The sequence below is a fragment of the Coregonus lavaretus genome, assembly GCF_964263955.1.
Source record: "Coregonus lavaretus genome assembly, chromosome: 19".
NCBI lineage: Eukaryota > Metazoa > Chordata > Actinopteri > Salmoniformes > Salmonidae > Coregonus > Coregonus lavaretus.
This window is the reverse complement of record NC_140006.1, coordinates 45,790,061-45,862,149: the sequence shown is the minus strand read 5'-3', so window position 1 is coordinate 45,862,149 and position 72,089 is coordinate 45,790,061. Positions and strand designations below refer to the sequence as shown.

Sequence of the window (72,089 nt, the reverse complement as noted above, 5' to 3'; positions counted from 1 at the left end):
AACGTGTGCACGTAGTAAGTTCACCATCATGCTTTTGGGATACGTGTCTTTTCAGATTCCACAATGATTCTTTAGCTGTGGACACGACATCACCACACTCCCTCTCTTGCTATTGGTCCTGAATGTTTGGCATACTAGATGACAGTAGCTAGTATAGCAGAACACAAGTAGACTGCAAATGCATGCTGGGCCGGGCATGCCCTGAGCTCGTGAAGTGAGCGTTACTGGAGCTAAATTAGAGTGGGCGAGAAGGCCAACGCTCCAGCCTTTGGGAAACTCTCCCCAAGCTCTAGTCAAATTGGGCCCGCTTCGCTCCTCGCTCCGCTCCAACTCTGCTCACATACTCTGGTCCCAAGCTCTCCAAAACTTTTTTTGCATAAAATATAACTCAGTATTTTAATTATTTATTTATTGTATTTTTTGCTCATCTTTAATTTTGGGCCTGACTGCATGTGACGTGGCACACGTAGTGGAGATCTGAGATCAGACGATTTTGATTTAATACCTGCTGACAAAGATCTACAGACTGGGCTCATTGTAACTTGAAGCCCCTGGTATGTGGATAAGTGTAACATTACTGAATACATGAAATGCTTTTATCTTGGTCATGAACTGGTATAGACTAATGTTATCATTGTAGGAGCGTGGTTCAAGTGAACACTGACAGCATAATTCCACAATGTGTCTAATTTTGATTAACACTATAATACATTACTCATAATTGTATCATTTACAGTCTGAGGACAGTGGAAGGCATGTTGATAAATACATTTGATGGGATGATTGAGAGTAACATTTAGTGTAATTTCACAAACCAATTCTGCTGATACTAGATTGCACTGGTCATGCTGTTCCCTAAGGAGTGTCCCACGCAGGCACATTCTCTCTCACACAGACAGGCACACACACTGGTAGACCAAGAATGTAAAGTACCAGGGGAAGCCCTGGCAGCATGCTGACTGCTGCAGTGATCCTCTTACTACACACTGACACTGTCACTGACGCACAGACCACCAGGAGGAGAGGTTCTGTCACTGAAGACCAGTAGGAGAGGTTCTGTCACTGACTCACAGACAGCCAGGAGGAGAGATTCTGTCACTGACTCACAGACAGCCAGGAGGAGAGATTCTGTCACTGACTCAAAGACATCCAGGAGGAGGGATTCTGTCACTGACTCACAGACGACCAGGAGGAGAGGTTCTGTCACTGACTCACAGACCACCAGGAGGAGAGGTTCTGTCACTGACTCACAGACGGCCAGGAGGAGAGATTCTGTCACTGACTCAAAGACATCCAGGAGGAGGGATTCTGTCACTGACTCACAGACGACCAGGAGGAGAGGTTATGTCACTGACTCACAGACGACCAGGAGGAGAGGTTATGTCACTGACTCAAAGACAGCCAGGAGGAGAGATTCTGTCACTGAAGACCAGGAGGAGAGGTTCTGTCACTGACTCACAGACAGCCAGGAGGAGAGATTTTGTCATTGACTCACAGACGGCCAGGAGGAGAGATTCTGTCACTGACTCACAGACGACCAGGAGGAGAGGTTCTGTCACTGACTCACAGACGGCCAGGAGGAGAGATTCTGTCACTGACTCACAGACAGCCAGGAGGAGAGGTTCTGTCACTGAAGACCAGGGGGAGAGATTCTGTCACTGACTCACAGATGACCAGGAGGAGAGATTCTGTCACTGACTCACAGACAGCCAGGAGGAGAGGTTCTGTCACTGAAGACCAGGGGGAGAGATTCTGTCACTGAAAACCAGGAGGAGAGGTTCTGTCACTACCTCACAGACGGCCAGGAGGAAAGGTTCTGTCACTGACTCACAGACGACCAGGAGGATAGATTATGTCACTGACTCACAGACAGCCAGGAGGAGAGATTTTGTCACTGACTCACAGATGACCAGGAGGAGAGATTCTGTCACTGACTCACAGACAGCCAGGAGGAGAGATTCTGTCACTGACTCACAGACGGCCAGGAGGAGAGATTCTGTCACTGACTCACAGACAGCCAGGAGGAGAGGTTCTGTCACTGAAGACCAGGAGGAGAGATTCTGTCACTGACTCACAGATGACCAGGAGGAGAGATTATGTCACTGACTCACAGACAGACAGACAGGAGGAGAGATTCTGTCACTGACTCACAGACAGCCAGGAGGAGAGGTTCTGTCACTGACTCACAGACAGCCAGGAGGAGCGGTTCTGTCACTGACTCACAGACGGCCAGGAGGAGAGATTCTGTCACTGACTCACAGACAGACAGGAGGAGAGGTTCTGTCACTGACTCACAGACAGCCAGGAGGATAGGTTCTGTCACTGACTCACAGACGGCCAGGAGGAGATATTCTGTCACTGACGACCAGGAGGAGAGATTCTGTCACTGACTCACAGACGGCCAGGAGGAGAGATTCTGTCACTGATGACCAGGAGGAGAGATTCTGTCACTGACTCACAGACGGCCAGGAGGAAAGATTTTGTCACTGAAGACCAGGAGGAGAGGTTCTGTCACTGACTCACAGACTGTTCTGTACCAATTTGCTCTGTCAGTGTTTCAGAATAAAGGCAAAGGCCCCTCCAGTAGACATGGACTCAATCAAATCAAATCAAATTGTTTTTGTCAAACGCGCCAAATACAACAGGTGTAGACCTTACCGAGTTAAGAAAATATTTACTAAATCATTATTATTTTATTTTTTTAACACAATAAAATAACAGTAACAAGGCTATATAAAGGGGGTACCGGTTCCGAGTCAATGTGCGGGGGTACAGGTTAGTCGAGGTCATTGAGGTAATGTGACTATGATAGATAATAAACAGAGAGCAGCTGCAGATAGTCAGGGTGGCCATTTGATGAACTGTTCAGCAGTCTAATGGCTTGGGTGTAGAAGCTGTTAAGGAGCCTTTGGGACCTAGACTCCGGTACCGCTTGCCGTGCGGTAGCAGAGAGAACAGTCTATGACTTGGGTGGCTGGAGTCTTTGACAATTCTTTGGGTCTTCCTCTGACACCGCCTGGTATAGAGGTCCTGGATGGGAGGAAGCTTGGCCCCAGTGATGTACTGGGCTGTACACACTACCCTCTGTAGTGCCTTATGGTCGGATGCTGAGCAGTTGCCATACCAGGCGGTGATGCAACCAGTCAGGATGCTCTCGATGGTGCAGCTGTAGAACTTTTGCAGGATCTGGGGACCCATGCCAAATCTTTTCAGTCTCCTGAGGTGGAATAGGCGTTGTCGTAGCCTCTTCACGAATGTCTTGGTGTGTTTGGACCATGATAGTTTGTTGGTGATGTGGACACCAAGGATCTTGAAACTCTCGACCCGCTCCGCTACAGCCCCGTCGATGTGAATGGGGGCGTGTTCGGCCCCTCCTTTTCCTGTAGTCAAACGATCAACTCCTTTGTCTTGATCACTCTGAGGGAGAGGTTGTTGTCCTGGCACCACGCGGCCAGGTCTCTGACCTCCTCCCTATAGGCTGTCGGTGATCAGGCCTATCACTGTTGTGTCATCAGCAAACTTAATGATGGTGTTGGAGTCGTGCTTGGCCATGCAGTCGTGGGTGAACAGGGAGTACATGAGGGGACTAAGCACTCACCCCTGAGGGGCCCCCATGTTGAGGGGTGGTCTTTCCTTGGTGTTCTTGGGCACAGGGACCATGGTGGTCTGCTTGAAACATGTAGGTATTACAGACTCTGTCAGGGAGAGGTTGAAAATGTCAGTGAAGACACTTGCCAGTTGGTCCGCGCGTGCTCTGAGTACACGTCCTGGTAATCCGTCTGGCCCTGTGGCCTTGTGAATTTTGACATGTTTAAAGGTCTTGCTCACATCAGCTACGGAGAGCGTCATCACGCAGTCGTCCGGAACGGCTGGTGCTCTCATGCATGCTTCAGTGTTGCGTGCCTCAAAGCGAGCATAAAAGGCATTTAGCCCGTCTAGTAGGCTTGCGTCACTGGGCAGCTCGCGGCTGCGTTTCCCTTTGTAGTCCGTAATAGTTTGCAAGCCCTGCCACATGTGCTAGCAAAACAGTCCTGTAGCATAGCATCCGCATCATCTGACCATTCCGTATTGAACGAGTCACTGGTACTTCCTGCTTTAGTTTTTGCTTGTAAGCAGGAATCAGGAGGATAGAATTATGGTCAGAATTTCCAAATGGAGGGCGAGGGAGAGCTTTGTACGCGTCTCTTTGTGTGGAGTAAAGGTGGTCTAGAGTTTTTTTTCCTCTGGTTGAACATGTGACATTCTGGTAGATATTAGGTAAGACAGATTTCAGTTTTCCTGCTTTAATGTCCTTGGCCACTAGGAGCGCCGCTTCTGGATGAGCATTTTCTTGTTTGCTTATGGCCTCATAAGGCTTGTTGAGTGTGGTCTTAGTGCCAGCATCGGTTTGTGGTGGTAAATAGACAGCTACGAAAAATATAGATTAAAACTCTCTTTGGAGATTTACAGCTTATCATGAGGTACTCTACCTCAGGTGAGCAAAACCTTGGGACTTCCTTCATATTAGAGATCGCGCAACAGCTGTTATTGACAAATAGACACAGACCACCATGACTCGTCTTACCGGAGGTAGCTGTTCTGTCTTGCTGATGTAGCGATTCTACAATGTAGAAAATAGTAAAAAGAAAGAAAAACCCTTGAATGAGAAGGTGTTCTAAAACTTTTCACCGGTAGTGTATATTTTTTTTAGGAACTCAGTTGGGGTCTCAACTTGCTGTTGAGAGTTAGAATAGTAGAATACACAAGGTGCAAGTACGAACTTTGGTTGTGCCATCATACATTTTTCTCTTGTTATGTCAGTTACTGACATTCACTCAATTAACCAAGTCAGCTAAGAGTTTTTAGATAAGTAAATTAGTCTAGTGGCCATCTATCTAAACGTGTTGTAATCATGGCTGAATACCGACACACAGAGCCTAGTCACTCTCACTCAGATATAATTAACATGGCATAAGACATATCAAAATGTGTAGAATTGCAGGAAATTAGCTTTAAAACTGAAAACATTTCTCTCCACCCCCCATGGCAAAATGGGTAGAATTGCAGGAAATTAGCTCTAAAACTGCTGATTTATTTTCTGAGTAGAATTGCATGAAATGTTTTTAAAAATTGCAACATTTTCTCTCCACCCCTATGGCAGAATGTGTAGAACTGCAGAGAACTTGCTTTAAAACTGCAAAAGGCTAGAGCTCTTAGGATGTACTGGTTGGCTTGTCGTACCGGGACAGGAGGGGTGGTTTCAACAAAAGCAAGTACGAAACTAGGAAATGTAAATGTGGTGTTTTTAGTCCTCATTACCCATAGTCCACCTCTCCTTCTCCCTGGGTACGCCCTCCATGAGTGTTGCAACACGGTTTGTACATATGGATTATATGCAAAAAAACATATTCATAGTAATATCTGTTGTGAGAGAAATCTGATATTGCTGCTAACCTTTGAAGTTAGTCTTGTGGGACATCTTTGTAGAGCTGTAGGAGCTCAATATGGTGTATGGAAGTGATGTAGGCCAGTGGAGATGACTGTAGTCTCATTCCCATGTCCCACTCCTTGATTGATGGAGAGGTGCTTCAGCCTTCTCCGATTTCTCTCCAGGACTTCTTTTCCTCCACTAACCTGTGCAGTGGCAGACAAAAAAAAGACCCCTAGCGTAGCCTCTTCTAGCCTGGGTATTGAGTGCCCTCTATTGGAGAATAGTTATACTACTTGTTTGGAGATTTTCTATAAATAGCAACCGCTCATGTTGTTTGAAGATTTCCTATAAGTAGCAAGGCCCATTATTTTTGGGAGATTTGTTATAAATAGCAAGGCCCATGAGATGGCATGCAACAAAAAACATCTTCAAACATTTTGCTATGGATTCTTTTTATTAAATTTTTTTGGTCGAAGAATTCCCTCCCTCCTGCAGTCTGTTTTAGTATTTTTGGTGCCTACTGAACACAAGGTGCTAGATGGGATCCCAGAGGGGTGTACTTCAAAGCGGGTCAGTTCTGTGTTCAACTCAGGATAACCTTTCAGCCAGGTACATGTTTATGGCAACGAATGCTTCAGCTCTAACCTCCGGAAAGTGTTTGAGCCTTGACTTGCGCCGTGAGTTGTGGACCAATCAAATTAGATTTGCTCACACTCGCAGTGCGTCGTCCCCATTCTCCGGACCATATTTGAGGAAGACGACTGATTAAAGATTTTATTCATCATTTTGTGTTAAAATAGTAATATCCAAATATATGTCACAGCACACATTTAGTAATTACAGGATGCATTTGAAAACTTCACACGCAGTAATCACACTCTGTAACTTTGATATGCCCGTAGAGTATATTATGTTCAACAACATATTTCAAAATAAGCCAAATCAAAAATGGTTTATTTTCAATATTTACATTTTACATTTGAGTCATTTAGCAGACGCTCTTATACAGAGCGACTTACAGTTAGTGCATACATTTTTTTTTTTTTCATACTGGTCCCCCGTGGGAAATAAACCCACAACCCTGGCGTTGCAAGCACCACGCTCTACCAACTGAGCTACACGGGACTACAATATTCATGTTTATATCTTTCAATATTCGTAAATTAATGTAAGAAAATTGTTATTGAAATCAAAATACTTATCATTTTACAGAGCAAAGTCTAAAGCTTCATATGAGAACCAACATATATAAGTCCCATGTAGCTCAGTTGGTAGAGCATAGCGCTTGCAACGCCGGGATTGTGGGTTTGATTCCCATGGGGGGCCAGTATGAAAAGAATAAAAAATATGTATGCACTCACTAACTGTAAATCGCTCTGGATTAGAGCATCTACTAAAATGTATTTGCTTTGTAGCACCAATAGATGAAACATTATGGAGTCTTAAAGGAGGTCTGGGTAAGGCCAACATGTCATAAATATGCCAACTTTGATTAATTATTTCTCTATCATGATTTTCGATATACAAATGTATAATATATGTCAACAGTCCTTCCATTCTACGGATTAAAGTTCTTGAAAATCCAAAAAAACATGTTATTTTATTTAGTCATTGTTTAGTGAGGAATCACCCTAGTAAATCAAGGTGATGCATGAATTTGATCAAAATCTTCTGTGATTCAAAAGACGATCGAATTGAACTCTGGTATGTCCACTGTGCTTGATGTTGTCAGTATGAAAATGTATGCACTCACTAACTGTAAGTCGCTCTGGATAAGAGCGTCTGCTAAATTACTAAAATGTAAATGTAAATGTCTTCTGGCTACAGCTACATGGCTCTCTGGATAGGATAGGATCCAAGTCCTAATAACGCAAACGTCTAGCAACTGAAGGTTTGCGTGTTCAAATCACATTACGGACAACTTTGCAACTACTTAGCATGTTAGCTAACACTTCCCCGAAATCTAACATTAACCCCTAATGCCTAACCTTAACCCCAATCTTAACCCCTAACCCTAACCCCTAGCCTAGCTAACATTAGCCACCTAGCTAACGTTAGCCACAACATATTGGAATTTGTAAACACATCATACGTATTGCAAATTCGTAACATATTGTACGAATTGAATTTTTAACATACTCTCCCCTGCATATTCATTTGGACAGTGAAGCTAAAACTTTTAATTTGGCTCTATACTCCAGCATTTTGGATTTGAGATGTTTAATATGAGGCAATAGTACAGAATGTCAGCTTTTATTTGAAGGTATTTTCATACTAATCTGTTTTACCGTTTACAAATGAAAGCACTTTATGTACTGTATCTAGTCCACCCGTTTGAAGGTGTCATAAGTATTTGGCCAAATTCACTTACAGTGAGGGAAAAAAGTATTTGATCCCCTGCTGATTTTGTACGTTTGCCCACTGACAAAGACATGATCAGTCTAAAATTTTAATGGTAGGTTTATTTGAACAGTGAGAGACAGAATAACAACAACAAAATCCAGAAAAATGCATGTCAAAAATTTTATACATTGATTTGCATTTTAATGAGGGAAATAAGTAGTTGACCCCTCTGCAAAACATGACTTAGTGCTTGGTGGCAAAACCCTTGTTGGCAATCACAGAGGTCAGACGTTTCTTGTAGTTGGCCACCAGGTTTGCACACATCTCAGGAGGGATTTTGTCCCACTCCTCTTTGCAGATCTTCTCCAAGTCATTAAGGTTTCGAGGCTGATGTTTGGCAACTCAAACCTTCAGCTCCCTCCAAAGATTTTCTATGGGATTAAGGTCTGGAGACTGGCGAGGCCACTCCAGGACTTTAATGTGCTTCTTCTTGAGCCACTCCTTTGTTGCCTTGGTCATGTGTTTTGGGTCATTGTCATGCTGGAATACCCATCCAGGACCCATTTTCAATGCCCTGGCTGGGGAAGGAGGTTCTCACCCAAGATTTGACGGTACATGGCCCCGTCCATCATCCCTTTGATGCGGTGAAGTTGTCCTGTCCCCTTAGCAGAAAAACACCCCCAAAGCATAATGTTTCCACCTCCATGTTTGACGGTGGGGATGGTGTTCTTGGGGTCATAGGCATTCCTCCTCCTCCAAACACGGCAAGTTGAGTTGATGCCAAAGAGCTCCATTTTGGTCTCATCTGACCACAACACTTTCACCCAGTTCTCCTCTGAATCATTCAGATGTTCATTGGCAATCTTCAGACGGGCATGTATATGTGCTTTCTTGAGTAGGGGGACCTTGCGGGCGCTGCAGGATTTCAGTCCTTCACGGCGTAGTGTGTTACCAATAGTTTTCTTGGTGACTATGGTCCCAGCTGCCTTTAGATAATTGACAAGATCCTCCTGTGTATTTCTGGACTGATTCCTCACCGTTCTCATGATCATTGCAACTCCACGAGGTGAGATCTTGCATGGAGCCCCAGGCCGAGGGAGATTGACAGTTATTTTGTGTTTCTTCCATTTGCGAATAATCACACCAACTGTTTCTCACCAAGCTGTTTGGCGATGGTCTTGTATCCCATTCCAGCCTTGAGTAGGTCTACAATCTTGTCCCTGACATTCTTGGAGAGCTCTTTGGTTTTGGCCATGGTGGAGAGTTTGGAATCTGATTGATTGATTGCTTCTTTGGACAGGTGTCTTTTATACAGGTAACAAACTGAGATTAGGAGCACTCCCTTTAAGAGTGTGCTTCTAATCTCAGCTTGTTACCTGTATAAAAGACACCTGGGAGCCAGAAATCTTTCTGATTGAGAGAGGGTCAAATACTTATTTCCCTCATTAAAAAGCAAATCAATTTATGACATTTTTGACATGTGTTTTATTGTTTATTTTATTGTTATTCTGTCTCTCACTGTTCAAATAAACCTACCATTAAAATTATAGACTGATCATTTCTTTGTCAGTGAGCAAACGTACAAAATCATCAGGGGATCAAATACTTTTTTCCCTCACTGTATATGTGTATTAAAGTAGCCAAAAGTTTAATATTTGGTCCCATATTCCTAGCACACAATGACTACATCAATATTGTGACTACAAACTTGTTAGATGCATTTGCAGCTTGTTTTGGTTGTGTTTCGAATTATATTGTGCCCAATAGAAATGAATGTTAAATCATGTATTGTGTCATTTTGGAGTCACTTTTAATTGTGAATAAGAATGGAATATATTTCTGAACACTTCTACATTAATGTGGATTTTACCATGATTAATAATGATAATCATGAATGAATCGTGAATAATGATGAGTGAGAAAGTTACAGAGGCACAAAGATCATACCAACAAAACATGCTAACGTTTCACGATTACCAGGTTAGGGAGGTTAGCATTTTTTGGGGGGGTATGATATTTATGCCTCTGTAACTTTCTCACTCGTCATTATTCACAATTCATTCATGATTATCTGTAATTATTATTTTACATTGTCCTTTTCAGCACAGTTCCAGCAACTATCAGGGATGTGTACAGTTCACGCTCGGTTCATCTCAGCTCTGTGAAAATGGTACTAGAGTCATGTTAAAGGGAAAATCTCTATTCTGCCAGTGGCTTAAGTTAGCTGAGGTTTGTAGTGGCGCTTGAAATAAAATCAAACCATGGATTACACCTTAACCTGGCATATAGACTACTGTGAGGACGAGCACACATCTATCATTAAGTTGTAAAACACTGACCTTCCCCTTCAAGAGGAGTAGAGGGAGTCCATTCCAATGACATTTACATGTACAGTATGTAGATTAATTGAGAAAAAAGCAGAGAGGGTTTCCTCTAGTTTGCTGACTCACTTGTTTGTGTTAAAGGTGGGTTTATAGTCTGCCTATCTGTTGACAGTGGTCACAGTGACATCATGAAAATTATTTTGTCATCTCGCATCAGATGTCATTATGACATCACATCGTTGTCATTATGACATCACATCGACGGGCCTGGTGGTCCAAATAGCTGTATTTTAACGCCAATAAACCCATCCATTAAAATACGTATTTTGTATAGCTATGTCAATCTAGCAAGCCAGGCAACTAAAAGCAACTTTCTAAACAATGTCTGAGCAGAGCAAGAGCTTACAGTAGCTGACAATGTCTTAACGTTAGCTCATTTGTATTCATTATTACAGGAAGATAAATCACAACAAGATCATTATTTATTTATTATTTATTTAATGGCGAGCTAATTACAGAAAATAGCTTACGGTTGTGAGTGTGACCACATTAAAGCAGAGCAATCTACCGGAGAATTTTAGAACTTGTGCACTGTCTCGTTGCTGGTAACCATGACAACAGACTCTGCTACAGGGTCAAAGTTGAACTTTTTTTGTGTGTCTGCAACATGGAAACCGACAGTCGCAGGGAAGGTCTACAGACATTCCACCGGAGTATAAATTAAATGTAGTTTTGACCAGCGACATTTGTCGCATTCTAATTGTCTACAGATATGTCATCAGACCAAGTATAAACTAGCCTTAAAGCAGTAATACACAAAGCAAAAATAAACATTTCCACTTATGATGAATACATTCTTCCTGTTACCAGCCTTCTGTCATTTTTCTACATGTTGCCCATAGTTCATATAGCAGTGGACAGTAAGTCACGTTTTAACAAGGAGATAAACGCAAAGGTGGCTCAGGTAGGCCTATGATGTCAGAGAATTACATCATCAACATGCGTCACAGTTCCTTACAGATCAGTGTGTAATGGAACCCACTCAAGCTGTAGATAGATATAAAGCCAGCTTGCTCGAAAAACACGTGGTAGTATTGCAGAGGTGTGGTAAAAACATGAGTCAGCTCGTTGGTTTGAAACAGAGCGAATTAAAATACTCTAGGTGGATTTTCACACGATGTACGCCACTCATGTCTTGTTCATAAGATGTCCCAAAATGTGTGTCATGTGAAAAGAGTCTCCTGAGTGGCGCAGTGGTCTAAGGCACTGCATCGCAGTGCTAACTGTGCCACTAGAGATCCTGGTTCGAATCCAGGCTCTGTCGCAGCCGGCCGCGACCGGGAGACTCATGGGCAGCGCACAATTCGTCCAGGGTAGGGGAGGGAATGGCCGGCAGGGATGTAGCTCAGTTGATAGAGCATGGCGTTTGCAACGCCCTGGTTGTGGGTTCGATTCCCATGAGGTGCCAGTATAAAAAAAATATATATGTATTCACTAACTGTAAGTTGTTCTGGATAAGAGTGTCTGCTAAATGACTAAAATGGTCCATGAGGACTGTCTAAGGAAGTATGGGCTCCTGAATTGCAGGTGATGGTCATTGGTTGGCCCATCGTTGGTCCTGTGCGTCCCGAGCCTAATTCGCGATGAAAGCTTTTACTTGAAGGGTGTACTGTTACGTAGGCTGCATAAGGACTTCATAACAAGTGAGTAACCCATATATAGCCAACTCAAATACCGCATTCATAAGCAGTGCACTTAAGTCAGCAATTGCAAGTTTGATATTTTCATGATGTCTTATGGTTGACATCACCCTGATTTCACCCTCATAAATACCTTGCTCTGCTCAAACGGTCAAAACTGGGCAAGACTGGTTGAAATGGCATCACAATGACGTCATCATGTCAACCAGACAGGTTCTAGTGATGTCATTTCAACCAGTTTTGTTGGGTCTGGTCCGCTAGTTTCAGAGAGCTCCAACCTGGTTGGGGCTGGGAGCTGTGTCGGGCTCCGGGGCTTCGGACAAGGCGGACAGTCATACGAGCAAGGCGGCACAGTGACTGCATTCATACGGGCTTCACAAAGGCTATGATCCTCTTCTACAAAGGCTTGGCAATCCCTGGAGAGTGTCATCGTGTTCTACTGTACACAGAGCTGAAACTGCCTGAACAAGGAATCAGGAAGCACACTCTGGATCCCAGTGATTCTAAACCAGGGGGTCTAGGACTGAACCTTGGGGGGCCTCAGTGAGCTTTTCAAGGGAATGGGGTTCCTGGAAAAGCAGGGGGAAAGTGGGCCTAAGAATGGGGAAGGTTGCGAGCCCCTGCTTTAGCCTAAAGTAAGCCTGTAGATGTCAAGTCACGTGTTTCTTATCGACAATTGAATATTGAACAAACAGAAGTGGGGAAAATTCAGTTATTGTGCATGAATTTTACAGGAAAGTCTCAGATGTAAGACCGGTAGAAGCAGAAAGGTACTTGGAAATTGTAGGGAAGAAACAGGTTGCATTGAGAACACCGAACTCACAACAACCAGCAACCAGAGATTTCAGCCATGACTAAAAGGCAATAAGGGAGAAGCTGTAAGGGTGTGAGATGGATGTATATTTTAGTCATTTAGCAGACATCATTACCAAGAGTAATCAGCAGGACTAAAGTAGGTAAGCCAAGGTGCTTTAGATCATGTGCCTTCTTTGGTTTCTGTCTCTCTCTCTCTTTCGTTCTCTCTCTCTCTCTCTCTCTCTCTCTCTTACACATGGTTACACACACACATAATACACAAATACTGTTCTATTTCAATAGCAGACAGTGATGATAGGTTGGTTGCTCCTCGAGGGAAATATATTCTGCACATAGCGGGTGAGATCAGTTCACGTTCCCATCTGGAGCAGAGTTATCTCATAAACACACAGTTTTACACTCACATAGGCCCATGCACACACATACAGTATGCAGATGTAGGATATTCATTTGAGCCAGTTTGCTAGAGCAGGAAAATAATCCTGCAGCAAAAGGAAATGTGAATTATTATTTGGATTATATTGAAAATATATTTTTGTAGGTGTTGATACATTTTTCATAAGTGAAAATCAAGTCTGAAATTTCAAAGTGGAAATTACAAACTTCAGAAGCCTTTTTAAACCTCAAATACACTACACGTTTTTAATTTGCTGCATTGCAGGAAAGTTATCTTGCAACGGGGTGATCAAATTAAGATCCTACATCTGTAGGTCTACAAACACACTTTTCCTTTTCTTTCTTTCACGCAGAGAAGGTTTCTCGGACCCAAGGATATTCTCACCATCCATTGTCTAGAGACGGCAGCGTTTGAACTCCAATCAACCATCTGGAAGAGCTCTTTATTCAGTTGCCGACTTTGTTTACACATGACAGAAACACAGGCCCCACTCCAGCACGTCCATTTACTCCTACAGCTAGCCTGCTGCTTGATGTCCTTGATGTCCTGCAACCGTCCTGCAATGAAATGTAATGTAAAATGTCGAGGCCGTTGTAAGATGAGTGTTGAATACCTTTTTCCCCGCTCTCAAGGTAGGAAACCCATCCATCTCGTCTCGAAGTTCGATATTCAAACTGACCTGGGTTCAAATACGATTTGAAATTGATTCAAATACGTCAGCTGGGCTTGATTGAGCTTGTTTTGGTATAACTTAATTAATAGAATAGTGGCAAAACTGCAAATCCCTCCCCTTAGGCACTCAAAGCAGGCTAAATCAAACGCTTAAACTTTTTTAAAGATTTCAAAAAGTATTTCAACCCATGCTGAGCTAGGCTTTGGACTGTTTTACGGCTAGCATAGCTATAAACTAGCGCCTCCTGCCGAGCTTCACTGTCTCTCATAGTGACAAAGCCCTCACATTGTATATCACCACCAACATTCAGCAAGTTGTCTAGATTGGTCTGTTTAGATTTTTATGGCCAATTTGGTACCATTTACGACAGGATGAATGGGCCTAGGGAGCATTTCAATAGTCTAAAACGGCTTCCTCACCATGTCTCCTTTCCATCTGTAGTTGTCACAGGTACTGTCTGATATGGAGCGGAATATAGCAAGACAGAGGAAACACATTTCCATTATAGGCATCGGCCATCTTGCTTTCACCTGTCCTACTGTATGTTTTCAGATCAGTGCAGATGAAAGATGGGAGAGGAGCAGAGGAAACCACTTGAGACTATTGAGACGCACCCTTTAGGGTCAGTTCAAGTAATGGGGTGCTTCCAGTGAGTTCATCACCATCCAGCTTTACTCCATTCTGGAGCATTTTCTTCTGTTTCGTGACTACTGAACATGACCCAGGTGGTTTTGGTAAGAGGTCCTTGGACCTGTGTCTTATTCGTCACCGTATAACCCTTGACAGTGGTACGATTCTCAACATCAACTCCAAGATGATTATGTAACACCAACAACCACCACCTGTATCTTTCCACAGTGGACAGGAAAACACACCACTCACCAGTAGAGTACTTTCGGTATCACTTTACACAAAAAAACCAATTCATCATTACAATACAGAGAGAGGTGAAGACAGAGAGAAAACATGTTCATCGTGTTACACAGAGGAGAAAAGACAGCTAGCGACAAAAATGTGGGAGAGAGAAATGCTTGGGGTGAAAGAGAGGGCACAGGAGGTAAAGATGGAGAGACAGAGAAAGTGGAGGAGAAAGGTAAAGAAAGAAAAGCAAAAGTGGCGGCAGCTAACGGAGAATGATTTAAGAGAGCGTGGAATAATAATAGAGAGATTTGAAATCAGGGTTGGGGCCAATTCCATTCCATTTTAGTAAAGTTTAATTGTATTTATTTTTTACCTTTATTTAACCAGGTAGGCCAGTTGAGAACAAGTTCTCATTTACAACTGCGACCTGGCCAAGATAAAGCAAAGCAGTGCGATAAAAACAACAACAACACAGAGTTACACATGGGATAAACAAAAAAAAGTTCAGGAAGTAAACAAAAATATGAAGTCAAATGTTCCTTCATGTAAAGCAATAAGGGTAACTGACCTCAACCCTGGACATCTGTTTCGTATTCCTCTGAGATTTATACCACAAGAGGTAGATCAGTATATACAGTAGTTAGCTGTGATCCCATTTTAATGGCATAGACATGACATGGTTTATTACAGATCGGATATTCAATAAGACTGATGGATATTCAACTAAAACGATAACATTATTCATTCACAATAAAATACAGTTCTGCTTGAAACCCTGACCCAATAGAAGATACAGTATTTGTCGTTATACAGTGGGGGAAAAAAGTATTTAGTCAGCCACCAATTGTGCAAGTTCTCCCACTTAAAAAGATGAGAGAGGCCTGTAATTTTCATCATAGGTACACGTCAACTATGACAGACAAATTGAGAAAAAAAAATCCAGAAAATCACATTGTAGGATTTTAATGAATTTATTTGCAAATTATGGTGGAAAATAAGTATTTGGTCAATAACAAAAGTTTCTCAATACTTTGTTATATACCCTTTGTTGGCAATGACACAGGTCAAACGTTTTCTGTAAGTCTTCACAAGGTTTTCACACACTGTTGCTGGTATTTTGGCCCATTCCTCCATGCAGATCTCCTCTAGAGCAGTGATGTTTTGGGGCTGTCGCTGGGCAACACGGACTTTCAACTCCCTCCAAAGATTTTCTATGGGGTTGAGATCTGGAGACTGGCTAGGCCACTCCAGGACCTTGAAATGCTTCTTACGAAGCCACTCCTTCGTTGCCCGGGCGGTGTGTTTGGGATCATTGTCATGCTGAAAGACCCAGCCACATTTCATCTTCAATGCCCTTGCTGATGGAAGGAGGTTTTCACTCAAAATCTCACGATACATGGCCCCATTCATTCTTTCCTTTACACGGATCAGTCGTCCTGGTCCCTTTGCAGAAAAACAGCCCCAAAGCATGATGTTTCCACCCCCATGCTTCACAGTAGGTATGGTGTTCTTTGGATGCAACTCATCATTCTTTGTCCTCCAAACACGACGAGTTGAGTTTTTACCAAAAAGTTAAATTTTGGTTTCATCTGACCATATGAAATTCTCCCAATCCTCTTCTGAATCATCCAAATGCACTCTAGCAAACTTCAGACGGGCCAGGACATGTACTGGCTTAAGCAGGGGGACACGTCTCGCACTGCAGGATTTGAGTCCCTGGCGGCGTAGTGTGTTACTGATGGTAGGCTTTGTTACTTTGGTCCCAGCTCTCTGCAGGTCATTCACTAGGTCCCCCCGTGTGGTTCTGGGATTTTTGCTCACCGTTCTTGTGATCATTTTGACCCCACGGGGTGAGATCTTGCGTGGAGCCCCAGATCGAGGGAGATTATCAGTGGTCTTGTATGTCTTCCATTTCCTAATAATTACTCCCACAGTTGATTTTTTCAAACCAAGCTGCTTACCTATTGCAGATTCAGTCTTCCCAGCCTGGTGCAGGTCTACAATGTTGTTTCTGGTGTCCTTTGACAGCTCTTTGGTCTTGGCCATAGTGGAGTTTGGAGTGTGACTGTTTGAGGTTGTGGACAGGTGTCTTTTATATTGATAACAAGTTCAAACAGGTGCCATTAATACAGGTAACGAGTGGAGGACAGAGGAGCCTCTTAAAGAAGAAGTTACAGGTCTGTGAGAGCCAGAAATCTTGCATGTTTGTAGGTGACCAAATACTTATTTTCCACCATAATTTGCAGATAAATTCATTAAAAATCCTACAATGTGATTTTCTGGATTTTCTTTTCTCAATTTGTCTGTCATAGTTGACGTGTACCTATGATGAAAATTACAGGCCTCTCTCATATTTTTTAAGTGGGAGAACTGTACATGACAAACCCATCGGCACAATGTGAAAATATCGGAGCCAGCACGGCACGGTTGGTACCATGAAGTATTAGGGAAGTCAGCACTACGGTACTGAAAGTAGTTTGTCAATATTCACCCAGAACTATAGAGGTTTGGTGTGGCCAGTTATTTCAGACAGATCCTCACTATGTTATTGTTTTTTCTTAGAATAATTGAGCTGAGCTTGACTGAACCTGCTTGGTGCAATGGAACCAATGGAATAGTCTCAAAAGTGCCAACAAAACACAGGCTCGATAAATCGCTCAATGTGTTTGAATGAAAACATTGAGCGCAGGCCTGCTCATGTCGACCAAATCCCAGTATAACCGAGCTGATTCGATGATGTTGATTAGCCTTACCTGAGGACTAATACCTAGGCACACAGATGATTTGGGTCAAATACTCAAGTCAGTCACAATAGTGTAGTGAATACCATATGCCATTCTTGCTTAAACCACTGTACAGTACGAAGTGACATTAGCTGCCGTTACCTAACCCTAACCCCTAAGTCAGTGGTTCCCAACCTTTTTTTTAACCGTAGCACACCTTGATGGGATATACAGTTCTGCGGCACACCTAAATGTCCCTATTAATTAATTTAGTGGGAATGACCTCCATCTCATCTGATCCATACCGCAAATCATCTGTTTTTTTTTTTTAATAGATTACTGATGATGGTTAATTAGAGAGGGAGGAAGTAGTGAAATTTGTGTGTACAACTTTAAGAGCGTCCCGCGAATCTGCTGCATTTCTTCTTTTTTTTTTTTTTTTTTACCTAGCTCCTGTAAATAGGTATTTTGTTTTGAACGGTTTGCATTTTTAGAGATTGCATTTTAAACTTACAACCACTGACACCACGCTCCGTCTGTTTCTAGGGCAGAGGCTGTGGTATAGCTACGCCCAGAGCCATAATATTCAGAACTAAATGACTCTGGCTAAGCCTAATATGACATACCTGTTCGAATGGTTTTCACAGACAAAGTAAAATGATACAAATGACTTTGCTGGTGATGCGCAACTCTCGAATGATCCTAAATTTTAACAACAGCCTGAGAACACTGGACTTGAAACAACCACACAGATGGAACCATGTGACATTTAATGTTCTATCTGACCGCCACTAGTGCTCCCAAGTCAACAGTCCATGTGCATTCCGCAGGGTCACGTTTATCAGTGAGTTTTCCTCAAGGAAACCAATGCCCTAGAAGGTACACAGGATGGAAACCACTGCCCAAGACACTGACTCTAGGGTGAAGAGAAATTCCCCTAGAGAAATAATCCAACATGAAATCAGTGGCGTGATGACACTTGGCATGCTTCAACTCACGATGATATCATGCTGAGTCATGGGTATAGCTTATTGTATCCCTGTGTGAGTGTGTGTGTGTGTGTGTGTGTGTGTGTGCGTGGGTGTGTGTGTGATAATGTCGATGAGGGAGAACACATCTGTGTCTGTGTGTTGGTGTGTGGTATGAATGAATCAGGGAGTCAGTGCCTCTTTCTCCTCCTCCATGGTGACGCACAAGAAAACCCCACTAGCATGCTCCATAAACCATTAAATGCAAACACTATATAGAAAGAAAAACAGAGAAAGACAATGGAAGCAAAAACACAGAGAATAACTTGTAGAGATGACCTGAGAGATGCTTGTGTTTGTCTGAAGTTTAACTTCTTAGTTAAAAATATAAAAGTTGTGATTCAGAACCAGTGAAATATACAGTAGTAATGGGGGGGTAGAGAGGGAGGAAGTAGTGAAATATATAGTAGTAATGGGGGGGGTAGAGAGGGAGGAAGTAGTGAAATATACAGTAGTAATGGGGGGGTAGAGAGGGAGGAAGTAGTGAAATATACAGTAGTAATGGGGGGGGTAGAGAGGGAGGAAGTAGTGAAATATACAGTACTAATGGGGGGTAGAGAGGGAGGAAGTAGTGAAATATATAGTAGTAATGGGGGGTAGAGAGGGAGGAAGTAGTGAAATATACAGTAGTAATGGGGGGTAGAGAGGGAGGAAGTAGTGAAATATATAGTAGTAATGGGGGTAGAGAGGGAGGAAGTAGTGAAATATATAGTAGTAATGGGGGGGTAGAGAGGGAGGAAGTAGTGAAATATATAGTAGTAATGGGGGGGGGTAGAGAGGGAGGAAGTAGTGAAATATACAGTAGTAATGGGGGGGGTAGAGAGGGAGGAAGTAGTGAAATATATAGTAGTAATGGGGGGGGGGTAGAGAGGGAGGAAGTAGTGAAATATACAGTAGTAATGGGGGGTAGAGAGGGAGGAAGTAATGAAATATACAGTAGTAATGGGGGGTAGCGAGGGAGGAAGTAGTGAAGTATACAGTAGTAATGGGGGGTAGAGAGGGAGGAAGTAGTGAAATATACAGTAGTAATGGGGGGTAGAGAGGGAGGAAGTAGTGAAATATACAGTAGTAATGGGGGGTAGAGAGGGAGGAAGTAGTGAAATATACAGTAGTAATGGGGGGTAGAGAGGGAGGAAGTAGTGAAATATATAGTAGTAATGGGGGGTAGAGAGGGAGGAAGTAGTGAAATATATAGTAGTAATGGGCGGTAGAGAGGGAGGAAGTAGTGAAATATATAGTAGTAATGGGGGGGTAGAGAGGGAGGAAGTAGTGAAATATACAGTAGTAATGGGGGGGGGTAGAGAGGGAGGAAGTAGTGAAATATATAGTAGTAATGGGGGGTAGAGAGGGAGGAAGTAGTGAAATATATAGTAGTAATGGGGGGTAGAGAGGGATGAAGTAGTGAAATATACAGTAGTAATGGGGGGGGGTAGAGAGGGAGGAAGTAGTGAAATATATAGTAGTAATGGGGGGGTAGAGAGGGAGGAAGTAGTGAAATATACAGTAGTAATGGGGGGGTAGAGAGGGAGGAAGTAGTGAAATATATAGTAGTAATGGGGGGGGGGTAGAGAGGGAGGAAGTAGTGAAATATACAGTAGTAATGGGGTGGGTAGAGAGGGAGGAAGTAGTGAAATATATAGTAGTAATGGGGGTAGAGAGGGAGGAAGTAATGAAATATACAGTAGTAATGGGGGGTAGAGAGGGAGGAAGTAGTGAAATATACAGTAGTAATGGGGGTAGAGACGGAGGAAGTAGTGAAATATATAGTAGTAATGGGGGTAGAGAGGGAGGAAGTAGTGAAATATACAGTAGTAATGGTGGTAGAGAGGGAGGAAGTAGTGAAATATATAGTAGTAATGGGGGGTAGAGAGGGAGGAAGTAGTGAAATATATAGTAGTAATGGGGGGTAGAGAGGGAGGAAGTAGTGAAATATATAGTAGTAATGGGGGGTAGAGAGGGAGGAAGTAGTGAAATATACAGTAGCAATGGGGGGTAGAGAGGGAGGAAGTAGTGAAATATACAGTAGTAATGTGAGGTAGAGAGGGAGGAAGTAGTGAAGTATACAGTAGTAATGGGGGGGGTAGAGAGGGAGGAAGTAGTGAAATATATAGTAGTAATGGGGGGTAGAGAGGGAGGAAGTAGTGAAATATATAGTAGTAATGGGGGGTAGAGAGGGAGGAAGTAGTGAAATATACAGTAGCAATGGGGGGTAGAGAGGGAGGAAGTAGTGAAATATATAGTAGTAATGGGGGGTAGAGAGGGAGGAAGTAGTGAAATATATAGTAGTAATGGGGGGTAGAGAGGGAGGAAGTAGTGAAATATACAGTAATAATGGGGGGGGTAGAGAGGGAGGAAGTAGTGAAATATATAGTAGTAATGGGGGGTAGAGAGGGAGGAAGTAGTGAAATATATAGTAGTAATGGGGGGTAGAGAGGGAGGAAGTAGTGAAATATACAGTAGCAATGGGGGGTAGAGAGGGAGGAAGTAGTGAAATATATAGTAGTAATGGGGGGTAGAGAGGGAGGAAGTAGTGAAATATACAGTAGCAATGGGGGGTAGAGAGGGAGGAAGTAGTGAAATATATAGTAGTAATGGGGGGTAGAGAGGGAGGAAGTAGTGAAATATACAGTAGCAATGGGGGGTAGAGAGGGAGGAAGTAGTGAAATATACAGTAGTAATGGGGGGTAGAGAGGGAGGAAGTAGTGAAGTTTACAGTAGTAATGGGGGGTAGAGAGGGAGGAAGTAGTGAAATATATAGTAGTAATGGGGGGGTAGAGAGGGAGGAAGTAGTGAAATATACAGTAATAATGGGGGGGTAGAGAGGGAGGAAGTAGTGAAATATATAGTAGTAATGGGGGGTAGAGAGGGAGGAAGTAGTGAAATATATAGTACTAATGGGGGGGTAGAGAGGGAGGAAGTAGTGAAATATACAATAGTAATGGGGGGTAGAGACGGAGGAAGTAGTGAAATATACAGTAGTAATGGGGGGTAGAGAGGGAGGAAGTAGTGAAATATATAGTAGTAATGGAGGGGTAGAGAGGGAGGAAGTAGTGAAATATACAGTAGTAATGGGGGGTAGAGAGGGAGGAAGTAGTGAAATATACAGTAGTAATGGGGGGTAGAGACGGAGGAAGTAGTGAAATATATAGTAGTAATGGGGGGTAGAGAGGGAGGAAGTAGTGAAATATACAGTAGTAATGGGGGGTAGAGAGGGAGGAAGTAGTGAAATATATAGTAGTAATGGGGGGGTAGAGAGGGAGGAAGTAGTGAAATATACAGTAGTAATGGGGGGTAGAGAGGGAGGAAGTAGTGAAATATATAGTAGTAATGGGGTGTAGAGAGGGAGGAAGTAGTGAAATATATAGTAGTAATGGGGGGTAGAGAGGGAGGAAGTAGTGAAATATACAGTAGTAATGGGGGGTAGAGAGGGAGGAAGTAGTGAAATATACAGTAGTAATGGGGGGTAGAGAGGGAAGAAGTAGTGAAATATATAGTAGTAATGGGGGGTAGAGAGGGAGGAAGTAGTGAAATATATAGTACTAATGGGGGGGTAGAGAGGGAGGAAGTAGTGAAATATACAGTAGTAATGGGGGGGTAGAGAGGGAGGAAGTAGTGAAATATTCAGTAGTAATGGGCGGTAGAGAGGGAGGATGTAGTGAAATATATAGTAGTAATGGGGGGGGGGGGGTAGAGAGGGAGGAAGTAGTGAAATATACAGTAGTAATGGGGTGGGTAGAGAGGGAGGAAGTAGTGAAATATACAGTAGTAAAGGGGGTAGAGAGGGAGGAAGTAATGAAATATACAGTAGTAATGGGGGGTAGAGAGGGAGGAAGTAGTGAAATATACAGTAGTAATGGGGGGTAGAGAGGGAGGAAGTAGTGAAATATACAGTAGTAATGGGGGTAGAGACGGAGGAAGTAGTGAAATATATAGTAGTAATGGGGGTAGAGAGGGAGGAAGTAGTGAAATATATAGTAGTAATGGGGGGTAGAGAGGGAGGAAGTAGTGAAATATACAGTAGTAATGGGGGGGGGTAGAGAGGGAGGAAGTAGTGAAATATATAGTAGTAAAGGGGGTAGAGAGGGAGGAAGTAATGAAATATATAGTAGTAATGGGGGGTAGAGAGGGAGGAAGTAGTGAAATATATAGTAGTAATGGGGGTAGAGAGGGAGGAAGTAGTGAAATATACAGTAGTAATGGTGGTAGAGAGGGAGGAAGTAGTGAAATATACAGTAGTAATGGGGGGTAGAGAGGGAGGAAGTAGTGAAATATATAGTAGTAATGGGGGGTAGAGAGGGAGGAAGTAGTGAAATATATAGTAGTAATGGGGGGTAGAGAGGGAGGAAGTAGTGAAATATACAGTAGTAATGGGGGGGGTAGAGAGGGAGGAAGTAGTGAAATATATAGTAGTAATGGGGGGTAGAGAGGGAGGAAGTAGTGAAATATATAGTACTAATGGGGGGGTAGAGAGGGAGGAAGTAGTGAAATATACAATAGTAATGGGGGGTAGAGACGGAGGAAGTAGTGAAATATACAGTAGTAATGGGGGTAGAGACGGAGGAAGTAGTGAAATATATAGTAGTAATGGGGGGTAGAGAGGGAGGAAGTAGTGAAATATATAGTAGTAATGGGGGGGTAGAGAGGGATGAAGTAGTGAAATATACAGTAGTAATGGGGGGTAGAGAGGGAGGAAGTAGTGAAATATACAGTAGTAATGGGGGGTAGAGAGGGAGGAAGTAGTGAAATATATAGTAGTAATGGGGGGTAGAGAGGGAGGAAGTAGTGAAATATATAGTAGTAATGGGGGGTAGAGAGGGAGGAAGTAGTGAAATATACAGTAGCAATGGAGGGTAGAGAGGGAGGAAGTAGTGAAATATATAGTAGTAATGGGGGGTAGAGAGGGAGGAAGTAGTGAAGTATACAGTAGTAATGGGGTGTAGAGAGGGAGGAAGTAGTGAAATATACAGTAGTAATGTGAGGTAGAGAGGGAGGAAGTAGTGAAGTATACAGTAGTAATGGGGTGTAGAGAGGGAGGAAGTAGTGAAATATACAGTAGTAATGGGGGGTAGAGAGGGAGGAAGTAGTGAAATATACAGTAGTAATGGGGGGGGTAGAGAGGGAGGAAGTAGTGAAATATATAGTAGTAATGGGGGGTAGAGAGGGAGGAAGTAGTGAAATATATAGTACTAATGGGGGGTAGAGAGGGAGGAAGTAGTGAAATATACAATAGTAATGGGGGGTAGAGACGGAGGAAGTAGTGAAATATACAGTAGTAATGGGGGTAGAGACGGAGGAAGTAGTGAAATATATAGTAGTAATGGGGGTAGAGAGGGAGGAAGTAGTGAAATATACAGTAGTAATGGGGGTAGAGACGGAGGAAGTAGTGAAATATATAGTAGTAATGGGGGTAGAGAGGGAGGAAGTAGTGAAATATATAGTAGTAATGGGGGGTAGAGAGGGAGGAAGTAGTGAAATATACAGTAGTAATGGGGGGGATAGAGAGGGAGGAAGTAGTGAAATATATAGTAGTAATGGGGGTAGAGAGGGAGGAAGTAATGAAATATATAGTAGTAATGGGGGGTAGAGAGGGAGGAAGTAGTGAAATATATAGTAGTAATGGGGGTAGAGAGGGAGGAAGTAGTGAAATATACAGTAGTAATGGTGGTAGAGAGGGAGGAAGTAGTGAAATATACAGTAGTAATGGGGGGTAGAGAGGGATGAAGTAGTGAAATATACAGTAGTAATGGGGGGTAGAGAGGGAGGAAGTAGTGAAATATATAGTAGTAATGGGGGGTAGAGAGGGAGGAAGTAGTGAAATATATAGTAGTAATGGGGGGTAGAGAGGGAGGAAGTAGTGAAATATATAGTAGTAATGGGGGGTAGAGAGGGAGGAAGTAGTGAAATATACAGTAGTAATGGGGGGGTAGAGAGGGAGGAAGTAGTGAAATATATAGTAGTAATGGGGGGTAGAGAGGGAGGAAGTAGTGAAATATATAGTAGTAATGGGGGTAGAGAGGGAGGAAGTAGTGAAATATACAGTAGTAATGGGGGTAGAGACGGAGGAAGTAGTGAAATATATAGTAGTAATGGGGGTAGAGAGGGAGGAAGTAGTGAAATATACAGTAGTAATGGGGGTAGAGACGGAGGAAGTAGTGAAATATATAGTAGTAATGGGGGTAGAGAGGGAGGAAGTAGTGAAATATATAGTAGTAATGGGGGGTAGAGAGGGAGGAAGTAGTGAAATATACAGTAGTAATGGGGGGGTAGAGAGGGAGGAAGTAGTGAAATATATAGTAGTAATGGGGGTAGAGAGGGAGGAAGTAATGAAATATATAGTAGTAATGGGGGGTAGAGAGGGAGGAAGTAGTGAAATATATAGTAGTAATGGGGGTAGAGAGGGAGGAAGTAGTGAAATATACAGTAGTAATGGTGGTAGAGAGGGAGGAAGTAGTGAAATATACAGTAGTAATGGGGGGTAGAGAGGGAGGAAGTAGTGAAATATACAGTAGTAATGGGGGGTAGAGAGGGAGGAAGTAGTGAAATATATAGTAGTAATGGGGGGTAGAGAGGGAGGAAGTAGTAAAATATATAGTAGTAATGGGGGTAGAGAGGGAGGAAGTAATGAAATATATAGTAGTAATGGGGGGTAGAGAGGGAGGAAGTAGTGAAATATATAGTAGTAATGGGGGTAGAGAGGGAGGAAGTAATGAAATATATAGTAGTAATGGGGGGTAGAGAGGGAGGAAGTAGTGAAATATATAGTAGTAATGGGGGTAGAGAGGGAGGAAGTAGTGAAATATACAGTAGTAATGGTGGTAGAGAGGGAGGAAGTAGTGAAATATACAGTAGTAATGGGGGGTAGAGAGGGAGGAAGTAGTGAAATATACAGTAGTAATGGGGGGTAGAGAGGGAGGAAGTAGTGAAGTATACAGTAGTAATGGGGGGTAGAGAGGGAGGAAGTAGTGAAGTATACAGTAGTAATGGGGTGTAGAGAGGGAGGATGTAGTGAAATATATAGTAGTAATGGGGGGGGTAGAGAGGGAGGAAGTAGTGAAATATATAGTAGTAATGGGGGGTAGAGAGGGAGGAAGTAGTGAAATATATAGTACTAATGGGGGGGTAGAGAGGGAGGAAGTAGTGAAATATACAATAGTAATGGGGGGTAGAGACGGAGGAAGTAGTGAAATATACAGTAGTAATGGGGGTAGAGAGGGAGGAAGTAGTGAAATATACAGTAGTAATGGGGGTAGAGAGGGAGGAAGTAGTGAAATATACAGTACTAATGGGGGGTAGAGAGGGAGGAAGTAGTGAAATATACAGTAGTAATGGGGGGTAGAGAGGGAGGAAGTAGTGAAATATACAGTAGTAATGGGGGGTAGAGAGGGAGGAAGTAGTGAAATATATAGTAGTAATGGGGGGGTAGAGAGGGAGGAAGTAGTGAAATATACAGTAGTAATGGGGGGTAGAGAGGGAGGAAGTAGTGAAATATACAGTAGTAATGGGGGATAGAGAGGGGGGAAGTAGTGAAATATATAGTAGTAATGGGGGGGTAGAGAGGGGGGAAGTAGTGAAATATATAGTAGTAATGGGGGGTAGAGAGGGAGGAAGTAGTGAAATATACAGTAGTAATGGGGGGTAGAGAGGGAGGAAGTAGTGAAATATATAGTAGTAATGGGGGGTAGAGAGGGAGGAAGTAGTGAAATATATAGTAGTAATGGGGGGTAGAGAGGGAGGAAGTAGTGAAATATACAGTAGTAATGGGGGGTAGAGAGGGAGGAAGTAGTGAAATATACAGTAGTAATGGGGGTAGAGACGGAGGAAGTAGTGAAATATATAGTAGTAATGGGGGTAGAGAGGGAGGAAGTAGTGAAATATACAGTAGTAATGGGGGTAGAGACGGAGGAAGTAGTGAAATATATAGTAGTAATGGGGGTAGAGAGGGAGGAAGTAGTGAAATATATAGTAGTAATGGGGGGTAGAGAGGGAGGAAGTAGTGAAATATACAGTAGTAATGGGGGGGGGTAGAGAGGGAGGAAGTAGTGAAATATATAGTAGTAATGGGGGTAGAGAGGGAGGAAGTAATGAAATATATAGTAGTAATGGGGGGTAGAGAGGGAGGAAGTAGTTAAATATATAGTAGTAATGGGGGTAGAGAGGGAGGAAGTAGTGAAATATACAGTAGTAATGGTGGTAGAGAGGGAGGAAGTAGTAAAATATATAGTAGTAATGGGGGGTAGAGAGGGAGGAAGTAGTGAAATATATAGTAGTAATGGGGGGTAGAGAGGGAGGAAGTAGTGAAATATATAGTAGTAATGGGGGGTAGAGAGGGAGGAAGTAGTGAAATATATAGTAGTAATGGGGGGTAGAGAGGGAGGAAGTAGTGAAATATATAGTAGTAATGGGGGGTAGAGAGGGAGGAAGTAGTGAAATATACAGTAGTAATGTGAGGTAGAGAGGGAGGAAGTAGTGAAGTATACAGTAGTAATGGGGTGTAGAGAGGGAGGAAGTAGTGAAATATATAGTAGTAATGGGGGGTAGAGAGGGAGGAAGTAGTGAAATATATAGTAGTAATGGGGGGTAGAGAGGGAGGAAGTAGTGAAATATATAGTAGTAATGGGGGGTAGAGAGGGAGGAAGTAGTGAAATATATAGTAGTAATGGGGGGTAGAGAGGGAGGAAGTAGTGAAATATATAGTAGTAATGGGGGGTAGAGAGGGAGGAAGTAGTGAAATATACAGTAGTAATGTGAGGTAGAGAGGGAGGAAGTAGTGAAGTATACAGTAGTAATGGGGTGTAGAGAGGGAGGAAGTAGTGAAATATATAGTAGTAATGGGGGGTAGAGAGGGAGGAAGTAGTGAAATATATAGTAGTAATGGGGGGTAGAGAGGGAGGAAGTAGTGAAATATATAGTAGTAATGGGGGGTAGAGAGGGAGGAAGTAGTGAAATATACAGTAGTAATGGGGGGGTAGAGAGGGAGGAAGTAGTGAAATATATAGTAGTAATGGGGGGTAGAGAGGGAGGAAGTAATGAAATATATAGTAGTAATGGGGGGGTAGAGAGGGAGGAAGTAGTGAAATATATAGTAGTAATGGGGGGTAGAGAGGGAGGAAGTAGTGAAATATACAGTAGTAATGGGGGGTAGAGAGGGAGGAAGTAGTGAAATATACAGTAGTAATGGGGGGGGGTAGAGAGGGAGGAAGTAGTGAAATATATAGTAGTAATGGGGGTAGAGAGGGAGGAAGTAGTGAAATATATAGTAGTAATGGGGGGTAGAGAGGGAGGAAGTAGTGAAATATACAGTAGTAATGTGAGGTAGAGAGGGAGGAAGTAGTGAAATATACAGTAGTAATGGGGGGTAGAGAGGGAGGAAGTAGTGAAATATATAGTAGTAATGGGGGGTAGAGAGGGAGGAAGTAGTGAAATATACAGTAGTAATGGGGGGGTAGAGAGGGAGGAAGTAGTGAAATATATAGTAGTAATGGGGGGTAGAGAGGGAGGAAGTAGTGAAATATATAGTACTAATGGGGGGGTAGAGAGGGAGGAAGTAGTGAAATATACAATAGTAATGGGGGGTAGAGAGGGAGGAAGTAGTGAAATATACAGTAGTAATGGGGGGGGGTAGAGAGGGAGGAAGTAGTGAAATATATAGTAGTAATGGGGGGGTAGAGAGGGAGGAAGTAGTGAAATATACAGTAGTAATGGGGGGTAGAGAGGGAGGAAGTAGTGAAATATACAGTAGTAATGGGGGGTAGAGAGGGAGGAAGTAGTGAAATATATAGTAGTAATGGGGGGTAGAGAGGGAGGAAGTAGTGAAATATATAGTAGTAATGGGGGGTAGAGAGGGAGGAAGTAGTGAAATATACAGTAGTAATGGGGGGTAGAGAGGGGGGAAGTAGTGAAATATATAGTAGTAATGGGGGGGTAGAGAGGGAGGAAGTAGTGAAATATACAGTAGTAATGGGGGGTAGAGAGGGAGGAAGTAGTGAAATATATAGTAGTAATGGGGGGTAGAGAGGGAGGAAGTAGTGAAATATATAGTAGTAATGGGGGGTAGAGAGGGAGGAAGTAGTGAAATATACAGTAGTAATGGGGGGTAGAGAGGGAGGAAGTAGTGAAGTATACAGTAGTAATGGGGGGTAGAGAGGGAGGAAGTAGTGAAATATACAGTAGTAATGGGGGGTAGAGAGGGAGGAAGTAGTGAAATATACAGTAGTAATGGGGGGTAGAGAGGGAGGAAGTAGTGAAATATATAGTAGTAATGGGGGGTAGAGAGGGAGGAAGTAGTGAAATATATAGTAGTAATGGGGGGTAGAGAGGGAGGAAGTAGTGAAATATACAGTAGTAATGGGGGGTAGAGAGGGAGGAAGTAGTGAAATATATAGTAGTAATGGGGGGTAGAGAGGGAGGAAGTAGTGAAATATATAGTAGTAATGGGGGGTAGAGAGGGAGGAAGTAGTGAAATATATAGTAGTAATGGGGGGTAGAGAAGGAGGAAGTAGTGAAATATACAGTAGTAATGGGGGGTAGAGAGGGAGGAAGTAGTGAAATATATAGTAGTAATGGGGGGTAGAGAGGGAGGAAGTAGTGAAATATACAGTAGTAATGGGGGGTAGAGAGGGAGGAAGTAGTGAAATATATAGTAGTAATGGGGGGGGTAGAGAGGGAGGGATAAAAAAAGAGAGTTGAGAGAAAGAAAGAAAGAAAGAAAGAAAGAAAGAAAGAAAGAAAGAAAGAAAGAAAGAAAGAAAGAAAGAAAGAAAGAAAGAAAGAAAGAAAGAAAGAAAGAAAGAAAGAAAGAAAGAAAGAAAGAAAGAAAGAAAGAAAGAAAGAAATGAAAGAAAGAAAGAAAGAAAAGGAGAGTGAAAGAGAGAGAGAAAGAGAGAGAGAGCACTCTAACCCTGCCCACTTCTACAAAGCCATTCAACTCCGACATAGTGAGGCTTCTCCAGTGCTGTGTACATCAGCAGGAAAGGACATCATCACTACTGCAGCTCAGCACACTGCTCTGTCTCCCAGTCATTTTGTTCAAGGACTAAAATAGAGTGGACACTCTCTATCAAACACTTAATTTTTACAAGGACTAAACTGGAAAGAGTGGACAAGAGACTTTACCAAGTGGACAAAAGAAGAGCAATGTTTTTTTACAAAGCTGAGAGGAGACACATGCTTTTCTGGACTTGACAGGAGAAGTGGTTTACGAGGACTGCAGCAAAGACCTGGCTTGTGAGGACCAAGTAAAGATCATTTAATTGAAAGGGGTAATACCAGAGCTTGGTCTCAAAACCTGCATCTCTACTTTCCAACATCCAACATTGTGAAGCGATAGTAGCGCCTACTCTGAAAGAAGGATTGTACTTTTCTCAAACTTGTTCTTTGAGGGAAACCCCTTCAACAGAGGTAAGGTGAAGAGAACTGTCTGGTGTGCTGCTTCTTGTTCGTCACCCCTCGCCGCAGTCCTCTCATCACCCTTCTCCGGGGGAGTGTGTGAGTGTGTGTGTGTGTGTGTGTGTGTGTGTGTGTGTGTGGGTGTGTGAGTGTCTGCGCTTTGTGGCACAGGATGCCCTCGTTAGCCGTGTTGGTGTTGCTTCTCGCAGGGCTGCAAACAGGATGTGGCTCCCCTACTGTAGCGGGATCAGTTGCTCCGGTGGATGGGGCTACGCCGGGACAGGAGCAGGGGCTGGGGCAGGGGCTGGTGGAGGAGACCCAGGTGACCCCCTGTCCTTCCTGTGTGCTGGCCCAGATGAGGAGGGACCACCTGGGCTCGGACCCGGGTTATGTCCAGGTCCCTCCTGGATCTGAGTCAGCATCTGAATCGGCTTCGGCCCAGACTTCGGCCCAGACGGACATGGTGGAAGCGGTGAAGCAGCACATCCTCAACATGCTCCACCTCAGCGCAAGGCCCAACGTCACACACCCGGTGCCGCGCGCCGCCCTGCTCAACGCGATCAAGAAACTGCATGTGGGCCGCGTGGGCAAGGACGGCAGCGTGGAGATCCAGGAGGAGAGTCCGGGGGGCCGCGAGGGGGCGGCGCCGCCCGAACCGCCCTCCGAGATCATCACCTTTGCCGAGCCAGGTGAGTCAGTGATTTTGTGTGTGTGCGCGCGTGTGTGTGTGTGTGTGCGTTTAGCACTTTATTTATGGTATACAGACATTTCTAATGTTAATTATACAGTAAAAACATGAATTACTTTCTGGATTTGTTATGTTGATTTAAACAAACACCACTCGGTAGTGCTAAGGTACAACGTAGTTATCACTCATCTGGAATGGTTTGAAATAGTACCAGGAAGTACCCACTGTTATCTCTTCATTAAATACCGGTGGAAACATGGGCTCCAAAAGGGTTCTTCTATGCCGAAGATCCCTTTTAGCGATGTTTATGTTCCTAGCCCATAGGAGAACCCTTTTTTGTTCCAGGTAGAACCCTTTTGGGTTTCATGTAAAACCCTCTGTGGAAAGGGTTCTAAATGGAATCCAAAAGGGTTCCACGTAGAACCAAAATGGTTCTACCTGAAACCAAAAATGGTTATTCAAAGGGTTCTCCTATGGGGACAGCCGAAGATCCCTTTTTAGGTTCTAAATAGCAGCTTTTTTTCTAAGCGTGTAGTGTAAGATAACGTGCTACCTGAAACTCATGCTACCTGCGTGTGTGAAATGTGTGGCTGCCTGGTTCTGGAAATGTTTCAATATTGACGAGTGTCTGTTGTGCCTGTAGGATTCCTTGGAACTTGTAGTCAACAAGGCTTAGATTAAACTGTTGACGTCCCTTTGCAGTTTCTTAGTTCGGGGGTTATGTGCATCCTCAGCTAGCACGAGTTCCCCACGCTTAAGCGAATGTCGACTGCAGCTTTGACTCAGATGATTTCAGTGTGTACCAGTGAGACATTACAAACGCAGATTCTGGAGGGCACATGCAACATGTGTTTGGCAGGTCGTCATTGGAAATAAATAATTTGTTCTTAGCTGGCTTGCCGGGTTAAATAAAGGTTAAATTAAATGTTGGTATGAGGTTAAGAACAAGGAATTGCCAATTGTCTGTAAATGTAGTTGAATATTGACGATAGACTAAATGAAGATGGACTATAGACTAAATGAATATGGACTATAGACTAAATGAAGATGGACTATAGACTAAATGAATATGGACTATAGACTAAATGAATATGGACTATAGACTAAATGAAGATGGACTATAGACTAAATGAATATGGACTATAGACTAAATGAATATGGACTATAGACTAAATTAATATGCTCACTAAGCTGTGTATTAGACCAGGGCTTAACAAACTCATATGTCCATATCCAATCAAATCATTTTAATGTTTCCCCTGTAGGCCTTGTCCATTTCAACAGGCTAGGAACATGTGCTCTTTCCATTGAGGAAAGCAGTCTTAACTGCTCTTGCTCACTCTGAAGTGACTTAGTGCAGACCTGTTGACTCAATGGGAGAGAAGAGGCTGCCCAATGGGCCCAAGGAAGTGATCGGCTGTCCTCCCTCATGACTCCGATGACCTCCCGCTGCTTGATGGAATCGCCTGGTCCTTGTGTATATAAAAAACTAGGCTGTTGGTTGTGGGAGTCCTAGGCAGAGAATTTGTAGGAAATCAATTGTCTGGCAGTTGGGAGGCAATCAGCCTCAGCTTCTGTCGCCCCATGAAAACATTTTAATTTTTTTCATTTGGTTGAAAATGGGAGAAACCCTAGCCTGGTTGCAGTCTCTGTTCAGCTATTACATTCCACTTCTTGCCACTCCTGGGTGGAAAGGAGTGGAACGTTAACTAAAGAGACTGGTTCCCAGACTAGGGAAACTCCAAATAGTGAGGTTGACATTTTAGAATGAAAGCACCAAATGGGTTAGGAAGTAGGAAGTTAGAGAGGGAGATGGGCACACATTAGAGTGGACTGTATGATGACAGTAGAGATGAACACACATTAGAGAGGTATGATGACAGTAGAGATGAACACACATTAGAGAGGTATGATGACAGTAGAGTGGCTAGTCTGGGGTTCATATGTGTGGGGGAATGTGCGCTCCGGAGTTGGCAGCTCTACACTCTTAGAAAAAAGGGCTCCAAAAAGGTTCTTCGGCTGTCCCCATGGAACCCTTTTTTGTTCCAGGTAGAACCTTTTTAGGTTCCAGGTAGAACCCTTTTTGGTTCCAGGTAGAACCATTTTAGGTTCCAGGTAGAACCCTTTTTGGTTGGAGGTAGAACCTTTTTAGGTTCCAGGTAGAACCCTTTTTGGTTCCAGGTAGAACCATTTTAAGTTCCATGTAAAAACCCCTGTGAAAAGGGTTCTTCATGGAACCGAAAAGGGTTCTACCTAGAATCAAAAGGATTCTACCTGGAACCAAAAAGGGTTTCTGCAAAGGGTTGTCCTATGGGGACAGGCAAAATAAACTTTCAGACAATCCTGCTCTCATAGAAACGTTGTGTTGTGGACATTAAAACAGGATGCAGAAGGAACTTTTCAGACTGTAAATGTTATCCTCAGACGGAGAGAGAGAGAGAGAGAGAGAGAGAGAGAGAGAGAGAGAGAGAGCGAGAGAGAGAGCGAGAGAGAGAGAGAGAGAGAGAGAGAGAGACAGACAGACAGACAGACAGACAGACAGACAGACAGACAGACAGAGACAGAGAGAGAGAGAGAGAGAGAGAGAGAGGGGAAGAGAGAAAGAGAAAGAGAAAGAGAAAGAGAGATACAGAGAGAAAGAGAGAGCGAGACTGTATCCTCCGAGAAGTAGCAAAGACACGTGTTCCCCAGCTGTGTCTCTCTCTCAAGCACTTTGTATCGACGCAGAAAACTGCCCTGTACAACTGTACTCTAATGTATCTGTGTTCAGAGAGTAGGTTGTTGGTTTTCATCCTTTTACAACAGCGGGTCACCAAATGGCACCATCCAGAAGGTTGGTGTGTTCAACCCGTACATTTAGATAACCTTTTTTTGTGTGATGGTCCGCACCAAAAAATACGTTGCATTAAGCTTACATAATGTATTATAATTTTATTTTCACTGCATCAGGGATAGCGTATACAGCCGTTTCGGCTTTGCAGCCTTCTTCAGTGTCAACAATTGCTTGAGATACACTACATGACCAAAAGCATGTGGACACCTGCTTGTCGAACATCTCATTCCAAAATGATGGGCATCAATATGGAGTTGGTCCCCCCTTTGCTGCTATAACAACCTCCACTCTTCTGGGAAGGCTTTCCACTAGATGTTGGAACATTGCTGTGGGGACTTGCTTCCATTCAGCCACAAGAGCATGAGTGAGGTCGGGCACTGATGTTGGGCGATTAGGCCTTGCCCACAGTCAGTGTTCCAATTCATCCCAAAGGTGTTCGATGGGGTTGAGGTCAGGGCTCTGTGCAGGCCAGTCAAGTTCTTCCACACCAATCTCGACAAACCATTTCTGTATGGACCTCGCTTTAGTTCTTCCACACCAATCTCGACAAACCATTTCTGTATGGACCTCGCTTTGTGCACGGGGGCATTGTCATGCTGAAACATGAAAGGGCCTTCACCAAACTGTTGCCACAAAGTTGGAAGCACAGAATCGTCTAGAATGTCATTGTATGCTGTAGCGTTAAGATTTCCCTACACTGGAACTAAGGTCCTAGCCCAAACCATGAAAAACAGCACCAGACCATAGTTCCTCCACCACCAAACTTTACAGTTGGCACTATGCATTGGGGCAGGTAGTGTTCTCCTGGCATCCGCCAAACCCAGATTCGTCCGTCGGACTGCCAAATTGTGAAGTGTGATTCTTCACTCCAGAGAAGGCATTTCCACTTTACATCACTCCAGCTGACGCTTGGCATTGCGCATGATGATCTTAGGCTTGTGTGCGGCTGCTCGGCCATGGAAACCCATTTCATGAAGCTTCTGACGAACAGTTCTTGTGCTGACTTTGCTTCCAGAGGCAGTTTGGAACTCGGTAGTGAGTGTTGCAACTGAGGACAGACAATTTTTTGGCGCTACGCACTTCAGCACTAACCGGTCCCATTCTGTGAGTTTGTGTGGCCTACCACTTCGCAGCTGAGCCGTTGTTGCTCCTAGACGTTTCCACTTCACAATAACAGCACTTACAGTTGACCGGGGCAGCTCTGGCAGGGCAGAAATTTGACGAACTGACTTGTTGGAAAGGTGGCATCCTATGACGGTACCACGTTGAATGTCACTGAGCTCTTCAGTAAGGCCATTCTACTGCCAATGTTTGTCTATGGAGATTGCATGGCTGTGTGCTGGATTTAATACACCGGTCAGTAACGGGTGTGGCTGATATAGCCGAATCCACTCATTTGAAGGGGTGCCCACATACTTTTGTATATATAGTGTACGTCAACCACGTTCATATCTAGTGTTGGAAAGAATTGTCATATTCAGGTGTGAAGTGGGTGAATCAGAGATGAGATCAGACAACGATGCAAAAACAGAAATTGAAAAGGTTTAATATAATGCATCGGAACAACAACATGTATCCCATCGATGTACCACAGCCTGCTGTCATGCGCTGCACGCCAACCCAATGAGGGGGGTGCTCCGATTCTGTAGGCTGTCCTGATTGCGGTTCGGCCATTGTGTACTGCAGAGCACTGCAACAAGCGTGTGACAACCACATTCTTCCCCGGCTTGTTTGCTTAATGACCTGGCACTATAAATAACCACCCTTTTGAATGAACCTTCGATTAAAGAAAGGGCCCTCAAAGAGTTGGCGAAATTAGGGGGGGCCGGTAATGATTGGGGGGGGGGGGGTTAGGGGGGGCACAGAGGCGAGTCGGAGGGCTCCTGTCCTTGTATAATCACTTCATTTATCCAAATATGGGCCCCAATAATTACTTTGGACTGTGTGGAGGCTATATGTAGAGATGGGGTTGGGGGGGGGGGGGGGGGGGGTCTTTGAAAGAGCCCGAGCAATGTGAGAGTGGGATATGGAAAGGGAGAGATATGGGAGGAAGGTGGGAAAGAAAAAAAGAGAGTGAGGGGGGGGAAGAGAGAGAGAGTACTAGAGAGAGGGTGACCGAGAGAGAGAGAGAGAGAGAGGACTCGAGAGAGGGAGCGAGGACTAGAGAGAGGGAGAGAGGACTAGAGAGAGGGAGAGAGGACTAGAGAGAGAGGAGAGAGGACTAGAGAGAGGGAGAGAGGACTAGAGAGAGGGAGAGAGGACTAGAGAGAGGAGAGAGGACTAGAGAGAGGGAGAGAGGACTAGAGAGAGGGAGAGAGGACTAGAGAGAGAGGAGAGAGGACTAGAGAGGGGGAACCAAGAGAGGGAGAGAGAGGACTAGAGAGAGGGAGAGAGGACTAGAGAGAGGGGAGAGAGGACTAGAGAGAGGGGGGACCAAGAGAGAGAGAGAGAGAGAGGACTCGAGAGAGGGAGAGAGGACTGAGGAGAGAGGAGAGAGGACTAGAGAGAGGGGGGCCAAGAGAGAGAGAGAGAGAGAGGACTAGAGAGAAGGGGGACCAAGAGAGAGAGAGAGAGAGGGGAGAGAGGGAAATAACAGAGAGATAGAGAGAGGACCAAAAGAGGAAGAGGGAGGCAACAGAGAGAGAGACAGAGAGAGCGGCGCCTGTCACCTCTCACAGCGATCAGCACTCCTATCCTCAATGAATGATGTCTCAACATCGCTAATGACATTCCTGTTGTGGCGGTGGTTTCTCCTCCCGACTGAGGTCTCTGGTAGATGCCGTTCTTTTTTTAGATCTAGACACATATATTTAGAGGCGCTTCGCATTCAACCAAATTGTTTGCTCCCTGCTTTGTTTATTCATTCGTTCATTAGGAGGAGGAGAAAAAACTGATAGAGAGCCTAGCGAGGGAGGGATTCCGGTTGTCGATAAAGTATGAGTTGAATTTAGTGTTGTTGTGCTTTTCTGTACTCGCATGTCCATATTCATATGAGATATGAGTGCTCCCTTTTCAGTATGTTTATGGTTGATGATGCCTGATTAACAACTGAAGCCTCCAAAGCACCAAATAATTTCGACCAACCTGACAGTTATAACACATTATCTGTAGATAAGTTATATAATGTTATCGGAGATAAGTTATAAAACATTATCTGGAGATAAGTTATAACACATTATCTGGAGATAAGTTATAAAACATTATCTGGAGATAAGTTATAACACATTATCTGGAGATAAGTTATAAAACATTATCTGGAGATAAGTTATAACACATTATCTGGAGATAAGTTATAAAACATTATCTGGAGATAAGTCATAAAACATCATCTGTAGATAAGTTATAAAACATTATCTGGAGATGGTAATTCCTCACTGCAGAAAAAGTACATAGTGGGGAGAGAGCCTCATTCTGGTCCACACGCATTTTTGCAGTGCGTTCAATGTTGGTTTTTGGGGGGGTTGCAGGCATCTAATAATTTGTTCAGGTTAACATTTATTTGAACTCACATGTCACGAACTAACACAATGGCAGGCAACTTTTTTGGCTTTACATTTCAGATTTTCATGGTTTTAGGTAAATTTTTTGAGTTTGGGAGCCAAATGAACATCTATTGTAGCTGAAGAGCCAAATGATCCGGCTCACTAAAAAGACTGGGAATGCCCATCACTACCTGGTCCTCAGGTGCCTGTTGAAGTGCTATCTAAAGGGCACTAGAAGTGCTACAGGGGAGGGTTAAACTTTAATTTATACGTGGGCACAATTGAATTAAAGGTCAACTGCCCTTAACAATCAACTTCTCTGGTTTAAACTGCCTTTGTGGACAGGGTCTGTTCAGGTGATCAACATATGCTATGTGGCTATGCAAGTTGGTTATGATGATGTACGGTCCGTAACAGTGTAATCAAGCACGCCGAAGAGTTTGTTTTAGAATCAGGTGCAGTGGGTAAGTGATTGAATCTAACGTGTTTTGTTCTAGTGGACAGGGTCTGTTCAGGTTATGGGAGTGTGTTTACAGGGGTATGATAAATTAAGAATAGGGGTGCCTAAATCCGTTATATTGTTGTTTAAAGAGCAACTGTCCCTAAAAACCAACTTCTCATTTAGAAAACAGTCTATGTGGCATCGACATGAGTCAAAAACATTAACTCTAGAGTCAATATTGACTACAAAGTGTCAATAGGATAATTTTGGTCGTAAAGTCAGTCTCGTCCAAAACTGACTTTTGTAAGTGAATTCGTCACAATTTACAGGAGGGTTGGGTATGGATTAGGATCATGCCTACTTGCCCAGAAATCAGTCCTGAGCGTGGAGCCAGACTTTCACGGCTTTCCCGACTCGATAGACTGTATGCAAAAATCATTTCATGAGAATTACTGCACCAAACACCTTAGTTAGGTGTAAAATTACGCGACTAAGACCTCCTCTGCAAAAACGTCTAAATTATAGTAGATTCAGATTTCTTGATTTATCCTAAATTAATTCAGACAGGAAGTGACAATTTTGAGGAAGTGGCTATGTTGTTGCTACAGTGACTCATGAGGGACAAACAACAGTACCTGCCAGGGTACAAGATGCGAAACTAGCACACCCACATCAAACTACACCCCCCTAGACAACTCTTGTTTGGCTTCAGTCATGGCCGCTACCATTTCTTAATGAGCAATCTTTAAAATGAGGCCAAATCAGGAAGTGCAGTCAGTCATTTATCTGTTGTTATTCCTTGTCAAGATCAGGGACTGTGATAGCATGTACTGTTCCCAGAGCACAGGTAGCGATACATCCAGGCTACTTCATTAGCACAACAAGCCCTATTGTGGTCCTCTGTAGCTCAATTGGTAGAGCATGGCGCTTGGAATGCCAGGGTAGTGGGTTCGATCCCCGGGACCACCCATACCTAAAAATGTATGCACACATGACTGTAAGTCTCTTTGGATAAAAGCGTCTGCTAAATGGCATATTATTATTATTATTATTACAATCAGTGTCCTCTACGGTAAATAGTAATAACCCTTTATGTTAAAGGCCCAGTGCAGTCAAAAACTTGATTTCCCTGTGTTTTAAATATACAGTATATGACGTTGGAACACTTGAGGTTGGAATAATACTGTGAAATTGTGAAAATAATGATAATGCCCTTTTAGTGTAAGAGCTGTTTGAAAAGACCATCTGAAGTTTCAGCCTGTTTTGGTGGGATGGAGTTTGGCCTGCCTGGTAACATCATCAGGCGTTAAATTAGTTAATAGACCAATAAGAAAGAGAGTTCCAAACCTCTCAGCCAATAACAGCTAGTTTTCAGCCCCCCACTCAGACCACTCCCAGACAGTCCCAGCAAAATCCTTGCTTGAGAAATTACTCTTTGCTAAGAAGCTAATTTTGTTTATTTTTGACCATGTTAACTGAAAACAATCACAGTAAGGTACAGTGGAGAGAACAAGTATTTGATACACTGCCGATTTTGCAGGTTTTCCTACTTACAAAGCATGTAGAGGTCTGTAATTTTTATCATAGGTACCCTTCAACTGTGATAGACGGAATCTAAAACAAAAATCCAGAAAATCACATTGTATGACTTTTAAGTAATTAATTTGCATTTTATTGCATGACATAAGTATTTGATACAATAGAAAAGCAGAACTTAATATTTGGTACAGAAACCTTTGTTTGAAATTACAGAGATCATACATTTCCTGTAGGTCTTGACCAGGTTTGCACACACTGCAGCAGGGATTTTGGCCCACTCCTCCATACAAACCTTCTCCAGATCCTTCAGGTTTCGGGGCTGTCGCTGGGCAATACGGACTTTCAGTTCCCTCCAAAGATTTTCAATTGGGTTCAGGTCTGGAGACTGGCTAGGCCACTCCAGGACCTTGAGATGCTTCTTACGGAGCCACTCCTTAGTTGCCCTGGCTGTGTGTTTCGGGTCATTGTCATGCTGGAAGACCCAGCCACGACCCATCTTCAATGCTCTTACTGAGGGAAGGAGGTTGTTGGCCAAGATCTCGCGATACATGGCCCCATCCATCCTCCCCTCAATACGGTGCAGTCGTCCTGTCCCCTTTGCAGAAAAGCATCCCCAAAGAATGATGTTTTCACCTCCATGCTTCACGGTTGGGATGGTGTTTTTGGCGTTGAACTCATCCTTCTTCTTCCTCCAAACACGGCGAGTGGAGTTTAGACCAAAAAGCTCTATTTTTGTCTCATCAGACCACATGACCTCCCATTCCTCCTCTGGATCATCCAGATGGTCATTGGCAAACTTCAGACGGGCCTGGATATGCGCTGGCTTGAGCAGGGGGACCTTGCGTGCGCTGCAGAATTTTAATCCATGACGGCGTAGTGTTTTACTAATGGTTTTCTTTGAAACTGTGGTCCCAGCTCTCTTCAGGTCATTGACCAGGTCCTACCGTGTAGTTCTGGGCTGATCCCTCACCTTCCTCATGATCATTGATGCCCCACGAGGTGAAATCTTGCATGGAGCCCCAGACCGAGGGTGATTGACTGTCATCTTGAACTTCTTCCATTTTCTAATAATTGCGCCAACAGTTGTTGCCTTCTCACCAAGCTGCTTGCCTATTGTCCTGTAGCCCATCCCAGCCTTGTGCAGGTCTACAATTTTATCCCTGATGTCCTTACACAGCTCTCTGGTCTTGGCCATTGTGGAGAGGTTGGAGTCTGTTTGATTGAGTGTGTGGACAGGTGTCTTTTATACAGGTAACGAGTTCAAACAGGTGCAGTTAATACAGGTAATGAGTGGAGAACAGGAGGGCTTCTTGAAGAAAATCTAACAGGTCTGTGAGAGCCGGAATTCTTACTGGTTGGTAGGTGATCAAATACTTATGTCATGCAATAAAATGCAAATTAATTACTTAAAAATCATACACTGCCGATTTTACAAAACATGCAAAATCGGCAGTGTATCAACTACTTATTCTCCCCACTGTATTTCATTGTTATCCAGAAATTATTTGATATTGTGATAAAAACGGCTGGACCTTTAAAGATACATAATACAGAAATGTTAGTTGTTTATGTTTGACTTGAATGTTGGCTGTTTAATTCATTAATATACTCTATATAATATAATATTAATTTAAAAAAATATCTGACGAAACCACACAAATCCTTAGTTACTCATCGACATGGGGAGTTGTGCCCCTTTCCTTAGAATAGAGGCTCTATTCAATCCATATCACAGAAATTCAGCGTTACAGCGTGATTGAAATTTAAAGGCAATGTTGCCGCCAGTGGTGCAAAGTACTTAAGTAAAAATACAATTTTTGGGGGGTATCTGTACTTTACTACTTATATTTTTGACTACTTTTACTTTTACTACACTACATTCCTAAAGAAAATAATGTACACTGCTCAAAAGAAATAAAGGGAACACTAAAATAACACATCCTGGATCTGAATGAAATAATCTTATTAAATAGTTGAATGTGCTGACAACAAAATCACACAAAAATGATAAATGGAAATCAAATGTATCAACCCATGGAGGTCTGGATTTGGAGTCACCCTCAAATTTAAGTGGAAAACCAACTTTGATGTAATGTCCTTAAAACAAGTCAAAATGAGGCTCAGTAGTGTGTGTGGCCTCAACGTGCCTGTATGACCTCCCTACAACGCCTGGGCATGCTCCTGATGAGGTGGCGGATGGTCTCCTGAGGGATCTCCTCCCAGACCTGGACTAAAGCATCCGCCAACTCCTGGACAGTCTGTGGTGCAACGTGGCGTTGGTGGATGGAGCGAGACATGATGTCCCAGATGTGCTCAATTGGATTCAGGTCTGGGGAACGGGCGGGCCAGTCCATAGCATCAATGCCTTCCTCTTGCAGGAACTGCTGACACACTCCAGCCACATGAGGTCTAGCATTGTCTTATATTAGGAGGAACCCAGGGCCAACCGCACCAGCATATGGTCTCACAAGGGGTCTGAGGATCTCATCTCGGTACCTAATGGCAGTCAGGCTACCTCTGGCGAGCACATGGAGGGCTGTGCGGCCCCCCAAAAAATGCCACCCCACACCATGACTGACCCACCGCCAAACTGGTCATGCTGGAGGATGTTGCAGGCAGCAGAACGTTCTCCACGGCGACTCCAGACTCTGTCACGTCTGTCACATGTGCTCAGTGTGAACCTGCTTTTATCTGTGAAGAGCACAGGGCGCCAGTGGCGAATTTGCCAATCTTGGTGTTCTCTGGCAAATGCCAAATGTCCTGCACGGTGTTGGGCTGTAAGCACAACCCCCACCTGTGGACGTCGGGCCCTCATACCACCCTCATGGAATCTGTTTCTGACCGTTTGAGCAGACACATGCACATTTGTGGCCTGCTGGAGGTCATTTTGCAGGGCTCTGGCAGTGCTCCTCCTGCTCCTCCTTGCACAAAGGCGGAGGTAGCAGTCCTGCTGCTGGGTTGTTGCCCTCCTACAGCCTCCTCCACGTCTCCTGATGTACTGGCCTGTCTCCTGGTAGCGCCTCCATGCTCTGGACACTACGCTGACAGACACAGCAAACCTTCTTGCCACAGCTCGCATTGATGTGCCATCCTGGATGAGCTGCACTACCTGAGCCACTTGTGTGGGTTGTAGACTCCGTCTCATGCTACCACTAGAGTGAAAGCACCGCCAGCATTCAAAAGTGACCAAAACATTAGCCAGGAAGCATAGGAACTGAGAAGTGGTCTGTGATCACCACCTGCAAAACCAGTCCTTTATTGGGGGTGTCTTGCTAATTGCCTATAATTTCCACCTGTTGTCTATTCCATTTGCACAACAGCATGTGAAATTTATTGTCAATCAGTGTTGCTTCCTAAGTGGACAGTTTGATTTCACAGAAGTGTGATTGACTTGGAGTTACATTGTGTTGTTTAAGTGTTCCCTTTATTTTTTTGAGCAGTGTACTTTTTACTCCATACATTTTCCCTGAAACCCAAAAGTACTTGTTACATTTTGAATGCTTAGCAGGACAGAAAAATTGTCCAATTCACACATTTATCAAGAGAACTTCCCTGATCGTCCCTACTGAGTGTTGGAGTGTGCCCCTGGCTATCCGTAAATTAAAAAACAAGAAAATCATGCTGTCTGGTTTGTTTAATATAAGGAATTTGAAATGATTTATACTTTAATTTTACTTTTGATATTCATATATATTTTAGCAATTGCATTTACTTTTGATGCTAAAGTATATTTTAAACCAAATACTTTTAGACTTTTACTCAAGTAGTATTTTACTGGGTGACTTTCACTTTTACTTTAGTCATTTCCTATTAAGGTATCTTTACTTTTACTCAAGTATGACAATTGGATACTTTTCCCACCACTGTTTGCCACGTTAGTGGAGACTGCATTCATGGTAAACGCTGCATATTTTGGCTCAATTGAAAATTACATTTACATTTCTATTGCACAATCTGTAACGCTTCAGCGATACAGATTGAATAGAGCCCTAGGTCTGTGTGTGTGTGTGAGATGGGCTGGTGTATGGGGGGTCAGTGGCGGAGCTCAGTTTCGTGGGGCCCCCCCCTCAATGTCATGGGCCTCTCACTCCACCGGGTTACCACCTTAATTTTCTTCCACTCTGCTCACCACTCTCTCTACTCAGCCTAACTAGCTCCACCTGTCCCTGCTCTGCTCTGCTCTAATTACTCTGCCAGCTGCGCTGCATTACCCACTACCTCTCCCAGTATTTAAGGCCCTGTCTTTCAGCTCTCCGGTGTCAGATCGTCTGCAAAGCTCACACCCGGAACCTGTTTGCTCGCGCTTCTGGCTCACCCTGGTTTTGTGACCCCGGACCTGCCTGTTTTTTGGATACTCTTCTGCCTCAGGAGATCCAGACCTGCTTCTGCCATTACGACTCCTGACTACTCTTCAATCCCGGTAACTCTGACCAGCCTTCTGCCTTGCTACTACGTATGTTGGATTTCCCTTGAACTGTACTGCTGCCTGGTTTCATTCCGCCCTGTTGTGTCTGTGTCTCCCCCCCCCAGGACTTCTGGACCACCCACCACCGGCTTCATAGGACGCATCGCTGCCACTGGGGGGGGCACAGACCCAGCGCATTGGACGGGATCCCTGTTACCCCTGGAGCCTTCATTCACTCCCTACTTCCCTTTTCCCTTAAGTTTAATAAACTTTCTGGTGTGACGCAATTGTGGTCCTCTGGTCGTCTGTCTGAACCGTGACAGTACGATCTGACCATTATGGACTCAGCGCACACTTTCCCCGACATGGAAACCGATGAGCATGAGCAGCAGTTCCAGCAGCAGCAACAACAACTCGCCATGATCATTCAACTCCTCACCAACCTTACCCCAGCCAGTCTGCCCACCAGCCCAGCCCCCGAGTTACCTGCCCCGGTCATTGCAGCCGCTGCTCCGGAACCCAAGATTGGAAACCCCGAGCGGTTCAACGGCGATTCAACCCAGGTCCGGCCATTCCTGACTAGCTGCCGACTTCAGTTCTCCTTGCAGCCAAGGACCTTCGCCACGGAGGGGGCTAAAGTTGGGTATGCCATCACTCACCTGACGGGCCGAGCTCGACTCTGGGGAACAGCAGAGTTCGAACGTCAAACCCCCGCATGTGCAACCTTCGACCTGTTTGCTGAGGAGATGCTGAAGGTGTTTGACCTGGATTCACCCACCGCAGAGGCGTCTCGTGAACTGTTCAGTATTCGACAAGGCAGACGTACAGTCGCAGACCATTCCATCGACTTCCGAACCCTGGCTAGACGAAGTTCTTGGAACACACCATCGTTGGTGGACGCGTTCTTCCATAGTTTGGCTGACTATATCAAGGACGAGTTGGTCTCCCATGAACTGCCTTCCACTCTTGATGAAGCCATCGCACTGACTGTCAGGATCGACAGAAGGATACAGACCCGTCGTCGTGAGAGGGGGCGCCAAGGTCCACCTACTACCGGCATTCGGAGAGATCCGACTGGGCTCCTGTCATCTACTGCCACTCACCCAGGTCAGCTTGATCAGTCTGAGCCTATGGAGATTGGGCGAGCCTCCCTCACTCCTGCAGAGCGCCAGCGCCGCTTCACCTCAAACCTCTGCCTCTATTGTGGAGGTGATGGACATCGTGTGGTAACCTGCCCTTTAAAGGGCCGAAGCTCACCGGGCATAGGGGGAGTCCGGTTGAGTTCAATGACCATCCAGTCCTCCGACCGCAAACCCCTGCTGCAAGTTCACCTCCGCCTCTCTGACTCAACTCACACCCTGGCTGCTCTGGTGGATTCTGGCGCCGAAGCCAACATAATGGACATCAAGCTGGCACGCCAACTGGGACTGGAGAACCTCCGTTTGACACCTCCTATTCCTGCCCGGGCACTGGACGGACACTTACTCGGATCGGTCACTCATGTCACGGCCCCGGTCTCGATGGGTCTGTCCGGAAACCATCAAGAAACTATCCAGTTTCACCTGCTCCCCTCTCCAGGCCAACCCCTCATCCTGGGTTACCCATGGCTCCGCCGGCACAACCCTCAGCTCGACTGGGTGACCGGGGTGATCAGGGAGTGGGGAGAGGACTGCCACCGAACCTGCCTGCTTGCTGCCGCACTACCCCCTCGGCCAGTACCTACTAACTCCGCTCCTGACCTCTCCAATGTCCCAGAATGCTACCATGGTCTCAGAGAGGTGTTTAACAAAGCAAGAGCCACATCTCTGCCCCCTCACCGACCGTACGACTGTGCCATCGACCTCCTCCCTGGAACAGCTCCTCCAAGGGGTCGTCTTTATTCGTTGTCTGCTCCTGAAAGAAAGTCCATGGAGGACTACATCAATGGCTCTCTGTCCGCAGGATTAATCCGTTCATCTTCATCTCCTGCTGGTGCTGGCTTCTTCTTTGTGGGGAAGAAGGACGGATCTCTTCGCCCCTGCATCGACTACAGGGGACTCAACGACATCACAGTGAAAAACCGTTACCCTCTGCCTCTGCTCACCTCTGCTTTTGAGTTGCTCCAGGGAGCCACTGTTTTTACCAAGTTGGATCTCAGAAACGCTTACCACCTAGTGCGGATCCGGGAGGGAGATGAATGGAAAACCGCATTCAATACACCAACAGGCCACTACGAGTATCTGGTTATGCCTTTTGGCCTCACCAATGCTCCTGCTGTGTTCCAGGCTCTAGTGAATGATGTACTGCGGGACATGTTAAACAAGTTTGTCTTCGTTTACCTGGATGACATCTTAATCTACTCCAGAAACCTGTCTGAACACACCCGCCATGTCCAGCAAGTCCTTCATCGTCTTCTGGAGAATTCCCTCTACGCCAAGGCAGAGAAATGTGAGTTTCACGTCAAGACAGTGGCCTTCCTGGGGTACATAGTGGCAGAGGGAAGTATCCAAATGGATCCTGCCAAAGTATCAGCAGTCACTTCATGGCCAGTTCCGGAGAACAGAAAGAAGCTGCAACAGTTTCTGGGGTTTGCTAACTTCTATAGGAAGTTTATCCGGAACTACAGTACCGTTGCTGCCCCTCTCACTGCTCTAACCAGCACCAAGCAACCCTTCACCTGGACCCCAGCAGCCGACAAAGCCTTCAGTACCCTCAAGGTGAGGTTCACCTCCGCTCCCATCCTCCAGATGCCTGATGTGGACCGGCAATTCATTGTGGAGGTGGACGCCTCGGATGTGGGAGTTGGTGCTGTGATTTCTCAGTGGGCTGCGGAGGATAGGAAGCTCCATCCCTGTGCCTTTTTCTCACGTCGGTTGTCCCCCTCTGAGTGCAATTACGACATAGGGAACCGTGAGCTGCTGGCTGTGAAGCTTGCCTTGGAGGAGTGGCGTCACTGGCTGGAGGGGTCCACCATTCCATTTCTCGTTTGGACCGATCATAAGAACTTGGAGTACATCCGCACGGCCAAACGGTTGAACTCCAGGCAGTCCCGCTGGGCCCTGTTCTTCACCAGGTTTAATTTCACTCTGTCATACCGGCCTGGATCACGCAACACCAAGCCAGACGCCCTCTCCCGTCAATTCCAGAAGGATGACACCCCCTCCAAGGACCCTGTGTCGATTCTGCCAAGTCCCTGCATCGTTGCAGCTCTGACCTGGGCTGTTGAGGAACAGGTGCTGGAGGCTCTCCGTAACCAGCCAGGTCCCAGCACTTGCCCAGCTGACCGCCTTTTTGTCCCCGAAGACCTGAGGTCCCAGGTCGTTCAGTGGGGACATGACTCCCGCCTAGCTTGTCACCCTGGCTCCACCCGCACTTACAACCTGCTCGCCCAGAGGTTCTGGTGGCCCTCTCTGAGGAAGGATGTACGGGAATTCGTCCAAGCCTGCCCCATCTGCAACCAACACAAGTCGTCCTGCCAGCCCCCAGCCGGATTGCTGCAGCCCCTGCCTGTGCCCAGACGTCCCTGGTCTCACATCGCCCTTGACTTTGTCACGGGGCTGCCCCCTTCAAGTGGCATGACCGTCATTCTCACCATCGTTGACCGTTTCAGCAAGATGGCACACTTCATTCCCCTCCCCAAGCTCCCAACCGCCAAGGAGACCGCCCAGGTGGTCCTGGAACACGTCTTCCGGATCCACGGACTGCCAAAGGATGTAGTTTCTGACCGTGGTCCACAATTCTCCTCCGCTTTTTGGAAGGAGTTCTGTCACCTGCTGGGAGCCACAGTCAGTCTGACTTCCGGATTCCATCCCCAATCCAATGGGCAGTCAGAGCGGGCTAATCAGGAGCTCGAGAAGGCACTGCGATGCATGACTTCACGCAACCCCCACTCCTGGTCGCAGCAATTGACATGGGTGGAGTACGCACACAATTCTCTGACCTGCTCTGCCATCGGTATGTCCCCGTTCCAATGTGTTTATGGATACCAGCCTCCTCTATTTGCCAGCCAGGAGGAGGAGGTTACTTGCCCATCTGCACTTGCTTTTGCCCGTCGATGTCGCCGCACCTGGTCACAAGCCCGAGCCACACTCCTCAGGTCCGTTGCCAGCTACACTACCGGGGCCAACCGTCGGAGAATTCCTGCTCCCACCTACCATGTTGGTCAAAGGGTGTGGTTGTCATCGAAGAACCTGCCACTCAGGGTGGAGTCGCAGAAGCTGGCACCTCGGTTCATTGGCCCATTCCCTATCATAAGAGTGATTAGCCCAACTGCTGTCCGGCTCCAACTGCCTAATTCCCTGAGGGTGCACCCCACTTTCCATGTGTCTAAGATTAAGCCCATCCATGAGAGTCCGCTGGTCCCTGCTGCGCCTGGTCCTCCTCCTCCACGGCTCGTCGATGGTGGTCTGGTTTACACCGTCCGCCGCCTGCTTCGGTCCAGACGGAGGGGTAGGGGTCTCCAGTACCTCATTGACTGGGAGGGCTATGGACCTGAGGAAAGGACCTGGGTGCCAGCTAGTCGGATTGTGGATAGGACTCTCATCACCGCTTTCCACCAACGGCATCCTGATCAACCTGCAATCCGTAGGGGCCGCCCCAGAGGGGTCCCTAACCGTCCGGCCCGCTCGGCTTCCTGTCCTGTGCCTGATCCTGTCTCGGGACCTGTCCCATCTCCCGACCACGGCCCTCCGGCTTCCTCCGAGGATGAGGACGTTCACTCGGACCGTTCGGAGGAGTTCTAGCCCTCCTCCGGCTCCCCTCCTCCCGCCCGGCGTGGTGTTGCTCTTGGGACTTCTGGGGCCGTCCCTTGGGGGGGGGGTTCTGTCATGGGCCTCTCACTCCACCGGGTTACCACCTTAATTTTCTTCCACTCTGCTCACCACTCTCTCTACTCAGCCTAACTAGCTCCACCTGTCCCTGCTCTGCTCTGCTCTAATTACTCTGCCAGCTGCGCTGCATTACCCACTACCTCTCCCAGTATTTAAGGCCCTGTCTTTCAGCTCTCCGGTGTCAGATCGTCTGCAAAGCTCACACCCGGAACCTGTTTGCTCGCGCTTCTGGCTCACCCTGGTTTTGTGACCCCGGACCTGCCTGTTTTTTGGATACTCTTCTGCCTCAGGAGATCCAGACCTGCTTCTGCCATTACGACTCCTGACTACTCTTCAATCCCGGTAACTCTGACCAGCCTTCTGCCTTGCTACTACGTATGTTGGATTTCCCTTGAACTGTACTGCTGCCTGGTTTCATTCCGCCCTGTTGTGTCTGTGTCTCCCCCCCCCAGGACTTCTGGACCACCCACCACCGGCTTCATAGGACGCATCGCTGCCACTGGGGGGGGCACAGACCCAGCGCATTGGACGGGATCCCTGTTACCCCTGGAGCCTTCATTCACTCCCTACTTCCCTTTTCCCTTAAGTTTAATAAACTTTCTGGTGTGACGCAATTGTGGTCCTCTGGTCGTCTGTCTGAACCGTGACACTCAAGGTCTGACCAATGTATCAGCTATCACACCATGTAAACGAACAACCTCCTAAAAATGGTAAAACTGGATTTATGTAAACTCCGTCAAACACCATAAAAGGCATTTCATTTTTACAATTATTGTCCTACAAGTGTTTAAAGGCCTTGATTGTTTAATTCTAACATTAGATTATTCAAACGTGTAATACAAATCTATCTAAAGGGGGTTAGCCATCAGTAACGGACTTGACAACAGATGCTCTAAACAGACATATTTTTGCCTCTAAAAATAAAAGTTCAATACAAATATTTGTAAAATATGGAAAATGATTAATTTGAAAATCCCCAATAAAAACATAACCATTCCATTAGAACTTTCAGCACTCCGACTGAGTTGACGTTAGACAAAAATCTGACAGAGTTTATGTTTTACGGAGTTGACAAAAATGATTTTCTTTCTTCATTCAAGTGGTATAGACAGTAGCAATTTAGTTTTTCCCATGTAACATATTTGAACTAACATTCCTATTAAATATACATTTTTGCCAGTTTTTAGAATTGTACACACTTTTTTTGGAATTTGAAATGTGGATATTTTGCTCCGAATGAGGGGATTTCCAGGCATAGAGCCGACATGGAAATTAATAATATTTAAAGTATTTTGAAAATTCCCAAAACAAATATTTTCCTATGTAACATATTTGAAACAACATTTATATTCTATTTTAATATATCAGGCAGATGGAGTTTATCAAGGCTTATTATGACATGTTCATATGCTATCTGCGGGGCCCACCCGATGATGGGAGAGTGGTGGAGTTGGGCTGGTGTATGGGAGAGTGGTGGAGATGGGCTGGTGTATGGGGGAGTGGTAAAGGGGGACTGGTGTATGGGGGAGTGGTGGAAATGGGCTGGTATATGGGGGAGTAGTGGAGATGGGGTGGTGTATGGGGGAGTGGTGGAGATGGGCTGGTGTATGGGGGAGATGGGGTATGGGGGAGTGGTGGAGATGGGCTGGTGTATGGGGGAGTGGTGGAGATGGGGTGGTGTATGGGGGAGTGGTGGAGTTGGGCTGGTGTATGGGGGAGTGGTGGAGATGGGCTGGTGAATGGGGGAGTGGTAAAGTTGGACTGGTGTATGGGGGAGTGTTGGAGATGGGCTGGTGTATGGGGGAGTAGTGGAGATGGGGTGGTGTATGGGGGAGTGGTGGAGATGGGCTGGTGTATGGGGGAGTGGTGGAGATGGGGTGGTGTATGGGGGAGTGGTGGAGTTGGGCTGGTGTATGGGGGAGTGATGGAGATGGTTGGTGTATGGGGGAGTAGTGGAGATGGGGTGGTGTAAGGAGGAGTGGTGGAGTCGGGCTGGTGTATGGGGGAGTGGTGGAGATGGGCAGGTGTATGGGTGAGTGGTGGAGATGGGGTGGTGTATGGGGGAGTGGTGGAGATGGGGTGGTGTTTGGGGGAGTGGTGGAGATTGGCTGGTGTATGGGGGAGTGGTGAGATGGGGTGGTGAATGGGGGAGTTTTGGAGATGGGCTGGTGTATGTGGGAGTGGTGGAGATGGGCTGGTGTATGGGGGAGTGGTGGAGTGGTGGAGATGGGGTGGTGTATGGGGGAGTGGTGGAGATGGGCTTGTGTATGGGGGAGTGGTGGAGATGGGGTGGCGTATGGGGGAGTGGTGGAGATGGGGTGGTGTATGGGGGAGTGGTGGAGATGGGCTTGTGTATGGGGGAGTGGTGGAGATGGGGTGGTGTATGGGGGAGTGGTGGAGATTGGCTGGTGTATGGGGGAGTGGTGGAGATCGGCTGGTGTATGGGGGAGTGGTGAGATGGGGTGGTGTATGGGGGAGTGGTGGAGATTGGCTGGTGTATGGGGGAGTGGTGGAGATCGGCTGGTGTATGGGGGGGGTGGTGAGATGGGGTGGTGTATGGGGGAGTGGTGGAGATGGGCTGGTGTATGTGGGAGTGGTGGAGATGGGCTGGTGTATGTGGGAGTTGTGGAGATGGGCTGGTGTATGGGGGAGTGGTGGAGTGGTGGTGATGGGCTGGTGTATGGGGGAGTTGTGGAGATGGGCTGGTGTATGGGGGAGTGGTGGAGCTGTGGTGGTGTATGGGGGAGTGGTGGAGATGGGGTGGTGTTTGGGGTAGTGGTGGAGATTGGCTGGTGTATGGGGGAGTGTTGAGATGGGGTGGTGTATGGGGGAGTGGTGGAGATGGGCTGGTGTATGGGGGAGTGGTGGAGATGGGGTGGTGTATGGGGGAGATGGGCTGGTGTATGGGGGAGTGGTGGAGAAGGGCTGGTGTATGGGGGAGTAGTGGAGATGGGGTGGCGTATGGGGGAGTGGTGGAGATGGGGTGACGTATGTGGGAGTTGTGGAGATGGGCTGGTGTATGGGGGAGTGGTGGAGTGGTGGTGATGGGCTGGTGTATGGGGGAGTTGTGGAGATGGGCTGGTGTATGGGGGAGTGGTGGAGCTGTGGTGGTGTATGGGGGAGTGGTGGAGATGGGGTGGTGTATGGGGTAGTGGTGGAGATTGGCTGGTGTATGGGGGAGTGTTGAGATGGGGTGGTGTATGGGGGAGTGGTGGAGATGGGCTGGTGTATGGGGGAGTGGTGGAGATGGGGTGGTGTATGGGGGAGATGTGCTGGTGTATGGGGGAGTGGTGGAGAAGGGCAGGTGTATGGGGGAGTGGTGGAGATGGGGTGGCGTATGGGGGAGTGGTGGAGATGGGGTGACGTATGGGGGAGTGGTAGAGATGGGGTGGCGTATGGGGGAGTTGTGGAGATGGGTTGGTGTATGGGGGAGTGGTGGAGATGGGGTGGCGTATGGGGGAGTGGTGGAGATGGGGTGACGTATGGGGGAGTGGTAGAGATGGGTTGGTGTATGGGGGAGTGGTAGAGATGGGGTGGCGTATGGGGGAGTTGTGGAGATGGGCTGGTGTATGGGGGAGTGGTGGAGATGGGCTGGTGTATGGGGGAGTGGTGGGGATGGGGTGGTGTATGGTGGAGATGGGCTGGTGTATGGGGGAGTGGTGGAGATGGTGTGGTGTGTGTTTGAGATGGGCTGGTGTATGTGGGAGTTGTGGAGATGGGCTGGCATATGGGGGAGATTGGCTGGCATATGGGGAGATGGGCTTCGTGCATTGGGGAGTGGTTGAGATGGGGTGGTGTATGGGGGAGTGGTGGAGATGGGGTGGTGTATGGGGGAGTGGTGGAGATGGGGTGGTGTATGGGGGAGTGGTGGAGATGGGGTGGTATATGGGGCAGTGGTGGAGATGGGTTTGGTGTATGGTGGAGTGGTGGAGATGGGGTGGCATATGGGGGAGTGGTGGAGATGGGGTGGTGTATGGTGGAGTGGTGGAGATGGGGTGGCATATGGGGGAGTGGTGGAGATGGGGTGGTGTATGGGGGAGTGGTGGAGATGGGGTGGCGTATGGGGGAGTGGTGGAGATGGGGTGGTATATGGGAGAGTGGTGGAGATGGGGTGGCATATGGGGGAGTGGTGGAGATGGGGTGGTGTATGGGGGAGTGGTGGAGATGGGGTGGTATATGGGGGAGTGGTGGAGATGGGGTGGTGTATGGGGGTTTGTTGGAAATGTGTGTTGGTATGTGTTGGGTTGCACATGGTTGACCATTGGCCAGAGAGACTTCATGGTAACTCTCTGTATAATATTTTGGGGAAACATTTATTATAAATGATTTAAATTCATAGTTTTGTCATTATTAGGTGCAACTGTGTACAATATCAGACAATACATTCGTCCAATTGTCTGGTGTCAATGAGGCTGTCCTAATATGGACACTGTACACTTGTCTAATCACTGCATCTCCAGGACTCAATTCTACAGAAGCATTTATAAAGGCTTATTGACAAAAGTAACTAGGAGGTTATTATAAATTGTAACCCGACTCACAACAATCCGCCCATTGCTTTCCTATCTAAACAGATGCCAGAACGCCTGGGGAAGATAAATATGAGCCCACCCAACACGACAGACCTTGAGCAAATGCATTCTTGTACAAACAGAGTACAGTGAGGGAAAAAACTATTTGATCCCCTGCTGATTTTGTACGTTTGCCCACTGACAAAGACATGATCAGTCTATAATTTTAATGGTATGTTTATTTGAACAGTGAGAGACAGAATAACAACAAAAATCCAGAAAAATGCATGTCAAAAATATTATAAATTGATTTGCATTTTAATGAGGGGAATAAGTATTTGACCCCTCTGCAAAACATGACTTAGTACATTGTGGCAAAACCCTTGTTGGCAATCACATAGGTCAGATGTTTCTTGTAGTTGGCCACCAGGTTTGCACACATCTCAGGAGGGATTTTGTTCCACTCCTCTTTGCAAATCTTCTCCCAAGTCATTAAGGTTTCGAGGCTGACGTTTGGCAACTCGAACCTTCAGCTCCTCCCACAGATTTTCTATGGGATTAAGGTCTGGAGACTGGCTAGGCCACTCCAGGACCTTAATGTGCTTCTTCTTGAGCCACTCCTTTGTTGCCTTGGCTGTGTTTTTTGGGTCATTGTCATGCTGGAATACCCATCCACGATCCATTTTCAATGCCCTGGCTGAGGGAAGGAGGTTCTCACCCAAGATTTGACGGTACATGGCCCCGTCCATCATCCCTTTGATGCGGTGAAGTTGTCCTGTCCCCTTAGCAGAAAAACACCCCCAAAGCATAATGTTTCCACCTCCATGTTTGACGGTGGGGATGGTTTTCTTGGGGTCATAGGCAGCATTCCTTCTCCTCCAAACACGGCGAGTTGAGTTGATGCCAAAGAGCTCGATTTTGGTCTCATCTGACCACAACGCTTTCACCCAGTTCTCCTCTGAATCATTCAGATGTTCAATGGCCAACTTCAGATGGGCCTGTATCTGTGCGTTCTTGAACAGGGGGACCTTGCGGGCGCTGCAGGATTTCAGTCCTTCATGGCTTAGTGTGTTGCCAATTGTTTTCTTGGTGATTATGGTCCCAGCTGCCTTGAGATCATTGACAAGATCCTCCCGTGTAGTTCTTGGCTGATTCCTCACCATTCTCATGATCATTGCAACTCCACTAGGTGAGATCTTGCATGGAGCCCCAGGCCGAGGGAGATTGACAGTTCTTTTGTGTTTCTTCCATTTGCGAGTAATCGCACCAACTGTTGTCACCTTCTCACCAAGCTGCTTGGCGATGGTCTTGTAGCCCATTCCAGCCTTGTGTAGGTCTACAATCTTGTGCCTGACATCCCTGGAGAGCTCTTTGGTCTTGGCCATGATGGAGAGTTTGGAATCAGATTGATTGATTGCTTCTGTGGACAAGTGTCTTTTAAACAGGTAACAAGCTGAGATTAGAAGCACTCCCTTTAAGAGTGTGCTCCTAATCTCAGCTCGTTACCTGTATAAAAGACACCTGGGCCAGAACTCTTTCTGATTGAGAGGGGGTCAAATACTTATTTCCCTTATTAAAATGCAAATCAATTTTTAACATTTTTGACATTCGTTTTTCTGGATTTTTTTGTTGTTATTCTGTCTCTCACTGTTCAAATAAACCTACCATTAAAATTATAGACTGATCATTTCTTTGTCAGTGGGCAAACGTACAAAATCAGCAGGGGATCAAATACTTTTTTCCCTCACTGTATGGAGTTGAAAGATAATGGACTGTCCCCGGTCAATAGCATGTATAATATCTGTCCTTTATTTAGTACACAGAGTAAACATTTGAATGTATTTAAAGAGGCTATTGGGCTTTTGCCTCTAGGGGTGCTCTTAAGCCAAAAGAAGACCTCTAAATGGACAGAAATACAGAATTGTCCAGAAATGACATTATTGGACAAAAAGGGGCACACCTCCAGTCAGCAAGTACATTTCTGTACAGCTTCTTTTAGATATACTAGGTTTTATTTTATCAGAGTCAAAACAAACATGCATGTGTTGCCTAACCAAAATGACTATGCACATTTGAAGCATTGCTCTCATTGTGACTAAACGCCCTTTTCCCCTCTAGGCGACACTCCATCCGCCGTGACCTTTGACATTTCCAAGGAGGGCAGTGAGCTCTCGGTGGTGGAGCAGGCCAACGTGTGGCTCTTCCTCAAGCTGGCCAAGGGGCAAGGGCGAGGCAAGGGCAAGGTGAACATCCAGCTTCTGCAGCGCCGCCGACAGAAGACGAAAGCTCCAGGCTTTGCCTCCACCGAGACCCAGGGCGAGGAGGAGGAGTTGGTGTCTGAGAAGATGGTTGACACGCGGCGCAGCGGCTGGCACACGCTCCCTGTGTCGCACAGCATCCAGTCCCTGCTGGACGCCGGTGGCAGCGTCATCGATCTGCGAGTCTCCTGCCCGCAGTGCACCGAGGCGGGCGCCACACCCATCTTGGTCCCCGCCGAGGGCGAGCAACCGGGACGGGAGCGGGAACAGTCCCACCGGCCGTTCCTCATGGTCGTGCTGCGGCCCGGCGTGGAGGAACACGCTCACCGACGCGCCAAACGCGGCCTGGAGTGCGACGGCAAGATGCGCGTGTGCTGCAAGCGGCAGTTCTACGTCAACTTCAAGGACATCGGCTGGAACGACTGGATCATCGCGCCGCCGGGCTACCACGCCAACTACTGCGAGGGCGACTGCCCCAGCCACGTGGCCAGCATCACGGGCTCCTCGCTGTCCTTCCACTCCACCGTCATCAACCACTACCGCATGCGGGGCTACGCGCCCTTCCAGAACATCCAGTCGTGCTGCGTGCCCACGCGGCTACGCGCCATGTCTATGCTCTACTACAACGAGGAGCAGAAGATCGTCAAGAAGGACATCCAGAGCATGATCGTGGACGAGTGCGGCTGCTCGTAAGAGCCAGCAAAAGAGAGCAATATAGACTCATCCATAGCAAGGAGGCACCGTTGGGACGATGGGCCGTTTATCCCATCACACAAAAAAATAAACAATACCTTTTTTTTGGAGTCATGTAAAAATTTGTTGACTGACTGATCTATCTTTTTCATCTGATTATCCCGACGGGGTATTGTGAAGTCTCTGTGGCACTTTCAGATAAAAAGAGATACAGAATATATTTTTGTTGAATGGAGAGCAAGAGTGTTTATTCCTGATGTGATTCCTGCTTCTCTGCACTGAACATGGAACAGTTCCCGAAAAGGAAAACTATGCAACTGATTAGTATTACCGGGAGTAGTCTTTTTTAAAAATGTTTCTTTATACATTATGGGTGTTTTGTTTTCATTCTTATTTTGTATTCAAGGAAGACCTTTTGATAAGTGTTGTTGTTGTTGTTGTTTTTGTGTTTCAGTCGTTTTGTTGTTGTTATTGTTATTGTTGAGAGATACTTGAAAGAAGTAGGTTTGACCAGCTACTGGAGCCAAACACTTTAATTAATTAATAACTTAATGTTTTTTATTATTATTATTTCTGAACTATTTTGGCTTTTTACATTAAAAATAACGAAATGTTGAAATTTGCACTATTACCAACATTCTTGCCAGTTTGATCACATTGACGGTAAGTGGCATCAGTGACTCTGTTTATAGAACACAATACACCAGACAGATGTAAACACATAAACAACTCGCTCAATCAAAGTAACATATGAAGAGTTTCTTACCAAAACGCTATAAAGGGAATCCATTTGCAGAAAAGTTGGTAAATTAGCTTTTATAGTTTAAAGAACTCATTGAAATTGGGTTGTTTTTTCCTAATCATGGCATAGGGTTGTTCGATGACAGACGTATTTGTTTGAGATCTATCACTTGACGGTTTATTTCAGAGACAAATAATCATGTTTTTTTTTTAGCAAAACGTAGTACTGTTAGGTTTTACACAGTCAATGTAATAAATAACTACTTTTTTTTATAAAGAACTGTACAAATGCTCCGTATGACATCAATATTTAAATAAGTAAGACAACTAAATCAATTTACAATTTAGCAGACACTCTTATCCAGAGCGACTTACAGTTAGTGAGTGCATACATTTTTCATACTGGCCCCCCGTGGGAATCGAACCCACAACCCTGGTGTTGCAAGCGCATGCTCTACCAACTGAGCTACATAAGAAAGACAGGTTCACCACTGCACTGTGAGCAGGGTTCGAACCTGCGCGGGGAAACCCCATTGGATTTCAAGTCCAACGCCTTAACCACTCAGCCATCACAGCTTCTTAAAATCAGTACAGTAATATGAGATCTGTATGTAAAACATTTACATTTGACATTTTAGTAATTTAGCAGATACTCTTATCCAGAGTGACTTACAATTGCATTCATCTTAAGATAGCTAGATGAGACAGCCACATATCGCAGTCAAATAACGGATATATAGCATTTAGCAAAAAAAAACTATTTTAATACACAATTTAAATCTATTAATGAAACATCTGAGAACAGTAATATTTTACACACACATTAAGGTATCCATAAGCAATCATTTCTGATGAAAAAAACACAAATGTGAAAAATTGGTGGATATAGCATTTTGGAAATAAACTCTTCATATACATACTACAGCTACTCAAAGTAACACCAAAGATAGGAGCACCATTAGCTTTCAAGGTGAACAGTTTACCAGAAGGACAATCTCTACTGAAGCATCTCGATTAATATTTCCTAACAACTAGTGATGACAAAGAGAAAATTTTATGAAAATAGTGATGACAAACATACACTTTGACCAATGTATGAAAACTATGAAAATTACACTTAAATGTCTGAAAATCTATTCTGATGGTTAAATTAATATGGTTTGATTTTTTCCATAATTTTACTTTTTCAACACTTCTTTCACTACCATTATCTTGGTCTAAATGATTGACAAATTGAAATTGGAGAGCAGTGCTGTTCCAAACATAACATATATGATAATAAACATGCTGTATAATGTGACATGTCATAAACGACAAATATATAAAGGTCAGAGAATGTGTTTCAATTTGGTTCATTATTCTTCCAATGGCAAATGAGAAGACACACTGAAACAATACATTTGGACAACTTTACATACTCTTGAGTTACTAAAAAGAAGGTGTTATATTGCTTTGTTTTACAAATCACAATTGTCGCTTGTGGACATGCTTTTATATAACTTATTTGGCAGCAATTAAACACAATGAGTTGTACAAGTTCTGTCTTGTGTTTCATTTACATTTTACTTCAAGCATCCAGGTAATGGATTAATAATACAGTTATGGAAACCTCACAATGATTTAGTTTTGAATGGTTCTACAATGAACAAAAAATATAAACCCAACATGCAACAATTTCAAAGATTTTACTGAGTTAAAGCTCATACAAGGAAATCAGTAAATTGAAATAAATTAATTAGGCCCTAATCTATGGATTGCACATGACTGGGAATACAGATATGCATTGGTTGGTCACCGATACCTTTAAAAAGAAAGGTAGTGGTGTGGATCAGAAAACCAGTCAGTATCTGGTGTGACCACCATTTGACTCTTGCAGCGCGACACATCTCCATCGCATAGAGTTTGATCAGGCTGTTGATTGTGACCTGTGGAATGTTGTCCCACTCCTCTTAAATGGCTGTGCAAAGTTGCTGGATATTGGAAGGAACTGGAACACGCTGTCGTGCACATCGACCCAGAGCATCCCAAACATGCTCAATGGGTGACATGTCTGGTGAGTATGCAGGCTATGGAAGAACTGGGACATTTTCATCTTACAGGAATTGTGTACAGATCCTTGCGACATGGGGCCATGCATTATCATGCTGAAACATGAGGTGATGGAGGCGAATGAATGGCATGACATTGGGCCTCAGGATCTCGTCATGGTATCACTGTGCATTCAAATTGCCATTGATAAAATGCAATTGTGTTCATTGTCCATAGCTTATGCCTGCCCATACCATAACCCCACCACCCCCATGTGGCACTCTGTTCACAACATTGACATCAGCAAACCGCTTGCCCACACAACGCCATCTGTCCGTTACAGTTGAAACCGGGATTAATCCGTGAAGAGCACACTTCTCCAGCATGCCAGTGGCCATCGAAGGTGAGCATTCGCCCTCTGAAGTCGGTTACGACGCCGAACTGCAGTCAGGTCAAGACCCTGGTGAGGACGACTAGCACACAAATGAGCTCCTTAGACGGTCTCTGACTGTTTGTGCAGAAATTCTTCAGTTGTGAAAACGTACAGTTTCATCAGCTGTCCAGGTGACCGGTATCAGACGATCCCGCAGATGAAGAAGCCGGATGTGGAGGTCCTGGGCTGGCATGGTTACACGTGAGGCCGGTTGGACTTACTGCCAAAATCTCTAAAACGACATTGGAGGCGGCTTATGGTGGAGAAATGAACTTTCAATTCTCTGGCAACAGCTCTGGTGAACATTCCTGCAGTCAGCATGCCAATTGCACACTCACTCAAAACTTGAGACATCTGTGATATTGTGATGTGTGATAAAACTACACATTTTAGAGTGGCCTTTTATTGTCCCCAGCACAAGCTGCATATGTGTAATGATCATGCTGTTTAATCAGCTTCTTGATATGCCACACCTGTCAAGTGGATGGATTACCTTGGCAAAGGAGAAATGATCACTAACAGGGATGTAAACAAATTTGTGCAAAAAAGTTGAGAGAAATAAGCTTATTGTGCGAATGGAAAATTTCGGGTAACTTTTATTTCAGATCATCAAACATGTGACCAACACTTAACATGTTGTGTTTATATTTTTGTCCAGTGTATATTATCTTTCAATATGCTAATATCCTATGCAACTTCAATTTCACTAATGTTCTATGGCCATCTCATTAAACCTTTAGGGGAAAAAATCTAAGGTTCTGTACTCATAAAGCCAGTTTCCGAGACAAAGATTAAGCGGTGTGTATTCCTGGATGCCGAGGGTAGATGTACCAAGAAAAAAAAAAGTTAAATAATTTATATTTCGTGTCTCTGTGTTTCATCATTTTCCTTCAATTCTCAAGAGGCTGAATGTATCTCACCGGAGAAAGCATCCGAGAGAGCGAAACAGCGCCCCTCTGTCTCCCCAACATGCTGACCACACCGCTCGCGTTTCAAAATAAATGTACACATACATGTTAGTCAATCATTGCGCGTCAACAAGTCCTGCCTCTCCCATCTCCTCGTTGGTTTTTAGGAGCATTTACCTATGTGGGTGATGGAAAGATGAACTGAGGTACACACTCCAGTCCAGTTGGTGGTGGTAATGCACCTTAAAGTTGGTTGCAAACCGCCATATAAAATCCAAAGAAGAAGAAGCCTGAAGGAGGAGAGATTACTAGAAACAAACTCGGTTTACCCTTTTATCTGTGGATTAATTGTCAGAGTAGAGGACCTTGTGCATTTCAGGTAAAATAACATCCCAATGATTATATCCCAAGACAAATTATCTAGCAACAGTAAGCTAGCTAGCTAAATTGCCATACATTTTTAATGCTTTTCGACCTGTTTCCCAAATTAATATAGTTGGTTCAGAGTTCGTTTTGATATTTTCAACCTGCGTGTCCTGATCGTGTCTGGTGTGACAATATCAACATTCACACAATGGTGCACGCGCAGCATGTATCCCATCTATCTGAGGCTGTCTGGTCAAAAAGAGCAGGACGTTGTTGCCGACAATATCATTAAATGAATTGGAAGCCAGCGAGTAAAACAATAATAACTGAAGGGTCCTGGGGAACCCAAAGAAAAGTTTAAAGGGAAGCCAGTTTGGATTTGGCTTCACACCAATCACATGACATCAAAAGCCAAACATCGTTGACAGAAAGAACTTGAACTTGTTGCATCTCGTTGTGTTGTTGTTCTCCGGTGGCTAGCTAGCTAGCTAAAATTGTCCCTTTTCTAAATTAGTCATGAATGGAGATAGGGATTTGGACTTGTGGCTTTACTTAATTCTGTGTACTCGCTGATTCTGATCCAACCATAAATTCATACATTGTGCCCCTGGACTGAGAGGATGGAAGTTCAATATGTAGCTAGATGTAGTAGGCTAATGTTAACTAGCTGGCTCATCATTGTCCATGAAAGGAAGTGAACTAACATGTTAAAGCAATTATCAAAACACATAGGTTAGTAATATGGCTTTTGTTTTCCTGGCTTCCCCAGTGATATTATCCACGCTAGGCTACCGCTAGTAAGGCTACTTCAATAGAGATTCTTCATGCAGCTTTTTAGTCCAGGACCCAGGACCAGTAGCACCATACCCAGTATACGGCACTCTGGTGCAGACACATTTGTAGTAAATAGCTATCATATATCAGCTGGCTGCTTTGGTTTAGGAGGAAGCAGACCAGCTGTGGAGCAAATGATGCTTTTCCTGTTCCATGTGCTGCATGTGTGAACATGCCGGCTCCTGGGGAGAACTTCACAGCTTTGGCACGATGTTTATAGAACGCTCCTGGGGAAAAACTTCACAGCTTTGGCATGATGTTTGGAGAAGGCTGCTGGAGAGAACCTCACAGCAATGGCACAATGTTTGGAGAAGGCTCCTGGAGAGAACTTCACAGCTATGGTACGATGTTTAGAGAAGGCATCTGGGTGAGACAAGGGCTCTGTTTGGGCACTCTGAAGACACATTCGTCCTTACTCCCTTCCTTGAAGAAATGTATAGGACCAACAGTGGCTGGACTGATATAAGTTCCAAAATAAGTTCCATTCAAGTATGTGCAATGAGTACCGACACAAATGAATGAAAATTAATTAGGTGCTAACGTAAGCTATATGCTAACATGACAAACTACTATACTCGAACATTTGATGGCTGTGATAAGTCATTCATGGACTAATTTCAAGGTAAGAAGGTTAAGACATTGGTAAAAATCAAAGGCACTTGCACACTTCCCGTCATGGACTTTGGTAGAAACCCCCTCCAGCCAATGCTTACTCCAAATCCAATGCTTTTAAATCCATGACCGGGGAGAAGGGTAGAAAATGCAGACGCAATCAGTCATGGACACAAAGTAGAGATTGGAACCCCAGAGGGACACTCCCTGGCAGACAGACTGGGCCCTGCCACAAGGCTAGTCGGCTGGATGCTTGTGAGTGACATTGAGCCTCAGTCGCAGGGCTGTCTGACCATAAACAAGGAGAGCAGCAAACATTCCACAGCTTCAAGGACAAGACTCGAGTGCTCCCCGATATCCCCCGTGTAAGGAGGAGGAGGACGTGCGGGAGGCAAACAGGCCATGTGGGACTCGGAGGAGTGCTATCTCCTGGCCCTAAAGATTAACCATGGCCCCTTGTTGGCATGGTTCGCCTTTTAGCATTTCTGTGAAGCTTTGTGATTGAGAAGGACAAGTTTGATGTCGGAAACAACAATAGAATTTTCATGATTTAATGTGCGCCAAAGACGGTAAGATGAAAGGCGACGTTCATACTGAGGGGTTGGCGGGAGTTTTAAATACCGCAATCATGACTAGGTCGGGTTGGCGGAAATAAAAGTGCAGGCTTTTGTTGCCAGCAATACCTTTCAGATATAAAGAAAAGGCGGGAAAATCGCCTAGGCTGAGTTCTAATGAGTAATTAAATGTTGAGGTCAAAATCAGATTAAAGCCCTGAGGGATGGCTTTAAAGTGGTGATTCACTGCCATTTCTGGATTTCTTATTCTATAGGCTCTGTGCACATGCTAGCTTTATTTAACTTCCTGATTGGTTTCTACTGGTGCAGCTGTTCCCGCATCAACATACAAATGCTAAATACCCCTCCATTTTGTCGTATTTATTATCTGGTGAGGAAAAACTCAACAAAAAAATGTAACGATTTGTTTCCACGTAGCATAGCAACTAACAAAAAGCTGACATTAGCCGCATGCACCTATCACACTACCGTAGATTTTTAACTAGGGGTGGCTAAAGTTAGCTGAGGTTTGTAGTTGCTGTTAAAAGATGGAATCCGTATTAGGGGGAAACGGCGCCGCTGTCTTTGTTGTTGTTCTGTTGACGGAAATGGAGGAGAGTAGCATTCAGCAGCGTGGTTTAAAAAATGGCGGTACGTATTCTGCTGAACTATATCGCTCGTGCAATGATGTCCGAGGGGGAAAAAACAGTGTTCGTTGTTTGCAGTAACTTCTTTGTTGTTCTTAAATCCCAAACGGACGTGGCAGTTTCACCAATTAAGGATTCCAGCTTTAAAGAAAACCAAACCATGGATTACAGTTTCTCCTGGCCCATAGACTATTTTCAGGGTGAGAAACCATCTAACATTAGCGCCTAGATTATATCAGATCCGTGCTAGCCTACACCCACATAGCGTTTGTTTTGGCGGTGTCAAAACTCAAATCCACAAGCAGCTCCTTCCGTTATTTTATCACAGACACTGCCATTGGATGCAACGAAACCACCCGACGTTATCATCCCGTGCAGCATCGTTAGAAGTTCAAACACTTGAATGCGTGATGTTCTGTTGTGTACACCTCCATTAGACTGATACATTATAAATCTCCCCCATACAAATAAACATGACTGATACATTATAAATCCCCCCCATCCAAAGAAACATGACTGATACATTATAAATCCCCCTCCATCCAAATAAACATGACTGATACATTATAAATCCCCCTCCATCCAAATAAACATGACTGATACATTATAAATCTCCCCCATCCAAATAAACATGACTGATACATTATAAATCTCCCCCATCCAAATAAACATGACTGATACACTATAAATCCCCCCCCATCCAAATAAACATGACTGATACATTATAAATCCCCCCCCATCCAAATAAACATGACTGATACATTATAAATCCCCCCCCCCATCCAAATAAACATGACTGATACATTATAAATCTCCCCCATCCAAATAAACATGACTGATACATTATAAATCTCCCCCATCCAAATAAACATGACTGATACACTATAAATCCCCCCCCCATCCAAATAAACATGACTGATACATTATAAATCCCCCCCCCATCCAAATAAACATGACTGATACATTATAAATCTCCCCCATCCAAATAAACATGACTGATACACTATAAATCCCCCCATCCAAATTAACGTCCCCTTTAACATCCCCTTTAACGTCCCCTTTAACGTCCCCTTTAACGTCCCCTTTAACGTCCCCTTTAACGTCCCCTTTAACGTCCCCTTTAACATCCCCTTTAACGTCCCCTTTAACGTCCCCTTTAACGTCCCCTTTAACGTCCCCTTTAACATCCCCTTTAACGTCCCCTTTAACGTCCCCTTTAACATCCCCTTTAACGTCCCCTTTAATGTCCCCTTTAACATCCCCTTTAACGTCCCCTTTAACGACCCCTTTAACGTCCCCTTTAACATCCCCTTTAACATCATAGTCATGGGGTCTATTAGTTTATTCGTCGTTTTTAAAATACACAACAGGTCCTGGTGCTTTACATCATGCAAGTTAATGCAAATGCTCATTAACATTTTGTTGATTTAGCAGACAGTCTTATCCAGAGCGGCTTACATTCAGTGCATACAACTTAGTTCGGTGAAACGACCACATATCACAGTCACTGCAAGTGAAGCTTTCCTCAATAGAGCAGTTATCGGTCAAATGAGTGCTAGTGAGAAACCAAGTGTAAGAAAGACAAGCAGGGCAATAAAAGTGTTAGACTGAAATATTATTATAGAGAATTAATCTTGGAAGTCTAGTTACCCATGTTGGACACCTATCAACAGGTTGTCATAAGAAAATGTATAGATATATAACTGTGATGTTGCGTATTCAAAAAATATGTGGTAAAAGTAATGTCGATGCACATTGTAGAACATTATGCATAGATCCTTGCTACTTTAATCAGCTCATTCTCACTGCTTTTGTTTGGGAGAACTGTATCAGCTCTCACGCCAGCGCCAAACCATTCAGTTTCTCCTGGCAAACATGAATGAGAGACTGGAGTAGTTCAAGGCCAGACAGTCCAAATCTATGGGACTGAATTTTGTCACACTGTTGGAAAGCTGATATACACAAGGTCTGGTGACATGAAAGGTACGCAAACCAAGAGACAGCAAAGAATCAGCTACTCTCTCTCTGTCTCTCTCTCTCTCTCTCTCTCTCTCTCTCTCTCTCTCTCTCTCTCTCTCTCTCTCTCTGACTACACTATTTATTTAATTATTCTCATGGAACCAGCTACAGTGCCTTCAGAAAGTATTCATACCCCTTGACTTATTCCACATTTTGTTGTGTTACAGCCTAAATTCAAAATGGATTAAGTAGGGTTTTTTCTCACCCATCTACACACACTACCCTGTGATGACAAATTCAAAACATGTTTTTTAGAAATTAGCAAATGTATCTCATTTACATATACATTCACACCCCTAAGTTAATACACGTCAGAAGCACCTTTGGCAGCGATTACACCTGTGAGTCTTTCTGGGTAAGTCTCTAAGAGCTTTCCACACCTGGATTGTGCAACATTTGCCCATTATTCTTTTCTAAATTTCTTCAAGCTCTGTCAAATTGTTTGTTGATCATTGCTAGACAACCATTTTCAGGTCTTGCCATAGATTTTCAAGTGGATTTAAGTCAAAACTGTAACTCGGCCACTCAAGAACATTTACTGTCTTCTTGGTAAGCAACTCCAGTGTAGATTTGGCCTTGTGTTTTAGGTTACTGTCCTGCTGGAATGTGAATTTATTTCCCAGTGTCTGCTGGAAAGCAGACTGAACCAGGATTTTGCTTAGCACCATTCCGTTTCTTTAAAAAAAATGTTATCCGGATAAACTCCCCAGTCCTTAACGGTTACAAGCATACCCATAAGATGATGCAGGCACCACTATGCTTGAAAATATGAAGAGTGGTACTCAGTAATGTGTTGTATTGGACTTACCCCAAACATAACACTTTGTATTCAGGACAAAAAGTGAATTACTTTGCCACATTGTTTTGCAGTATTAATGTAGTGCCTTGTTGCAAACAGGATGCATGATTTGGAATATTTTTATTCTGTACAGGCTGATTCATCCTCAGTTTACTCCTATCACACCCATTAAACTCTGTAACTGTTTAAAGTCACCGTTGGTCTCATGGTGAAATCCCTGAGCGGTTTCCTTCCTCTTCAGCAACTGAGTTAGGAAGCACGCCTGTATCTTTGTAGTGACTTGGTGTATTGATACACCATCTAAAGTGTAATTAATAACTTCATCATGCTCAAAGGGATATTCAATGGCTGCTTTAAAAAAAATTTTTTACCCATCTCCAATAGGTGCCTTTCTTTGTGAGGCATTGGAAAACCTCCCTGCTTTGTGGTTTAATCTGTGTTTGAAATTCACTGCTCGACTGAGGTACGGACCTTACAGATAATTGTATGTGTGGGGTACAGAGACGAGGTAGTCATTCAAAAATGATGTTAAACACTAACTATTATTGCTCACAGAGTGAGTCCATGCAACAGATGTCACTTGTTAAGCAAATGTTTACTCCTGAACTTATTTAGGCTTGCCATAACAAAGGGGTTGAATACTTACTGACTCAAGACACTTCAGCTTTTCATTTTTAAATAATTTGTCAAACGTTCTAAAAGCATCATTCCACCTTGACATGATGGGGTATTGTGTGTAGGTCAGTGTAACACAATAAAATGTGGAAAAAGTCAAGGGGTGTGAATACTTTCTGAAGGCACTGTACTCTCTCTCTCTCTCTCTCGCTCTCTCTCTCTCTCTCTCTCTCTCTCTCTCTCTCTCTCTCTCTCTCTCTCTCTCTCTCTCTCTCTCTCTCTCTCTCTCTCTCTCTCTCTCTCTCTCTCTCTCTCTCTCTCTCTCTCTCTCTCTCTCTCTCTTCTCTCTCTCTCTCTCTCTCTCTCTCTCTCTCTCTCTCTCTCTCTCTCAGACTACACTATTTATGATATTATTATCAGGCAGTTTGGCTGCAAAGACATAGGGAAGTTTTACATTGAGAAATGAGGGCATGATATGCTGCTTAGAATTGATACAGCGTTACATTGGCCTTAGAGACTGGTCTTAAAAGCAGTGTTGTACTGTGGTCTCCAGACCATGTATTGAGTGTCTTAGTCTTGTCTTGGTCTCAGATCAAATTTAACTCTGTCTTGACTCTGTCTCAGACAATGAGGACTTCAAATATATTCCCCAGTGTTGGGGAGTAGTGACCTACATATAGTTCAACTAGTAATATAAATACATTTGCAGTAGCTTGGTGGTAGTTGAACTAAATTAAAATCTTGGTAGTGTTTTCTGTAGTTAATAACTTTTTTTTGCCATGTAGCAGTGTAGATAACTACTGGAACTACACAATTCTTTTTTTTGTTGCTAAAATGAAATAAAATATGGGTGAAATAGACAATCATTTGCTTTGTGTTTTGGCATCAGACCTAATTCTCACTTGAAACATCATATTTGTGTTTAACCGTTTACTGCAGTGGTCTAAATCAGGGGTCACACAGAGGGTTTCTTGGTAGTCTTAAACAAATCTACTTTGAAACCAAAGTATACACCTCACACACATGGTTATGGGCAAAAAAGAAGAAGAAAAAAGACACCTTTAACAGATATCAGATATAGAGCTCTATTCTTGGCTGGCGTTAAGGCGGCACTAGTTTGCAATTTCGTCATGTAAAGACTGGCGCCCTGGCATTTTCCAGCCCCAACACCAGGTTTGTCAATTTACCTGTCTCATATCAGCTCGCTTGCGCTCAGATGGGCCGGGTGGAAATATTTTAAGTGTGTCCTTAAAAACATGATCCAAAGTGCTAATTTCAGGAAGCGCTGATAGGAATATTTAAGACCAACCAAAAGCTGGTTTTAGCGGTGATGCAGTTGGTTATAGCCTGAATTTTGATAGCGGAAAACGCATCTTATCCAGCCGTGACACACACTGTCCACATGCTCATGGAACAAGCCTAATGTGCTTTTGGTGCCTGTTTACTTCGTATTTAGAAACATAATAAACACATGTTTTTTTTCTTTCCCATTTGGTTTTATTTGATTAAAAATCAAGCATAGCCTCCCCTCCTCTCAATGAAGGCTTTTTTTTTTTGGTCTGCCCAATGCAATCGCGAAGTAGTCAATACTGTCGATTTTATATACATTTTGAGAGGAGTAAAACAGTGAGCTGACATTCCCTTTTTATCTATGTATTGTAGGCAGGCCCACATTATTTTAGCCATGCAGGTCCCGTTTTGACGTGCATAAAACCCCCTCCTTGATGTAGGCTACGTGTCCATGCCCGTCATGAAATGAGAGATGAGAACCTTGGTGAATACCGGTGAACCTCGTATTTAAAAGTGAACTGTAACCTGTAAAAATTGCTGGTTTTTGCGTTTCATATGATCAAAACCCAAGCCAGCACTTAGGCCAACTATAACGAAGGCTGGTTCAACAGCAATTAGTCTTTTTATCCTGGTGATTTTATGATGTCATTACATTTTACATGTATTTATTGTTGTTGTTGTTGTTTAAAAAAAGTAATATTGCCTGTTTTTCGTTTAATTCTATTACAACCAAACTTATTAGAATGATTCACCTTCCTGGTATAATGTTGACAACGTCCATGTCGCGCTTGCAATGCAACTTCTGGATATGTGTGAATGTGATCTGATCTGTAAAATGGTTCTGATTATGTTCATAAAACATTTGGGAGCAGTATAATGGTGTAGATATTCTCCCTTTCTATTTATACTGGATCTTTGTCCAGCTACTGTGAAAAGTTTGAATGTGCGTAAAAACCCTCCATGGTCTGAGTTGTTTTAATATTATATGTCCACGAGGAGAAATGATGGTGCCTGCGAGTGTGACATGGCCTATTTAAAACAAGTTGTTTTGATTAGAATTGTTCATTCTCTTTTTAGGCCTTATCAATAATGAATTTAATCTTGCTTATTGACCATGTTTGGCATGTCCATGATCAGCCATAATGTAATTTACAGTAGGCCTAGCCCCTATATCAGTGTGAATGCTATTGAAGCAATGCAATTAATTAGAACAATGTGGACTGCAAATGGGTTTAAGTTAACGTATTTTGCAAAGATAGGTCTACATTTAGTTATTTCGTTTCTATAACGGACTAATATTAGAATTGGAATTGATTCCAAGGCAATACATAAAAGACCTTAAATACACAACTTGAAGCAACCACATATTTTTTTTTTTTTTTTTTATATTTCGCCATGGAGCATGTTCTGATTGGCCAGTGAGGGGCCAAGCCTCAACACATCCTCAACTTGTTTATTCATCAAAACCCAGCCCTTTCGCGCCAACCCCAGCAAGCGCGCCGATAATTGTAATAGTGAAAATAGCTAAAATATTTCTGACCCCTGAACCCATAGCACTACCGCCTGTGCTTAGATTTACCATCATGTTAGGTTTGTTAAAATAGAGCCCAGAGGGTTGAAATGTATTCCATTTTGAGTTTGCATTCCAATATTACACTTTATATACATCACAGAAGACTGAACAATAAACACCAGATCTAGAAACAACAGATTTTCGTCTGTTAAAAATACACTGCTCAAAAAAAAAGGGAACACTTAAACAACAAAATGTAACTCCAAGTCAATCACACTTCTGTGAAATCAAACTGTCCACAGGAAGCAACACTGATTGACAATAAATTTCACATGCTGTTGTGCAAATAAATAGACAACAGGTGGAAATTATAGGCAATTAGCAAGACACCCCCCAATAAAGGACTGGTTTTGCAGGTGGTGACCACAGACCACTTCTCAGTTCCTATGCTTCCTGGCTGATGTTTTGGTCACTTTTGAATGCTGGTGGTGCTTTCACTCTAGTGGTAGCATGAGACGGAGTCTACAACCCACTCAAGTGGCTCAGGTAGTGCAGCTCATCCAGGATGGCACATCAATGCGAGCTGTGGCAAGAAGGTTTGCTGTGTCTGTCAGCGTAGTGTCCAGAGCATGGAGGCGCTACCAGGAGACAGGCCAGTACATCAGGAGACGTGCAGGAGGCCGTAGGAGGGCAACAACCCAGCAGCAGGACTGCTACCTCCGCCTTTGTGCAAGGAGGAGCAGGAGGAGCACTGCCAGAGCCCTACAAAATGACCTCCAGCAGGCCACAAATGTGCATGTGTCTGCTCAAACGGTCAGAAACAGACTCCATGAGGGCGGTATGAGGGCCCGACGTCCACAGGGGGGGGTTGTGCTTACAGCCCAACACCGTGCAGGACGTTTGGCATTTGCCACTGGCGCCCTGTGCTCTTCACAGATGAAAGCAGGTTCACACTGAGCACATGTGACAGAGTCTGGAGACGCCTTGGAGAACGTTCTGCTGCCTGCAACATCCTCCAGCATGACCGGTTTAGCGGTCGGTCAGTCATGGTGTGGGGTGGCATTTCTTTGGGGGGCCGCACAGCCCTCCATGTGCTCGCCAGAGGTAGCCTGACTGCCATTAGGTACCGAGATGAGATCCTCAGACCCCTTGTGAGACCATATGCTGGTGCGGTTGGCCCTGGGTTCCTCCTAATGCAAGACAATGCTAGACCTCATGTGGCTGGAGTGTGTCAGCAGTTCCTACAAGAGGAAGGCATTGTTGCTATGGACTGGCCCGCCCGTTCCCCAGACCTGAATCCAATTGAGCACATCTGGGACATCATGTCTCGCTCCATCCACCAACGCCACGTTGCACCACAGACTGTCCAGGAGTTGGCGGATGCTGTAGTCCAGGTCTGGGAGGAGATCCCTCAGGAGACCATCCACCACCTCATCAGGAGCATGCCCAGGCGTTGTAGGGAGGTCATACAGGCACGTGGAGGCCACCCACACTACTGAGCCTCATTTTGACTTGTTTTAAGGACATTACATCAAAGTTGGATCAGCCTGTAGTGTGGTTTTCCACTTTAATTTTGAGGTTGACTCCAAATCCAGACCTCCATGGGTTGATGCATTTGATTTCCATTGATCATTTTTGTGTGATTTTGTTGTCAGCACGTTCAACTATGTAAAGAAAAAAGTATTTAATAAGATTATTTCATTCATTCAGATCTAGGATGTGTTATTTTAGTGTTCCCTTTATTTTTTTGAGCAGTGTATATATACACTACCTGTCAAAAGTTTGGACACACCTACTCATTCAAGGGTTTTCCTTTATTTTTACTATTTTCTAAAACATATGTTAAATAACCAAAAAAGTGTCAAACAAATCAAAATATATTTTATATTTGAGATTCTTCAAATAGCCACCCTTTGCCTTGGTGACAGCTTTGCACACTCTTGGCATTCTCACAACCAGCTTCATGAGGTAGTCACCTGGAATGCATTTCAATTAACAGGTGTGCCTTCTTAAAAGTTAAGGGGGGGGTTCAGAACATAGCCCTATTTGGTAAAAGACCAGGTCCATATTATGGCAAGAACAGCTCAAATAAGCAAAGAGAAACAACAGTCCATCATTACTTTAAGACATGAAGGTCAGTCAATACGGAAAAATTCAAGAATTTTGAAAGTTTCTTCAAGTGCAGTCGCAAAAACCATCAAGCGCTATGATGAAACTGGCTCTCATGAGTACCGCCACAGGAATGGAAGATCCAGAATTACCTCTGCTGCAGAAGATACGTTCATTAGAGTTACCAGCCTCAGAAATTGCAGCCCAAATAAATGATTCACAGAGTTCAAGTAACAGACACATCTCAACATCAACTGTTCAGAGGAGAATGTGTGAATCAGGCCTTCATGGTCGAATTGCTGCAAAGAAACCACTACCAAAGGACACCAATAATAAGAAGAGAGTTGCTTGGGCTAAGAAACACGACATTAGACCTGTGGAAATGTGTCCTTTGGTCTGGAATTCCATTTTGAGATTTTTGGTTCCAACCGCCGTGGCTTTGTGAGATGCGGTGTGGGTGAACGGATGATCTCCGCATGTGTGTATTTCCCACCGTAAAGCATGGAGGGGGAGGTGTTATGGTGTGGGGGTGCTTTGCTGGTGACACTGTCTGTAATTTATTTAGAATTCAAGGCACACTTAACCAGCATGACTACCACAGCATTCTGCAGCGATACGCCATCCCATCTGGTTTGGGCTTAGTGGGACTATCATTTGTTTTTCAACAGGACAATGACCCAACACACCTCCAGGCTGTGTAAGGGCTATTTGACCAAGAAGGAGAGTGATGGAGTGCTGCATCAGATGACCTGGCCTCCACAATCACCCGACCTCAACCAAATTGAGATGGTTTGGGATGAGTTGGACCACAGAGTGAAGGAAAAGCAGCCAACAAACACAGACAAAATGAGAAAAAAAATCCAGAAAATCACATTGTAGGATTTGTAATGAATTTATTTGCAAATTATGGTGGAAAATAAGTATTTGGTCAATAACAAAAGTTTCTCAATACTTTGTTATATACCCTTTGTTGGCAATGACACAGGTCAAACGTTTTCTGTAAGTCTTCACAAGGTTTTCACACACTGTTGCTGGTATTTTGGCCCATTCCTCCATGCAGATCTCCTCTAGAGCAGTGATGTTTTGGGGCTGTCGCTGGGCAACACGGACTTTCAACTCCCTCCAAAGATTTTCTATGGGGTTGAGATCTGGAGACTGGCTAGGCCACTCCAGGACCTTGAAATGCTTCTTACGAAGCCACTCCTTCGTTGCCCGGGCGGTGTGTTTGGGATCATTGTCATGCTGAAAGACCCAGCCACGTTTCATCTTCAATGCCCTTGCTGATGGAAGGAGGTTTTCACT

General features: G+C 44.6%; 1 protein-coding gene across 1 annotated transcript; it reads left to right on the top strand.

The window, feature by feature from the left end:
* Positions 1 to 29,832: 29,832 nt before the first annotated feature.
* On the top strand, positions 29,833 to 55,319 carry inhbab (inhibin subunit beta Ab; the record flags this gene model as incomplete). Its single annotated transcript, XM_084183424.1, has 2 exons — positions 29,833 to 30,349; positions 54,487 to 55,319. The coding sequence occupies 2 exons, from the start codon at positions 29,833 to 29,835 to the stop codon at positions 55,317 to 55,319; spliced, it is 1,350 nt and encodes a 449-aa protein (XP_084039550.1).
* Positions 55,320 to 72,089: the final 16,770 nt, after the last annotated feature.